This window comes from Oryx dammah, unplaced genomic scaffold (assembly GCF_014754425.2).
Source record: "Oryx dammah isolate SB20612 unplaced genomic scaffold, SCBI_Odam_1.1 HiC_scaffold_23, whole genome shotgun sequence".
Lineage (NCBI taxonomy): Eukaryota > Metazoa > Chordata > Mammalia > Artiodactyla > Bovidae > Oryx > Oryx dammah.
The window spans coordinates 91696016-91768104 of NW_024070207.1; positions in this window are offsets into that span (position 1 = coordinate 91696016).

Below are 72089 nucleotides of genomic sequence, written 5' to 3' on the forward strand. Positions count from 1 at the left end.
AAAACATTGAGAAAAACTGGGTAAAATGTAAAAGTGATTTTGTATTATTTCTTATAACTACATGTACATTTCACATTAGTTCAATAAAACTTTCAACTGAAAAATCAGTTGACTATATTTCTGGGCTTTCCCAGAGTCTACGTCTAGGCTTTCCATTTTATTCTATTGATCTATGTATCTGGACTTTTGCCAACATCACATTGTCTTGATTACTGCAGCTTCATGGTAAATTTGGAAATTTTAAAATTTTTCTTATATTTTAAAAATTGTTCTTGCTTGTTTACTCTTCTAGCTAAACTTTAAAATAATTGCACCTATTTACAAATATAATAATTTTGATTGGGATTGAGTTAAATCTTTAAACGAATTTGGTAAGAAATGCACTCTCTGAAGAATTTGAATTTCTAATTCAGCAATATGGTATGTTGCTGGGTTTTTTTTTTCAAATATTTTCTCTTGTTTAGTCTTATTCATAGAGATTCTGCATTTTCATGTTAGAGCTGTGCCTTTTAAGTTTTATGATACTGATACTATTATTGAATTCATATTTTAACTTCAATAGTATTTTCTGATACGTATGTAAGCAGATCTTTATCCTGAAATTTTATGGAACTTTTTAATTCTAAAAGTTTTCAGTTCTTTTTCTTAGGTCAAGTATATATCTGCAGATGATAGCTTTCCCCTTCCTTCTGGGAAGTTTTATCTGGTATTATGATATTGTATATTTTATTATGCTGTTACACTGATCAGGACTTTTACAGAACTGGAGTACAAGCCCACAAGCAGACTCTAGGAAATAGTGTAGAATAGACAGCTCAGAAGTATCTCACCTTCAGGTTCAGAAGTATGAAGGAACTGGTACAGTTACACTCCAACTCCTGTCAATCACTGGTTGAGGCATCTATCTAGCAGATAGTGTGGATGAAGGAAGACCCCAGAGCACTTCAAGCCTGTCCTGAAGGTGGACAAAGCCGGCTCTGAAGACCAGAGAATTTTCTTGGGCAAAGGAAGTCAGGGGCTGACAGTTGGAAATTCAGAACTAAAATGCTTTGACAGAATATGAGTAAGGCATCAACATCTGTTTGAGAAGCTTCTTTTCTCACTCTGCTACACTCCTCTCAAAAATTCTCACTGCCATCCTCCTATTTGTCCTGGTTACACACACACACACACACACACACACATACACACACACACGGAAGGAAAGGATGTCATTCTCAGAAGCTGAAGAGTATCTGACTCTTCCTGAGTTTCCAAGGCAAGGATATCATTACCATTCCCACTGATGATGAATCCTAGGCAAAATGACTTCCTGTAAACCATTTTATTTGAGCAAAACATATAAATGAAACAGAATTGTTCCACAAGAAAGAGGTTGGGACTGTCAGCAAGAGTGAGAACAATGTGGAGCAAAACTTTTAAAAGCGTGGGTTTTAGTGATGCCTGCTTCAGAGAGGCCAGTGACGTGCAGGTTCTCCAGGAGACTAGCTCTGGGCATAGAAGCTTCAGAGAATTATGGATATCTGTTCCCAACCTGGACCTCACAACCTATCTCTCATGTCCTTGAGAAGCAATAAGATGAAGATTTCTAAGATTTCTTCCCTTCCAACCCTTTTAGATTCTTATTCTATAATAATTACTAAAATCCAAAGAAAACGCCCTGCTCTTTAAATGAATGATGTTCATTTAGTTAATCTTCTCTCTCTCAAATTCTGATGTCCTTTTCAATGTACTTCCTTATCATAACATGTTGTTTGCTGTTTAGTTGCACGGTCATGTCTGATTCTTTTGCAACCTCATGGACTGTAGCCCGACAGGCTCCTCTGTACATGGGATTTTTTCAGACAAGAATACTAGAATGGATTGCCATTTTGTACTCCAGGGAATCTTCCCGACCCAGATTCCCTGCCACTAGTGCCACCTGGGATGCCCATATTATAGCATATGGTGTTGATAAAAGAAGCCTGAGGCAGGAAAATTTAAAGGAGCAAAATATTTACTATTAGATGGGCCATCACTTAGAACTGTATTCATCACTATTATTTTTATAATTTTAAGCTAATATCTTTTAACATAATATGAATGAAATTATATTGAGCCTATGACTATAGCTAGGATTTAGAGTGGTGGGTATTTGTTAATAAGTGTAAATAACATATAGACAACAAGGTATGAATCCTCAAGTAATGAAGTACCTCTTCAGATATATTTGAATAAAGCCAAAGGTATTTTGCTTTCCAGTTGAAGAGTAAAATCCTTTTGAAAGCAAAAAGCACGCCTTTTGAATTGGTCACAGTGGATGACCAGGATGTTAGAACCTGGTAATGAAATGTTAATTAGCCACTGCAGAGATTACCACTGCTGTTGGCCTTTGAAACTGAAACATGGGGTATAGGCAATTTCATTACCAAAGCCCTCTGAAGAGAGAAAACAAACCTTCTGGTAGAGTTCACTTTCTTTTCTCCTTCAAACACCTTATAGCTAATACCACACAAGGCTCAAAGATATAACTGCAAATACTGTTCAGTACAGGTGAAAGGTGAAGTTTTAATTCAGATATGCATTATAAACTGAGTACAATTACTATTATAAAATTGTCATTTGATTTTGATTTTATTTTACCAGCTTCCATCTTTATCTTATTTATACTCATCCATCCCAATAAAGCAAGTTGAATATAAATGGCACATTCGTGTATATACCTGTACAGAGACGGGTTAACTCAGGAAAGGTGAGAATTTTAATTTAAAAAGTGAAATTCCTACTGATGGGTTTTATCACTGGTATTGAAATTTAGAAGAGTGTGGCAAAGAAAAATTTCTTTTAAATCAACCGCTGCTTTGAAAAAAATTATTTTTAGAATTCAGCAGGTGGTTGTAGACTTTAAGAAATGCACAACATGCGAGTTGCCAGTTAAGTTTTATTTAGAGAAAAATGAGACTGCAGCCCTGGACAAAGTAACTCAGATGGCTCTGAGAAACTGCTCCAAAGTGGTGAGAGGGAGGTCAAATGTGATTTTGGTGAAGGGAGAGTACATGCAATCAAGCACATTTTTTTTTCCAGAAAGTTTTTGCTAGTTACAAGGAACAGTCATCACTGTGAACAATTTTAGTACTCTTCTAGATATGAAGAGATACAAGAATTGGGCTCATAAAATTGGCTCCTGAGAATATCTAACTATCCGAAGACCTGTCCTGCCAGTCCCCACCCCAGCACAGAGTGCCTCATTTCTACTCTCCACCTTGAAGTCCTTTCAGGGGCTGTTGAAGGTCAGTGGCTATAACAGCTCATGATTTAATCCTTGTAGATGTACATGGCAAGTGCCAATGGCAAGTGCCAATTTGTAGTTGACATGGTACAGAAATCATATAAAGGAATGGGAGCCAAATTATAAAATGAGGTGTCCAATTCTTCTATTTCTTTATTTTTATTGCTAGGTAGGATGGTTGTGGAATTTGTTATAAGAGTCCAATTAAGGACAAGAATTTCTGTACTTAGTGAGCACTGGGATGTTAAAAAATATGGTCCTGAATAACACCTATAATGGAGCATTTTAGATATGAATGGAGATGAGAAAAACATTCATATACTAGTTCCTAAAGTGTCAACCCAATGTTTAGATAAAGTAAAAATAAATAGCCCATTCAAAAATCCTTAGTCATGGAATGAAGAGGATTTTATAGGGGAAATAGACAAGTTCAGGCGCTTAGAATATTGTACAAACACGCTCCTTATGAAGAAGACCTTCATCTGAAATAGAGCAGAGCAGCCAGAAATAATCCTGAAAAACCTGCTTCTTTGAGGATAGAAAGGCAAGGAAATTTCTGATAAGGTTTTTCATCTAAAACAGACTGTTTTATGAATGGAATAAATTTCAGTTATCTAGAAAACTTAGATTTTTTTCTAACCTGAATCAACCAGATGTCACAATGAGTTCTTAGATATTTCTCCCAAGTGGGGAAATGGCTTTAAAGCCATCAGAACTATATGAATCACTCTAGCTCAAGGAATATCAGGACCCAGACATGACCAGAAAATAATTCAGGAAGCATGAACTAAGAAGAATCATTGTATGCTCCTCCCAATTCCTTCCCCCAAAACAGTTTTCCAAGATTTAGTGATGAATTAGTGATTTTCACTCTAAATCATTGGTGAGCATTATCAAATCTAGCTATATTGTTGTTTAGTTGCTAAGTCGTGTCCAACTCTTTTGCAGCCCCATGGATTGTAGCCCACCAGGCTCCTCTGTCCATGGGATTTCCCAGGCAAGAATACTGAAGCAGGTAGCCATGCACTTCTCCAGAGGATATTCCAAACCCAGGAACTGCACCCGAGTCTCCTGCATTGATAGGTGGATTCTTTACCACTGAGCCTCCAAGGAAGCCCCAGAGCTATATTGAAAGTTGAAAGTGAAGTCACTCAGTTATGTCTCTTTGTGATCCCATGGACTGTAGCCTACCAGGCTCCTCCTTCCATAGGATTTTCCAAGCAAGAATACTAGAATGAATTGCCATTTCCTTCTCCAGGAGATCTTCCTGACCCAGGAATTGAACCTGGGTCTCCCTCATTGTAGGCAGACGCTTTACTGTCTGAGCCACCAGGGAAGTCCCATAGCTATACTACATGCTCTTTAAAAATGTCAAGATTTTATAGTTTTCTGTATATAGGTCTTTAGTTTCTTTAGGTAGATATATTCCTAAGTATTTTATTCTTTTTGTTGCAATGGTGAATGGAATTGTTTCCTTAATTTCTTTTTCTACTTTCTCATTATTAGTGTATAGGAATGCAAGGGATTTCTGTGTGTTGATTTTATATCCTGCAACTTTACTATATTCATTAATTAGCTCTAGTAATTTTCTGGTAGAGTCTTTAGGGTTTTCTATGTAGAGGATCATGTCATCTGCAAACAGTGAGAGTTTTACTTCTTCTTTTCCAATTTGGATTCCTTTTATTTCTTTTTCTGCTCTGATTGCTGTGGCTAAAACTTCCAGAACTATGTTGAATAGTAGTGGTGAAAGTGGGCACCCTTGTCTTGTTCCTGACTTTAGGGGAAATGCTTTCAATTTTTCACCATTGAGGATAATGTTTGCTGTGGGTTTGTCATATATAGCTTTTATTATGTTGAGGTATGTTCCTTCTATTCCTGCTTTCTGGAGAGTTTTTGATGACCCTGTATGCAGGGCAGCAAAAAAGACACAGATGTGTATAGCGGACTTTTGGACTCAGAGGGAGAGGGAGAGGGTGAGATGATTTGGGAGAATGGCATTGAAACATGTATAATATCATGTAAGAATCGAATTGCCAGTCTATGTCAGATGCAGGATATGGCACGCTTGGGGCTGGTACGCGGGGATGACTCAGAGAGATGTTGTGGGGAGGGGGGTGGGAGGGGGGTTCATGTTTGGGAACGCATGTACACTCGTGGTGGATTCATGTCAATGTATGCCAAAACCAATACAGAATTGTAAAGTAAAAATAAATAAATAAATTAATTAATTTAAAAAAAAAGAAAAAAAAGTCAAGATTTATGTCTTTCATTCCACAGTTAACTGAACTATTTCCCTCATAAGAATTTCCAACCTAGGCAAACTATGTATCTTGCAGATGCAACTCCAGCAGCAAATGGAGGAGAAGGGAACAAAGGAGGATAAGACGGTTGAATGGCATCACTAACTTGACGGACAAGAGTTTGAGCAAGCTCCAGGAGTTGGTGATGAACAGGGAAGCCTGGCATGCTACAGTCCACGAGGTCGCAAAGAGTCAGACACCACGGAGTGACTGAGCTGAACTGAACTGAAAATCTACTTCTATAATAGAATCTAAAAGTTTTGCAATCTGGTTCTTGGTCTAATTACAAGGACTTTTTTATTTGTTGTTTAAAGATCAATAGTGTTCCACTTCTTAATCATTTTGAGATCAATATTAAATAACCAAAGCAGCCCTTAAAAAAAGGCGATTTAGCGATAAATTTTCACCTAAACTAGAATTGGAATAAATTAATTATATTCAAGTCTCAGCAGTCTTCCTATGTTTTATGATATTAAACCATCGCCATTATATTTAACAGTACATAGAGTGAGAGAACAAGGTAACAAATGTCTCCTACAGCTACTATGAAAGCCAAAAAGGGGAGGTTTTGTGGTAAATACACACTCGTGAAACTTACTGCTGTAAATTGAAGAAGGCCTAAATTATTTGGGAGAAGATTAACCCCATCAATAATTCATTCTGCCACTATAGGCAGCAGTAAAAGATTCTTGGAACCAGTTAAAAGCATTGGCAGTCATTGTGCTGTTGAGAGTAACAAAACAGAAACACGCAGCACTCTGTCCTTCCACTGTCAGACAAAAAGGGAAATAAAACTAAGTAAGTAAAGAATATGATAACCATCACAAAGGCTAAGAATAGAGTGATGATTCTAGTTTTTGGTTTACATAGTGTTTTCTCTCTAGAAGTTCAGAAGCCCAATCAAATCGATATATTATATTTCATGGTACTTATCACAATTATGATCAAAAAGTAGATTATCTAATTGGTGACTTATCGTCTGTATGTCTTCATAGAATCTAAGTTCCATGAGACCGTGGTACACCTATGCTGTCTTTATCACTGTATTGTCACTGCCCAGCACTGTGTCTGACACACAGGAAACTAGAATATTCATTGAATAAACACAAGAACCGAATACACAAGTCATTCATTTGTACAAATATAAAATTGGGGAAACTTATGAATAACCTCCCTTAAAAAGTACATTTTAAACACTCATCAAAATGATAAAAGAGTCATCCTAAGTCCCATTCCTCAGTTGTGAACTTCTGCACCTGGTATCTCAAGACTTGTTGCAATCCAGAGATATTCTGGAATCACCTCACATGCTGAATCAGAGCTTTGAGGCTTCAGACAATCCAGAGCAGTGGCATACCCTTCACCCAGAAATAGGAACTGGGAAAGATGGTCCCTTTGGTTTGGAGAAGTTGGGGATGAGGATGTGGAGGAGTGAGTCTACCCAAGCAATTCAAGAACCATTACCACTCTCTTAATTTGCCCGACCCCCACTCAAAGCAGACCTTGAGAAGTACTTTATTTGGGAAGTGATCCAAGGTTGCATAAATGAGGAAATGGAGAAAGTGAGACATGGGAGGAGAAAAGTCAAAAGAGGCCATGTTAAAAAACAAGTTACCATTGTTACTGGGGCTCAATCCTGGTGGGAACACTGGGAAATTATGTGAAATATACTCTGAAAACTGAGGCATCTCTCTACCAACTTCAATCCTCAGTTGTTTGAGGATTGTCCTGAGTGACATCAACTTTCTGCATCACCCTGTCCCATCAGTGTACACCTAACCAAGCTCCTGTAGAACCAAAGGGCTCAGGTTGAGAAGCAGAGAGACTGAGGCGCTTTAGGTTGGAACTAGCCTCAGGGCCTCCCTGGTGGCTCAGTCGGTAAAGAATTCACCTGCAATGCAGGAGACTGGGGTTCAATCCCTGGGTCAGGAAGATCCTTTGGAGAGGGAAATGGCAACCCACTCCAGTATTCTTGCCTGGGAAATCCCACAGATAGAGGAGCCTGGCAGGCTACAGTCCATGGGGTCACAAGAGTCAAACACGACTTAGCAACTAAATACAACTAGGCTCAGGAAAGACCACAGGTGAACTCAGAGGCTTCTAACTTTTCTGACTGAAAAGAAATGGCTTCTTGGGGAGGAGGGATCTTTTGAGAAGACTTATGAGGGTGGAGAAGGGAAGTGGGGTGGGGCAACAGCAGTTTCTGCTCAGCTACTTTACCTGTGTCTTCTGTTTTCATATTTACAGTTTTTTCTCCATGCAGTTATGACTGAAGCCTCTGTGCTGTTGGAATTATTGATAACATTCCTCATTTTACATTTAAAGAAATGAAATAAATAAGCATCTCAGCCAGGTTTCAGTCCTGATCCTCTGACCTCAGATCCCACACATTTTGTGCCATATTACACCACCTCAAGAAGATAAGTTGGTTGGCTTCCAAATAAACAATGATACAATCAGTCCACAAGGTGCCAATGCTACAACTTATTTCAATGGTAGTTTCTGCTTTTTGCAGCAGAGGCAGAAAACAGTGGCCTGCATTTAAGGTTGAGACTAAAAATAGGGCCCATCAGAAGAGTCAGCTACAAAAGGCACTGCTCCATGTAAAAAGAATTCTGTTAGAGAGAGCCACCAGAGTTTGACCAGTGAGGCATATTGAAATCACTCAACTTTTCTAACAGAAAAGAAATGGCTTCTTGGGGAGGGGGAATCTTTTGAGAAGAAATACAGTGTCATTAGCCAACCTGTTCAATAAGACCAAAGAAATGCTAGTAAATAGATAGCTGCATTCCCTGGAAACCAATGTACATTACAATCTCTCTTTCTTCAATCATCTGGAAACGTCTACAATACAAGTGTTAGGGGGTTATACTGTGTTTAGTTGTATTTACCTTTGATCTCCAAGAAGCTGAATTTATTTTTGATTTGGGTCAGGCTAATAACTTCATCTATTTTTGTCTGTGGACTGCTGATATTTGCCTAAGACAAATACAGTATGTTTTATTTACTTTGGCAAGCTTGTAGGAAACTATATGCCACATATTTAAAATTTGCACAAAGACTTTGACATTAGTTTTCATAGGTAGCACATTCTCCTGAAAGATTTCAGCACTGAAGACACCTACTTTGTTTCTCCTATAGTATAACCCAGGTGGCGCTAGTGGTCAAGAACCTGCCTGCCAATGCGGGAGACACAAGGGAGGCGAGTTTGATCCCTGGGTAGGGAAGATCCCCTGGAGAAGAGCATGGCACCCCGCTCCAGTACTCTTGCCTGGAAAATCCCATGGACAGAGGAGCCTGGCGGGTTACAGTCCCTGGGGCCGCAAAGAGTCAGACACGACTGAGCAACTTAGCACACGGGGTAACATGGCCATTGTGACGCTTTCTCCCAAGGTCCTTTCAAGATTAGGAATTTACAGTTCCCATTAAAGAAAGCATTTCAATATTAGGAAACTCTGAGAAAATCCTTCCAACTGTACTTACAATCCAGCCCTATCTTTGACTTTTTTTTGGTTACACTTGGATATTCTAATCTTTGATGTAGAAGTTTTGGCAAAATTGTCTTATTCTTCCTGAGTTGGTGTATATATAGCAAGCTAGGGTACACTGGGATCCTGACTGTTCTGGGACTGATTAATCCTTTCTACATCAGCTGCTCTCCTAGCTTCTCCCTCAACTTCTTATTAGAACATTAATCAGGCAAAGCAGCAAAGTAAACACAGAGAAAGAAAATGTCACTCCACTTGGATTTCTCACTCCTTATGAAGCGACTGACACCTTTTATAAAGAGTGATTTAGCATTTCAATCCTTTCCTTCCAGAAAGGGGACAAATAAATGCTTCAGGAGACTTGACAATCACCATTTTTCCTTCTATCAATTAATTAGTAATTAACAAATAGGCAGTCTCCGTAGAACCTTGGTTTTCTCAATTTTCCTGTGGTTTGTGCTTGTATGTGTATATGTATGTATATGAAAACCAGCTACTGGTATCTTTTATTCAGAGCAATGTTAACAAAAATCCGTTAAGATTTTTCATATGGTTGATACAAAATTCACATCCCATATAAATAGAAAAGAGGGAAGATGGTACCAGATAAGGAGGGGTGGAAGAAGTGATTTCTCATTAATCAAGATAAACAATATTGCACCTTATATTTAACCTAGAGGGGTGGAATGGGGAGGGAGGCAGGGGGGAGGTTCAAGAGGGAGGGGACATAGGCATACCTATGGCTGATTCATGTTGATGTTTGGCAGAAACCAGCACAATATTGTAAAGCAATTATCCTTCAGTTAAAAATAAATAAATTTTTAAAAAGTTAAGACTCTTTTTCACTTTCATCCACTTCAGTGTTATTTATTATTTACCTTATCATGTATTCACTGCTATATTTTCTCATCAAGAATAAAATTTCTTTTTGCTTTGGCTTTCTTTGAAAGAAAACCTTTCATATAAGTACATTATACATACAAAAGTACATAAATCATAGTGCACATCTCAATAAATTTTTACTAACTGAACTCACCTGTATAGTCAGTACCCAGTTAAAGAACTAGAATATCATCAGAACTCTAGAAGCTTCCAAGGGACTGGAAGTATTTCTTTCAGTCACTACCCTGCCCACAAGGGTCCTCACTATCCCAACTTCTAACCACACGTGTCTGTTTTTTAACTTTGCATAAAGTGAATAATACAGTAGGTACTTTTTTTGTGTCTGGCTTCTTTCACTCAAAAATATGTGATAATTATCCACATTTTTGTGTGTGGTTGTAAGTTATTCATTCTCATAGCTACATCATACTCTATTGTTTGAACATACTAAGGTTTATTTTTATTTTTACTCGAGGGATTTTTGCACACTTTCTTGCTTGGAAATACTACCAAAAGTATCATAATATCCTTGAATATGTCTTTTGATAAATACATGTATTTTTTATGCATATACCTACAAATGGGTCACAGAGTATGCAAATGTTGCTCTTTGGTAGATACTGCTAAGCAATTTTCCAAAGCAGTTGTATTGTTAATAATTTACACTCCCACCAGCATTTTTTTTTGCTTTCTTTTCCTATTAATCAGTAATCAAAAGCATAAACAAATTTCACAAGTTATTGCTCTGAGAGGGGCTTTTGGGGGTGGAAGAGAATAGAGGACAGAATCAAGGGAGAAGAGCTTCTGCTATTTTCAGTACAAAGATTTATTTAGCCTTAACAAATGGAGAAATGATGTGTCTGGGGTCATTTAGAGGAGAGAATTTGGAGTCTTCTGGGAGAGAACTTTGGCCAAAAGAAGAGTCAAATTTCTGACAAGCTTTGTCAGTGGAGGGATTTTTGAGGACAATATGGTACTTTTTAAAATCAAATTTCTATCCTGGTCCAGCCATACCTTGTATCCTGGGAAATGTGGAAAAGTGAATAAGCTTTATTCATGAATTTTTTTTATGGCATTGGGTTAGGATGCCCTGGTGATTTAGATGGCCTGCCAGGATCTTCTGTGCATGGAATTTTCCAGGCAAGAAATATTGGAGTGGGTTACCATTTCCTTCTCCAGGGGATCTTCCCAACCCAGGGATCAAACCCACATCTCTTGTGTCTTCTGCATTGGCAGGCATATTCTTTACCACTGCACCACTTGGGAAGCCCATCTTGACTTGCTGCTGCTGCTGCTGCTAAGCCGCTTCAGTCGTGTCCGACTCTGTGTGACCCCATGGACGGCAGCCCACCAGGCTCCCCCGTCCTTGGCATTCTCCAGGCAAGAACACTGGAGTGGGTTGCCATTTCCTTCTCCAATGCATGAAAGTGAAAAGTGAAAGTGAAGTCGCTCAGTCGTGCCCGACCCTCAGCAACCCCATGGACTGCAGCCTTCCAGGCTCCTCCATCCATGGGATTTTCTAGGCAAGAGTACTGGAGTGGGGTGCCATTGCCTTCTCTGTCTTGACTTGCTAGGTACCTTTAAAGGGAGAAATTCAGCCTTCTATTTCAGGTCTTGACTTTTTACTCATGAGTTAATCTATTCATTCTTTCTTTCTTTCTTTCAAAAGTTGTTTAATACTAACAAAGCACCAAGCAGGGTGCAAGGCAGTAAGGATAAAATAGTAATCCAACAGATTTGGTTCCTATATCCATTGAGCTTTATAGTTTATTAGGATTCTGTATAGTAATACTGACTAAGAAACATATTTGGTTGCATAATATCCTGGCATTTGGAATGATCTGACTATTCCGAGCACTCAAACTGAAAACAAAGTTCTCAATTGGAAATTCATTTGGTAAATGTGGAATCAGAGCTGGAAAATAAATATGTTGAAGAAAAACAGAAACAGCTGTGAGTTAGCTCCCCTTGTAATAAAGATATTTATTTGTAAGGACATGGTCCAGTCAATGAGTGGCCTGAAATGAGCACATGTCATTTAATTTCCCCTGATTATGTCCTTGTCTGTAAAGTGGCATCATTACCTTCTATAATTTACTTTACATGGTTACTTTGGTCATCAGCAAATGTAATTTAACTCAAAGCACTTTAACAGTATAGTTTGGTAACTGTAAGATATCATTGCCATTATTGTCATCATTGTAAAATGACAAATATTATTCAATGTAAAATGATCAAAGCAACACCTTTTACATTCACAGCCTATTAACCAATATGGAAAATGGAGGCCTATTTGTTTCCATTGTTTTGCTTTTACACATTCTAGATTAGCTAACACTAGGAGAAGTGCACAAGGGGGATAGTTGACAAAAAGACTGAGTCTCTAAAATTTCCTTCCTCCACTTCATTTAACAAATGTGTAAATTTTAGTCCAGATGGGTTCATTCATCCACTAGTGGTCCCAGAGTAAAGCGAACAGGATGGCTGGAACTCATTAGAAGTGTCAAGCATAAATTGCAATAAAGCTAGTAGCTTTAATATAGTAGCAACACTTATACATTATGCTAAGTACAAATAATGAGTAAGCAAGTGGCTTGAGAGACATAGACTGAACTCTGAAGATGTATTAAATAAACAGTAATTTGGTAACCTGTAAGATATGTTCAGCATAGAATAAATGCAACACATGATTGAAAAAATCAAATCTATTGAGAGTTAGGAAGGGATGGAAAGACCACATCATAACCATTACAAATAGCAAGAAGCTGTGTTATTTTTTCTAAATCAACCATCCATTGCTGAGTATAGTCCCATTCTGGCCCCTCATGTGCTCTACCCAGAAAATGTAGATAAAATCCATGACTATTCAGCAGGTTTACTGGTGAATTACAGCTGTGGCCAGCTGTGCTTTATCCTGTGTCTCTCTGGCAGAGTTGTGTGCCTGGGACCCCTTCTGTGTGTGGTCTTCCTTGCTTGAGCTTCAAGTCTGGTCCCCGTAACCACAATGATAGCAGGGAAGATGATTTCAGGAGAGAGAGAGAGAGAACCACAGCCAAACCTTAGATTCAGGAAGTGTGGTTCTTTTGCCACTGGTACCTTTTCCTACGTATGTGAACCTACCCCATCTCTTTCCCCTTGCTTCTCATTGTGTGTTTTAAATTGTCTTCATGAACTGTGTGATTTGCACATCTTAATTTGGTGTAAGAGCCTTTCTCTTTCATGGCCTCTGGGGGTGCCCACATGAAGGCCACTCCATTATTCCACCAAGGTAATATGCCACATGACAATAACCAGATGACCTTTCTAACTCACATAGACCATATGATACCAATGATGTAAAGTAAGAAATTTAGTCAAACTGCCATCAGGAAAGCAAAGCCTCTGACCTGAAATCTATGATAATAACAGAATATAAAAGCCTTGAACTCAAGTCTCAGAAGACTAAACAAGAATTCCATGCATTCAACCAGAATTCCCCATAAACATGTTCACCCATTTTCAGATTATAAAACCACCAATGAGGTGCTCAAATGTTTCAGTAAACAAAAGAATAACATATCTATGTATACAGCACATTAACTTTTGCAAAGGATTTCAGGGTATCTATGATGTTTTTACCTTCCATTTTTGTGAAATTGAAGACAATGGAAACCAACATAATATTTTCCCTTTTGAGTAAAAAGCTAATGTAAGTTGATGAAAAAAGGAAAGAATACTTTCCAGAGCTATTTGTAATGTTCTTTTGAGCTTTCTCAAAATTATAGAAAATTATAGGTTCAGTGACAGAGAGAAAGAAAATGAAACTAATAGTTTCTGCATTTATCTTATCCAATTTTTACTTGTTTATCTAATCCTGATTTACTCATTAGGATTTAATAGCTTACAAAATATTGGATTCTTGTAAAAAATTCTCTCTTATGAAAACTTTCCAACTTGAAGAAAATAGTGTGGTTAACTCATTTATCCAAAACCCAGAATTAAAAATTTTTAATATTTTTCCATATTTCCTCATGTATTTTTGATTGAAGTATTCTGAAATAAACTGCATACTTCATGATATTTCATTCCAAAATGCTTCCATGTACATCTGTAAGCATTTTCTCGCATAACTGTACTATCATTATCACACTTAACAAAATTAACTATTACTTCTAATATCATCTAATACCTGGTTTATATTCACATTGTTTCCAGTTGTCCCCAAAATGTCTTCTACAGCTGGTTTGTTTAAATGAGGATTACACGTTCTATTTACTTGTGAGAACTCTAAAGTCATATAATCTACAACAGCTGTCACACTTTCTTTTTCCATGACATTGATTTGTTGAAAAATACCAGGCCAATTATCCTGAGTGTCCCATCTTCTATAAGTTTCTTTTTCTTCCTAGTGATTTGATTAATTGGTTCTCTTATGCTCTGTATTTCCTGAAAATTAAAAATAAGATTTGTAGGTCTGATTATTTTAATTCAATTCAAATGGCAAGAATTCACCATATATGTACAAGGGACTTTTTATTGTATCACATCAATAGGCATATAGGTCTGGTTCTAAACTTTTTACGTTTCTTATTTTCCCAAAGTTAACTGTTGATTACAAAATAACATTGTGTTAATAATCAAATTGTCATTCACTAAACTAGCCAGTTAGTAGATATTAACATATCATATAATCATGGTCCCTTGGACTGCAAGGAGATCAAACTAGTCAATCCTAAAGGAAATCAACCCTGAATATTCATTGGAAGGAGTGATGCTGAAGGTCAAATACTTTGGCCATCTGATGCAAAGTGCTGACTCATTGGAAAAGACTCTGATGCTGGGAAATATTGAGGGCAGGAGGAGAAGGGGGTGACAGAGGATGAAGCGGTTAGATAGCATCACTAACTCAATGAACAGGAATCTGAGCAAACTCCAGAGGCTAGTGAAGGAGAGGGGAATCTGGCATGCTGCAGTTCACGGCGTCGCAAAGAGTTGTACACGACTTAGAGACTGAACAACAGCAAAAACACACTGGTCTCTATTTTGGAACAAATACATCTTTCATTTAGCATTATAAAAGGAAGCATTTCTTAATTCAAATAAAATGTAATTGTTAGGGGAATAATTAGATACCAAGCTTTCAGAGAAATATTTTCATTCTATAATGTGGTGAGTATATTCATTAAAAGACATAGCTTCTTCCCTAACTGCCTGGATCAGTCTTTATATACTGACCTTATATAATGTTGTTTTTTTCTTTCTTTTTTCAGCAGTTTAGGACTCATGAAAAATATCCCTTAAACTTCCTACCCTTGATTGCTAAATTTACTTAATAAAGGAGTTTGAGAAGAGTTTTCCACTTACCACTTTTGGCATCTTTGGAAAAAACATCTTTTTCAACAAATGTGTTTGCTACGCCAGCAAGCCAAAACTCAGAAGAAATACTATTCTCCCCTCTACTCATATTCCTTACTTTATTCTGGCCCTCTAAATTAGTTTCTGGTTTTCCTGAATTACACACAAACTCTAAGTAGGATTTCAGTTGGAGATCAGAATTTTAAACAAACACTATAATTTTGGAAGGGTGATGGCATGGTGGAAAACTTTTGGAGGGTTTGCCAGTCCATTGTCACCCCTTTTTCTAGAAACCATCCCATTACACACACTCCTCTCTCCTCCTATGGCTATTTGATCTATTTAGTGAAAGTGTTAGTCTCTCAGTCATGTCTGACTCTTTGCAATCCTGTGAACCAGCCTCCTCTGTCCATGGGATTCTCTAGACAAGAAAATGGAGTGGGTTGTTATTCCCTTCTCCAGGGGATCTTCCCGAGACAAAGACTGAACCTTGGTCTCCTGCCTTACAGGAAAATTCTTTACCATCTGAGCCACTAGAGAAGCCCTAGAGTAAACCCATCAGTAATCACTGAACTTAAGTCAGAACCATATAAAGCCAAAGCCATGAGAGAATTGGAAAATTGAAGCAGAATAAACCTGGTCTTCAGAAAGGGTAGGGTTGTAAATTGCCTAAAAGCCCAGGAAAGAGTGATGCCAAATTCCATTTCTGTGAACCCTGGTGCTGAATTGAATATAGGAGACAGTTTTGGATGAAGCAGAAAAGGACAACTTTATTACTTTGCCAGGCAAAGGGGGCCGCAGTGAACTCCTGCCTCAAAAAACTATATGTCCCTCTCCAGAGGATTTGAGGGCTTCCCAGGTGGCCCTAGTGGTAAAGAATGCACCTACCAATGCAGGAGATGTAAGAGATGCTGGTTTGATCCCTAGGTCAGGAAAATCCCCTGGAGGAGGGCCTGGTAACTCACTCCAGTATTCATGTCTGGAGAATCCCATGAACAGAGGAGCCTGGTGGACTAGAGTCACAGTGTTGCAAAGATTTGGACAAGACTAAAGCGAGAGAGTGCCTGAAGAACTATGGAATGAGGTTCGTGACATTGTACAGGAGACAGGGATCAAGACCATCCCCATGGAAAAGAAATGCAAAAAAAGCAAAATGGCTGTCTGGGGAAGCCTTACAAATAGCTGTGAAAAGAAGAGAAGTGAAAAGCAAAGGAGAAAAGGAAAGATATAAGCATCTGAATGCAGAGTTCCAGAGAATAGCAGGAAGAGATAAGAAAGCCTTCTTCAGTGATCAGTGCAAAGAAATAGAGGAAAACAACAGATTGGGAAAGACTAGAGATTCTTCAAGAAAATTAGAGATATCAAAGGAAAATTTCATGCAAAGATGGGCTCGATAAAGGACAGAAATGGTATGGACCTAACAGAAGCAGAAGATATTAAGAAGAGGTGGCAAGAATACACAGAAGAACTGTACAAAAAGGATCTTCATGACCCGGATAATCACAATGGTGTGATCACTCACCTAGAGCCAGACATCCTGGAATTTGAAGTCAAGTGGGCCTTAGAAAGCATCACTATGAACAAAGCTAGTGGAGGTGATGGAATTCCGGTAGAGCTATTTCAAATCTTGAAAGATGATGCTGTGAAAGTGCTGCACTCAATATGCCATCAAATTTGGAAAACTCAGCAGTGGCCACAGGACTGGAAAAGGTCCATTTTCATTCCAATCCCAAAGAAAGGCAATGCCAAAGAATAATCAAACTACTGCACAACTGCACTCAACTCACACACTAGTAAAGTAATGCTCAAAATTCTCCAAGCCAGGCTTCAGCAATACATGAACTATGAACTTCCTGATGTTCAAGCTGGTTTTCGAAAAGGCAGAGGAACCAGAGATCAAATTGCCAACATACACTGGATCATGGAAAAAGCAAGAGAGTTCCAGAAAAACATCAATTTCTGCTTTATTGACTATGCCAAAATCTTTGTGTGGATCACAATAAACTGTGGAAAATTCTGAAAGAGATGGGAATACCAGACCTCCTAACCTGCCTCTTGAGAAATCTGTATGCAGGTCAGGAAGTAACAGTTAGAACTGGACATGGAACAACAGACTGGTTCCAAATAGGAAAAGGAGTACGTCAAGGCTGTATATTGTCACCCTGCTTATTTAACTTCTATGCAGAGTACATCATGAGAAACGCTGGACTGGAAGAAACACAAGCTGGAATCAAGATTGCCGAGAGAAATATCAATAACCTCAGATATGCAGATGACACCACCCTTGTGGCAGAAAGTGAAGAGGAACTAAACAGCCTCTTGATGAAAGTGAAAGAGGAGAGTAAAAAAGTTGGCTTAAAGCTCAACATTCAGAAAACAAAGATCATGGCATCTGGTCCCATCAGTCCATGGGAAATAGATGGGGAAACAGTGGAAACAGTGTCAGACTTTATTTTAGGGGGCTCCCAAATCACTGCAGATGGTGATTGCAGCCATGAAATTAAAAGACGCTTACTCCTTGGAAGAAAAGTTATGACCAACCTAGATAGCATATTCAAAAGCAGAGACATTACTTTGCCGACTAAGGTCCATCTAGTCAAGGCTATGGTTTTTCCAGTAGTCATGTATGGATGTGAGAGTTAGACTGTGAAGAAGGCTGAGCGCCGAAGAATTGATGCTTTTGAACTGTGGTGTTGGAGAAGACTCTTGAGAGTCCCTTGGACTGCAAGGAGATCCAACCAGTCCATTCTGAAGGAGATCAGCCCTGGGATTTCTTTGGAAGGAATGATGCTAAAGCTGAAACTCCAGTACTTTGTCCACCTTATGCAAAGAGTTGATTCATTGGAAAAGACTCTGATGCTGGGAGGGATTGGGGGCAGGAGGAGAAGGGGACGACCGAGGATGAGATGGCTGGATGGCATCACTGACTCGATGGATGCGAGTCTGAGTGAACTCCGGGAGTTGGTGATGGACAGAGAGGCCTGGCATGCTGCGATTCATGGGGTTGCAAAGAGTCAGACGCGACTGAGCGACTGAACTGAACTGAACTGAACGGAAAGCGACTTAGCATGCAGAGGATTTGATGAGGGGTTTTACAACAATTGTTGAAGGGTGGAATCTCTAACAAGATTAGGGTGCCTCAACAGGACTTCCACTCCCTTAACCTCATCTGGCAAATTATGAATGAAATGGCAACCCACTCCAGTGTTCTCCCCTGGAGAATCCCAGAGACAGGGAAGCCTTGTGGGCTGCCATCTATGGGGTCGCACAGAGTCGGACACGATTGATGCAACTTAGCAGCAGTAGCAGCAGCAACCTCATCTCAGGTGGTCCTTCTCCTACTCTAGATGAGATTCTCAGGTTCTTTTAATCTTGCTTCAGATGGTTTCTTGGCAGCTCCTCCCATGATTAGCAGCTGTTTGAATCTGCCCTTTGGAACTCAGGGAGGCCAGAGTCTCCCCTAACAAGGAACAGGTGACAAAATAGGCCTCTGTGTCCCATGCCTGGAAGCCCCACAGGGCCCTTCTCAGTTTTAAGAGCCTTAAAGAGTTCAGTTCAGTTCAGTCGCTCAGTCGTGTCTGACTCTTTGCGATCCCATGAATCGTAGCACGCCAGGCCTCCCTGTCCATCACCAACTCCCGGAGTTCACTCAGACTCGCATCCATCGAGTCCGTGATGCCATCCAGCTATCTCATCCTCTGTCGTCCCCTTCTCCTCCTGCCCTCAATCCCTCCCAGCATCAGAGTCTTTTCCCAATCAGTCAACTCTTTGCATGAGGTGGCCAAAGTACTGGAGTTTCAGCTTTAGCATCATGCCCTCCAAAGAAATCCCAGGGTTGATCTCTTTCAGAATGGACTGGTTGGATCTCCTTGCAGTCCAAGGGACTCTCAAGAGTCTTCTCCAACACCACAGTTCAAAAGCATCAATTTTTCAGTGCTCAGCCTTCTTCACAGTCCAACTCTCACATCCATACATGACCACAGGAAAAATCATAGCCTTGACTAGATGGACCTTTGTTGGCAAAGTAATGTCTCTGCTTTTGAATATGCTATCTAGTTTGGTGATAACTTTTCTTCCAAGGAGTAAGCGTCTTTTAATTTCATGGCTGCAGTCACCATCTGCAGTGATTTTGGAGCCCAAAAAAATAAAGTCTGACACTGTTTCCACTGTTTCCCCATCTATTTCCCATGGAGTGATGGGACCGGATGCCATGATCTTAGTTTTCTGAATGTTGAGCTTTAAGCCAACTTTTTTACTCTCCTCTTTCACTTTCATCAAGAGGCTGTTTAGTTCCTCTTCACTTTCTGCCATAAGGGTGATGTCATCTGCATATCTGAGGTTATTGATATTTCTCTCGGCAATCTTGATTCCAGCTTGTGTTTCTTCCAGTCCAGCGTTTCTCATGATGTACTCTGCATAGAAGTTAAATAAGCAGGGTGACAATATACAGCCTTGACATACTCCTTTTCCTATTTGGAACCAGCCTGTTGTTCCATGTTCAGTTCTAACTGTTACTTCCTGACCTGCATATAGGTTTCTCAAGGGGCAGGTCAGGTGGTCTGCTATTCCCATCTCTTTCAGAATTTTCCAGTTTATTGTGATCCACACAGTCAAAGGCTTTGGCATAGTCAATAAAGCAGAAATAGATGTTTTTCTGGAACTCTCTTGCTTTTTCCATGATCAAGTGGATGTTGGCAGTTTGATCTCTGGTTCCTCTGCCTTTTCTAAAACCAGGGAAGTTCATAGTTCATGTATTGCTGAAGCCTGGCTTGGAGAATTTTGAGCATTACTATACTAGCGTGTGAGATGAGTGCAATTGTGTGGTAGTTTGAACATTTTTTGGCATTATCTTTTTTTGAGATTGGAATGAAAACTAACTTTTTCCAGTCCTGTGGCCACTGCTGAGTTTTCCAAATTTGATGGCATATTGAGTGCAGCACTTTCACGGCATCATCTTTTAGGATTTGAAATAGCTCAACTGGAATTCCATCACCTCCACTAGCTTTGTTCATAGTGATGCTTTCTAAGGCCCACTTGACTTCACATTCCAGGATGTCTGGCTCTAGGTGAGTGATCACACCATCATGATTATCCAGGTCATGAAGATCTTTTTTGTACAGTTCTTCTGTGTATTCTTGCCACCTCTTCTTAATATCTTCTGCTTCTGTTTGGTCCATACCATTTCTGTCCTTTATCAAGCCCATCTTTGCATGAAATGTTCCCTTGGTATCTCTAATTTTCTTGAAAAGATCTCTAGTCTTTCCCATTCTGTTGTTTTCCTCTATTTCTTTGTATTGATTGCTGAGGAAGGCTTTCTTTTCTCTTCTTGCTATTCTTTGGAACTCTGCATTTAGATGCCTATATCTTTCCTTTTCTCCTTTGCTTTTCACCACTCTTCTCTTCACAGCTATTTGTAAGGCCTCCTCAGACAGTCATTTTGCTTTTTTCATTTCTTTTCCATGGGGGTGGTCTTGATCCCTGTCTCCTGTACAATGTCACAAACCTCATTCCATAGTTCATCAGGCACTCTATCTATCACATCTAGTCCCTTAAATCTATTTCTCACTTCCATGGTATAATCATAAGGAATTTGATTCAGATCATACCTGAATGGTCTAGTGGTTTTCCCTACTTTCTTCAATTTAAGTCTGATTTGGGCAATAAGGAGTTCATGATATGAGCCATAGTCAGCTCTTAGTCTTGTTTTTTTGACTGTGTACAGCTTCTCCATCTTTGGCTGCAAAGAATATAATCAATCTGATTTCGGTGTTGACCATCTGGTGATGTCCATGTTAGAGTCTTCTCTTGTGTTGTTGGAAGAGGGTGTTTGCTATGACCAGTGCATTTTCTTGGCAAAACTCTATTAGTCTTTGCTCTATTTCATTCTGCATTCCAAGGCCAAATTGGAATTCTTAAGAGCCTTAAGAAACAGAACACAATTCAGGTTTTTAAGGACAAAGGAAATAATCTCATTTTTTCAATGACAGAGAAATGAATCATTCTCTCACATATTTTCGGTTTCTTGTACCAGTGACAATATTTTCTTCCTCGGTATCTCTATATGTTTACAATGTCACCGAGAGTTTGATTTGACCAATGGCAAGTTGCTTCTCACCAAAGAGGCTTGTGATGTGATAGAGGTAGATATCACTTCTCGGTTTTCTAATCTAGAAAATGACAATAAATGAAAAGACCACCTTCTTCCTCTTTGCAAATCTTTGTTATGTCTGAAATTTTTCAGCTTGGATAAGAAGAGTTCTATCTTCATGATCTTTTCTTTTCTTTTTTAATACCAAGAATTGCAGTACTTCTCCATAGAATTTGGTTTAGCTTTATTTTTTCATCTCCATTAATTAGGAAGTTGATTAAGCTGGACTTTTTCATTCAGATGACTAGAAAACTTAAAAATAAATTACAAACCCACATAGAACAATAGTTTGGAAGTTTGGAATATGTAATTTTCCATTAAATGCATGCTTCCATTCTAATTTCCAAAAATTATCTTATCCTTCTCCCCTTCTCACCCATGTTTATCTTATATAATCTTGTCTTATTTTATAAACCTTTCAAATAAATATAAGTAAATGAATTATATCATACCCAGAGTTTAGCACACAGCTGTGTGCATCAAAGATGCTTCATAAATTCCTGTTGAGTCTTCTTTCACTTAAGACCACAAATATTCTTCTCAATGAAATAAGCAATGATTTACCTAATAGAAGACCTTGGAGCCTTAAATAAAAGGTTCTTCCCAAAAGGTCTGTGATAATTATCTATATCTATTTATCTATATTTATATGTATTTTTCAAAGTTCTAAAATATTCAATATATTAAATACATAAACACACATTTTAAGTAGTATTATATACAATATAATGCTTTATAATTTTTTTCTGCTCTCATTTAATGAAACACTTATTCAAACCCTTGATAGGCATCTTCAGCATCACTCACTAGCATTACTGTTCTTATAGAGTTTTTTTTAAACTATATTATGAAAGTTTTCCAGCATATTCAAAAGAGAAGCTTATAATTTTTCATGTACCTATTGCTTAGCTTCAACAACTGTGTGGATAGGTTCTATTTCATCTGTATCTCTACCCATTTCCGTTCCCTGAAAATAAGCCTTATAAAATACAATTTGAATTAGATTAACTTATGATGTATTTTATCTTGAAAATATTAGATCAAGCCACATGAAACTGCTGATATTTTACCATTATTTTTGTTTATAGAAAGGCAATTTCATATAGCTCGAAACCGTATGGTTCCTTGCTATTTGAAAAAGCAAGAAACAATGGGCAATCTAATAGCAATGATTATTTCTGGTACCTGAATTGTGGTCTGTAAATATCATTTCTCATTAAAAGGAACAAAGATTATTTGGGAAAATGGCTAATTCTAGCTCTGGGGCAGGAAATGTGCAAGCTAAGCTTGGAATATCTTACCACACCATAAAGCAAGGATATTGACAAAGGCCACTGGGATTGGGTTAAAAGGACTCAGAAGCCAATTTAATGTTTTTGATGATTCTTACACATGAATTAAGACAAGAGCATTTCCTTTTCATATTTTCAGAACTGTGTAAGGTTGGGGGATTTGACTTGAGCTAGTTAATCAATAATAGCCTTTGTTGGTGATTTTCTCTTTTTCATTCTCCAGGAAAGCTACCTTACTCTAGAGGATTGATGAGTGATGTTTCATTGATAAACTTTCTTTCAGAACATTTAACACTTAACTCCAGAGAAGGTCAATGGGTTCTTATCCACAATGGGTTAGAGAAGGTCGTAATTTGCATTTCTTGCCAAAGGACCCTGTCTATTTGAATACAGATATGTTTAACTTCTTAGGAGTTCTCTATATAAAGAGATAAAGGTTCTTTAGTTTGGGGAAAAAACTAAAACAAACCTGGATGAGGGTCATTACCACAAATATCTACCAAGTGCCTTAGGACACAGGGGAGCTCATAGTGAATCTAGTGATTACTGTAAGGGGAATTTAACAGATTCTTCTAAGATACTATCGAGTACCTCAAAGGAAACTGAATGATTATTTGCTTCTGGTAAGTCTGACCTCAATAGTAAATATAGATAAAAATATTAAAAATGTGTGTAGATGCTCTTGAATTCTTATATATGAGAACCAAGTGAAACAAAAGACATTAGGGATTCATCCTGAATTTCTCCTAGGCCCCTTCTATCAGCAGACAGATGCAGCGAAATGGGCCAAGTTATATGAAACCCTTATCCATTCTTGCCAGCTGGTGTTTTCTATATTGGGCATGAGACAAGTTCTCTGGACATGAAAATTAATAATCAGTGGAGGCTTTTGCAATATAGAATGCTTTCCACTCAGGAGGTTAGAAGATACCCTGCTGAGATATGGGGATAAAACTAGACTAAACTGGGAGTAAACCTCTTTCTTTGGCAAAACTATAAACTGGCAATGTTTTTTTTTTTCCTCTGAATATATCTTTATTTTAGAGTTTTTCCTTGTATTTTACTCCCCATATAATCAACTCTCTATTAATTCTACCTTCTAAATGTTTCCACTCTACCATTTTTTTTTTTAATTGCTGACCTTATATCCAGAAAGTCCTTATCACTCACTTGGCCTATCCCTATAGCCTCCTGATCCCATACTCTTCCATTCCTGTTGATTATCAGTTTCTTTTATTTTGTTTCAATTTTGGCTACACTGCATAGCTTGTGGATCTTAATTCCCCAACCAGTGATTGAACCTGCGGCCTGAGTAGTGAAAGCATTGAGTCCTAACCAGTGGACCAGGAGGGAATTACCTTTTGAAACCAAGTCTGCCTAAAACTGAGTTCCTCTGCCAAAGAACTGTCTATCCAAAATGTTATTCCCTTCTTTGTCCAATACCTGTTCTCTTTGTCCAATACCTGGTGAGGGCAAGTTCAGTCGTGTACAACTCTTCACAACCCCATGGACTGTAGCCTGCCAGACTCCCCTTTCCATGGGATTTCCCAGGCAAGAATACTGGAGTGGGTTGCCATTTCCTCCTCCAGGGGATCTTCCTGACCTGGGGATCAAACTCACATCTCCTCCATTACAGGCAAATTCTTTACCACTGAGCCATCAGGGAAATCAATGAAAAAGTAGGACTGAAACCAAGAAGGACCCTGAGAGGCACTCCTTCTATGAATCCTTTCCATGACCCCATTTCTAGTTTGTAGAAAATAGGCTTCCTTCAACCTCCCTGGCCTTCCTTGAGTTCCAAAGGGCAGATTCAAATATTTGCAAATCAGAGAATGAAGAAACAAAGGAGGAGTAATCAAGAAACAGTTGTGCATCCTCCAGGCAAGGTCCTGGTTCTCCTGAAGGAATATATCTAATAATACTTTTGAGTTCCTCTGAAGAACTAAGGGCTTCCCTGGTGGCTCAGGTGGTAAAGAGTCTGCCCACAATATGGGAGACCTGGGTTAGATCCCTGGGTCAGGAAGATCCCCTGGAGAAGGAAATGGCAACCATTCCAGTATTTGTGCCTGGAAAATCCCATGGACAGAGGAGTCTGCTGGGCTACAGTCCATGGAGTCACAAAGAGTTGGACATAAATGAGCAAAGTAGCTAAGGACTCCACCCAGGTGGAGGATGGTAACTTCAGGCACAGCACAAGATTCCTGGGTCATGGCCTTGTTACCTTACCATCCACCAATCAGAAGAAAGTCACACAGCCTTCAGCCCTCACCCTAAATTTAGCCTGTAAAAACTTCTCCTTGAAAACCATAGCAGAATTCGGGGTTCTTGATCCTGAATCTCCTGTTCTCCTTGCTTGGCCTTGAAACAAACTTTTCTCAGCTCTAAATTCTGATGTTTTGGTTTGCTCTGCAATGGTCACATGAACTTTGTTCAGTAACACTTTCATTCCAATTGATCTCCACACTTCATCTTGTTCTTGTTGAAAAACATGTATCACTGTCAAAATCTCACTCCTCAAGGCCAATTCCAATTCCATCTATTTCATGATCATTAGTAAAGTTAGTATCATAATTTCTAGTAATTCCTTAGCACTTCATTTGAACCACTGTACCATTCTGCTTTGTTTTAGAGTTTTCTGCCTTCTACGTGCCTAATCACCTGCCTATGATATGGCAAATTTTAGGAAACGCTTCTAATCTTGTATTTCCCACAGTATCTATCACAATGTTTTATACACTGTATATAATGATAAATGTATTAAATTGAACTGATTCCATTGAATGTAAAAGAGGCATAAAAAAAGCAAGATGTTTTGTTTACATCACCAATTTCCCAGGTCCACTTTCTATGTTGATCCCATGGTGAATTAATTCCTGGTAAAAAATCTTTTTCTGTCTTTGTATGGATATCTCCAGTTACCGTCACAATTTTAATACCTGTAAAATATAAGGTAGAGATTAATCTCTCAGAGTTATCTACACTGAATGGTTTTCTTCTTAAAATTACCATGTAGTTGAGAAATAGAATGTGTTTGTTAAGCAAGTGGGCTTTGGAGCTACGCAGATGATTGCATTCTGGCTCTGCCCTTTAATATCTGAGTGACCTTGGTCAAGTTATTTAACTTCCTTGGAAGATTAGTGTTTTCCAGGAAGTGATGGAGTTTAGGGTATAAGATATTTATTTACGAGGAGCTTGGGATCAATATCTATGGAAGAGATGCAAAGGAAGAAGGAATGGGTAAAAGGAGAAATCTCATTGCAATGCAAACCCAACAGTAGCCTCCCCTCCAGGAGGGACTCTGGAACTACAAAGGTTCTACAGAGTTGGCTCAAGTTGGATCCAAATGTCAGACCTTTATGTTCCCACAGTCATTAGATGTGGGTAAATATTTGACAACTAGCTCTCTGAGGGATAAATAAATGACTAATCTGTGTAGTGTTTGCTGATTTCCAAGATGTAAATACCCCAGTCCATGAGTATTTCAAGCTATCAACATGATGTCATGGGGCTTCCCCGATGACTCAGTGGTAAAGAATCTGCCTGCCAATACAGGAGACATGGATTTGATCCCTGGTCTGGTAAGATCCCACATGCCATGGAGCAACTAAGCCCTGTGCACTGCAATAGAGCCTGGGAACCACAACTACTGAGCCCACTCGCCTAGAGCTCCTGCTCCACAATGAGAAACCTGAGCACTGAAAGGAGGAGTAGCCCTGACTCACTGCAATAAGAATAAAGCCCTCACAGCAACGAAGACCCAGCACAGCCCCCACCCCCAAATAATAAACAAATAAATAAAATTATAAAAAATGCTGCCACTCTACATGATATTGAGAAGAAATATACACAATGGGCTCGAGTGGTACATGCAGGTTCCAGCACACACTAAAAGGGTGTAACCTTGGGTGAGGGAGCTCTCTGCAACCAAGGTGATCCAACAGGCTGAAAGGTAAAATGTGTCTGCAGAAAGCACTTTTGGCAACTGGGGCAACCAGTTGCTCATTGAATGGGGATCTGGGTGATATAACATGATGTCTACCACAATCTCTGAGCCTTAATTTTCTCATCAGAAAAATTGAATAAAATTGAATAAGACTAGTATCTAATGCACACAGTGGCTATGAAATAAAATTAGAATTATATATTCATATGTTAGATGAATGCAAGCTATCATCATCATCAATATTTACTTGGGACTAACAAAGACTTTCTCCTTGACCAAATTTTAATCAGGCTCCTCTGAGTTCTCTTTTTGACCAGGCCTAGTCTTTGGCCCTATCTTCAGCCTGCCTAGTCCAGTTTTAGCAAGATCTTATGAAGTCTATTTAGGGAGACGCTGCACCCTTGATATCTGGTCACCTGTGATAACTGATCAGGTTCATCACCTCTCCCCTGAGTTTTAACATATAAATCCTCGACTTGCCTTCAGCAAGAATCCCTTTAAGTCAGTTTATCAAGAATCCTTCTAGCCTTGATATTTCTTGTTCATTAATTTTTTATCCACTGATCCCCCTCCTTCTTCTCATTGGCTATAAATCCTCAGTTGTCTTTACTGAATCCACAGTTGAGCCTGATGTCTCTGCAATAGTCTTGACAACTATCATACTAGTCCTGAGTAAAGTCTTCCTTACTATTTTATAAGGTATCAGAATTTTTTTTTCTTTAACAGGACACACTGTGCAGTGTGACATTATTACCTTTAGGGGTACCATGAACATGAACCCAAACAGTACCCACAGAAGGAGCACCACTCTCTCTGAGAAATTAGAATGACCATGGCCTGCTAGGATTCTGATAAGGAGAATGCATGAGCAGAACCGAAGCATTCACTATAGAAAATAGATCCCAACCCTACTGAAGAGGAAAAGTGAAAATTTTACATAACCTCCTTTTCCTTCTGCCTCTGTAACTCAGTTTGCCCCTTGCAAAGTCTAGGTCACATAAGTCATATAGTCTCAGAAAGTGGGGACGTGCAACACTAGAAACTGGAGTTTATCCCACTCACCCTTGTCCTGCTGTTTGCAATCGCCCAGCCCCTGCAAACCAGCTTAATCATGCCTGTCCAGGTCAGGCAAACCCCTCCTCATCTTGACTGCTGTTCCTGCAAGCAAAACCCCTTACTTTAAACCAGCCTATTAACAGCTAGTATTGTCCACTACAGTCTGTCTATAAAAACTCTGTAATCCCTTTGTTTGGGGCTCAGAGCTTGGAGTGTTAACTCCTCTGGGCCCACCAGCATTATAAATCTGAGTCCTCCAACTCTCCGAGTGTGGTGCTTGGTTTCTCAATTACTAATTTCTGCAACACTACCACTTGAGTATTATCTGTGCAACCAATAAAAATTGGTGCTATGACACATGACTCTTTTTGTAAATCGAAAGTATCTGGTTAAGGTTGACAAGACATCCAACCTCAGTTGTCTTGTTTGAGATTATGAAATCCAGAAAATATGGGTAAGAAGCTACTTGGCACTTCCTGTCTGAGCTTTAGCCTTTCTACATCCCTTTTCCTTTGGGGAAGCTCAAGTTTAATTCCTCCATGGGCCTGATGCCATAAACTTGGCCCTTGTGTGCTGGTGCCAAATCAAATCTCAGACAGTTTGGGGTGAAGTAGAAAAGGATAGCTTTATTGCTTTGCCAGGCAATGGGGGACACAGCAGTCTCCTGCCTCAAAAATGGTGTGTGCCAACCCATGAAGTTCCAATACTTTGGCCACTTGATATGAAGAGCCAACTCATTGGAAAACACGCTGATGCTGGGAAAGATTGAAGGCAGGAGGAGAAGGAGATGACAGAGGATGAGATGGTTGGATGACATGATCGACTCAATGGAAATGAATTTGAGCAAGCTCTGGGAGATGGTGAAGGACAGGGAGGCCTAGCATGCTGCAGTCCATGGAGTCGCAAAGAGTTGGACATGACTGAGTGACTGAACAACAACCCAGGAGGTTTTGGTGAGGAGTTTTATAGCAGTGGTTTAAGGGCAGGGTTGCCAATAAGGATCAGGGTGTGTACAGGGTTTGCACTCTTTTAATCTGGCCTCAGGTGGCCTGATGAGTTTCTGTCATTCCTTTAATCTGAAATGAAGACTGCTACATTTGGAAGCATTTGTTGGAGATTTTAGTTCTGTAAAGAGCTCAAAAATACCATTATGTGTGTATCCCCTGATGGGGAACCAGGACTCTGCCCCAACATTGCACTATTGTTTTTTGGCAGTTCCTTCCTTGTCTCTGGCTCCCCTCCCTTCCCTGATGAACAATTGTTTAAATCTGCCCTTTGGAACTCAAGGAAGGAGATTGAAGTCTGTTCTCTACACACAAGAAATGGAGGACAGAAAGGCTGTGTCCAGGAGTCCGACAGGGTCCCACTCTATGTTTCAGGCCTAATGTTCCTTATAAGGGCTTGGGCAAGGGTTTCTTTCAAGGCCATATAAAACAAAGACTAGCCATTTCCTGCCCCTGAGGTGAAGCTTAGAAGATCCTAGATCTTAAAATAGTTTTGGTTGTTCTGCCCAGAAGGAGACAGAACTAAAAAAAGTACTTTAGAATCTTTCTTGTCTCCTACTACAGCAAGAACAAGGCAGACACTGAATCTCCATAGACTTTCCTGACACATTGGCTTATAGTCAGTTTCAGCTCTTCTCATCATCCTTTGAAATGCGTGGTTTTTTTTTTCTTTTTACCGCCTTTGACTATAATAGTGAATCCTAACATCTTTAGCTGAATTACTACAGGTAGTAAAAAGGAAGTCGACTTCACACTCCATACCTCTCTCTCCAAGACTCTAATTACATTTTTCTCTCTGGATAGGCAGTTTGTTATAAGCATTTCCCTTGAGGGCCCTTATTAAGCATAGAAAATGATCCAGGAGTGTTAGGGGACTCATACTTCTTGCTCTTACTAAAGCGGAGGCAGAAGTTCGAGGTACTGGGAAATTTTAGTGACTGAAATCTTTAGTGCCTGAAGGTCAAGTCTTATAGCCCCAAGGCTAACTTGTGTGTGGACCTGGAGGCAAAAACATTTCACTTTTTCACTACAACTCTTCTCCCCTGGGGCAAAATAGAAGATTAAAATATTTGACAATAGTTATATTTAACAGTTTTCAGAGTTCTTTTAACAAAAAATACTCTGTGGACTTGTTTAAGAAAATAAAATCGTATAAAGAATCTTCATCTTGAATCTGTAAAACCAAAATAAAAGTAAATATTATTAGGTAGTAAAGTTCAATGGCAACGTCATACCCACATGTGATCTATGGCACGCAAGGCCAATACCAGCATAATAATTCCTTGCCCCCAACACATCTGTCATTTTAAAATAATTAATTAATTAATTTTATTTTTGGCTGTGTTGGGTCTTCATTGTTGTACATGGGCTTTCTCGAGTCCTAGAAGAGTGGGGGTTACTCTCTAGTTGTGGTGCACGGGCTTCTCATTGCAGCGGCTTCTCTTGTCGCAGAGCATGGGATTTAAGGCACAACAGCTTCAGTAGTTGTAATACATGGGCTCAGTAGTTGTGGCTCCTGGGCTCGAGAGCACAGGCTCAATAGTTGTGTCACACAAGTCCGATTACTCTTTGTGGGATCTTCACACCACAGCATGTGGGATCTTTCTGGATAAAGGGTCCAATCTGTGTCTCCTGCATCTGCAGGCAGATTCTTTACCACTGAGCCACCAGGGAAGCCTGAGTCTGTTCATTTTTGAAATATGATTAATGAAATAGAATGTTAAAACTCAAAAGGACCCTAAAGATATTTTTTAGATGAGAAACTGAGGTTTAGAGAAGTTAAATTACTTTCTCAAATATATTTCACTTCTAGGAACTCATGGCAACCCTTGTGTATCTAGGAAATTTTTCTCTACCTCAAAAATTACTGTTTCAGGAAAACTTGGAAAAAATGGAAAATATTTGACTTTATGGCTGCCTTCATGCTATTAACAAGACAAAAGCTACATGTTTTTCTAGTTCTCAAGATTCAGGCTTTACCCCACAGGCTGAGAAAATTTATTCTTACTAACCAACAATTGGTAGCAACCCAAATATCAATCACCAAAAGAATGTATGGACTTCCCTGGTAGCTCAGAAGGTAAAAAATCTGCCTGCAGTGCAGGAGGTGCAGGTTCTATCCCTGGGTCAGGAAGATCCCCTGGAGAATGAAACGGCAACCATTCTTGCCTGGAGAATCCCATGGACAGAGGAACCTGATGAGCAACAGTCCATAGGGTAGCAAAGAGTCAGACACAACTGAGCAACTAATGTTTCAACACGTCAAAAGAATATATAAATGAACTGTGGTATAGTCATATGATAGAACAATACTCAGCAATAAAAAGAATAAACTAATGATAAGCATGACATTATCAGAGTCAGTTCAGTTCAGTCACCCAGTCATGTCTGACTCTTCGCAACCCCATGGACTGCAGCATGCCAGGCTTCCCTGTCCATCACCAATTTCCAGAGCTTGCTCAAACTCACGTCCATCAAGTTGGTAATGCCATCCCTCAATCTCATCCTCTGTCATCCCCTGCTCCTCCTGTCTTCAATCTTTCCCAGCATAAAGGTCTTTTCCAATGAGTCAGTTCTTCACATCAGGTGGCCAAAGTGTTGGAATTTCAGCATTAACATCAGTCCTTCCAATGAATATTCAGGACTGATTTCCTTTAGGATTGACTACTTGGATCTCCTTGCAGTCCAAGGGACTCTCAAGAGTCTTCTCCAACACCACAGTTCAAAAGCATCAATTCTTTGGCGCTCAGCTTTCTTTATAGTCCAACTTTCACATACATACATGACCACTGGAAAAACAACATTATGTATAGACATTATATGCATGCTGCAGAACAGAATCCAGACCCAAAAGATTATACAGTTTACTATTCCATTTACATGAAGTTCTAGAACACCTAAAATTAATCTCTGATGATTGAAATTAGATTCAATTCAGTTCAGTTCAGTTAGTTGCTCAGTCATGTCCGACTTTTCATGACCCCATGGACTGCAGCATGCCAAACCTCCCTATCCATCACCAACCCCCGGAGTTTACTCAAACTCATCTCTGTTGAGTCGGTGATGCCATCCAACCATCTCATCCTCTGTCATCCCCTTCTCCTCTTGCCTTCAATCTTTTCTAGCATCAGGATCTTTTCCAATGAGTCAGCTCTTCACATCAGGTGGCCAAAGTATTAGAGCTTCAGCTTCAACATCAGTCCTTCCAATGAACACCCAGGACTGATCTCCTTTAGGATGGACAGTTTGGATCTCCTTGCAGTCCAAGGGACTCTCAGTAGTCTTCTCCAATACCACAGTTCAAAAGCATCAATTCTTCAGCATTCCAGCTTTCTTTATAGTCCAACTCCCACATCCATACATGACCACAGGAAAAACCATAGCCTTGACTAGACGGACCTTTGTTGGCAAAGCAATGTCTCTGCTTTTTAATATGATATATAGGTTGGTCATAACTTTTCTTCCAAGGAGTAAGCATCTTTTAATTTCATGGCTGCAGTCACTATCTGCAGGGATTTTGGAGCCAAAAAAAAATAAAGTCTGCCACCATTTCCACTATTTCCCCATCTATTTGCCATGAAGTGATGGGACCAGATGCCATGGTCTTCGTTTTCTAAATGTTGAGCTTTAAGCCAACTTTTTCACTCTCCTCTTTCACTTTCATCAAGAGGCTCTTTAGTTCTTCTTTGCTTTCTGCCATAAGGGTGATGTCATCTGCATATCTGAGGTTATTGATATTTCTCCCGGCAATCTTGATTCCAGCTTGTACTTTCTCCTCTTTCACTCTCATCAAGAGGCTCTTTAGTTCTTCTTTGCTTTCTGCCATAAGGGTGGTGTCATCTGCATATCTGAGGTTATTGGTATTTCTCCCGGCAATCTTGATTCCAGCTTGTGCTTCTTCCAGCCCAGCATTTCTCATGATGTACTCTGCATATAAGTTAAATAAGCAGGGTGACAATTTACAGCCTTGACGTACTCCTTTCCCGATTTGGAACCAGTCTGTTGTTCCATGTCCAGTTCTAACTGTTGCTTCCTGAAATTAGATTAATGGTGGTTTATTGGAAGTACTTTCTCAGGTGATATAAATGTTCTGTATCTAGTTTAGAATACTAATTATACAGATACCTACAACTGTTAAAACTCATTGAACACCAAGATTTGTGCTTTGTGTGTGTATTTTATGCACACACACACACAGACACACACACACACATACATATACATATATAAAACAAATGATTGAATAGAACCATAGAAATATTCAGCAGAGCTTTTGGTCATTTCACATTAGATTCATTTTAATGAAGAAAACAGGGAAATCAATTTATAGTTGAGTCATTTTTTGCTTTTAATCCATGTGATCAAATTCTTGGCTCTTTCCATTTCATCTCCATATGTGCTTTTGTATTTCAATGGTTTTTCAATAAAGACATTTTTTATATCATGTGGATCAACAGATTTTTTTGTATATTGGCTTATTCTTTTTAATAACTGAAGTGTATTTTGGAATGTCTAATTTTACCACCTCTTCTTCATCACTTATATCAATTAGAAATGTTTTTAGCTGCAGGTAGTAGATAACTCAACTAAAATGGCTTAAAACAGTCTTATTTATTTAATAGAAAGCCCTGAAGTGGGTGGTCTTATAGGTGGCCCAGTGTTTTAATGTACTGAGGACCCAAGTTTTTTCCACTTCTATTCTGCTGTTAGTTCAGCTGGTAAAGAATCTGCCTGCAATGCAGGAGAACCGGTTCAATTCATGGGTTGGGAAGATTCACTGCAGAAGTGATACGCTACCCACTCCAGTATTCTTGGGCTTCCCTGGGGGCTCAGATGGTAAAGAATCCACCCGCAATGCGGGAGACCTGGGTTCGAACCCTAAGTTGGGAAGAACCCCTGGAGGAGGGCATGGCAACCCACTCCAGTATTCTGGCATGGAGAATTCACAAAGAGTCGGACAACACTGAACGACTTTCACTTTCACTTTCATTCTGCTGTTAATAGGTTATGGTTTTCTACCTGAGCTTGTTGCTTCTCCTGGAGTGGGTCATGTTTGCTTCCCAAAGGAAGACTTCTTTAGCGAAAAGAAGGAGAAATGGCTTTTGAGTGAGCAGCCAATAGCAAATATCTCAATTTTAATGCCATATTTTAAGAAAATAGAAGTCCTCTCCATCTACCATATGCAAAAGGACAATGTTACAAACAGCAATATAATTGTAGCTACTCAAGTGAATACTGGTATAATTCTAATTAGAGTGAGCATGATTGCTGACATGCTTCTAACCCATGAAGCTTCCCTCACAAAAATTCAGTCCAAATCACACTTCATATACTATTTCCTGTTTGTTTTTTCCTCTCATCATTTTTTCCAAAAATTCCTTGGCTGGTCTTAAGCATTTGTCTTCCAGGTAACTTGAAAATTAGCTTGCTTCATTCTATTTTCTAACATCCTGTAGACATTTTGATTAGAATGGGATTGCATTTCCAAATTAATTGGAAATTGCATACAGTTTTGGGAATATGTGAAAACACTTCCTCTGTACATTGATGAAACTTCCAGTCAACAAGATCCTTAAAGAGGCTGACATTATGCAGGTTGACAAGGATCAAGTGGTTGTAACATTCAGAATCAATGGAAATAAGAATAGAATTATAATACATATTCATCAGCAAGGGTATAGAGAAATGGGATATGACCTGGTATTAAATTTCCCATTATTCATAGTGACTCCTTAATTAGGAGTTTCCAAAATAAAATAAGAGTAATAAGGTTTAGCCTTGAAGAAATATTATTTGGCACTAAAGGAACATTATTATGCTGCAAGCACTCATCTACTGAGATAAACTCTGTATTCAGCTATCATCACAATAACAAAAGTGAGGTCTAACATCCATAAGAGACATGTTCTTCTTTGCACAAAATCACAGAGTAACTCAGCTTCCCTCTGCAGCTATAATTTATTGTCAGAATTAAATTCAATATTGTATAAAGTGCTTGATACATTGCCAGACATGTAGTGTGGGCTTGGTAAGTGGTGACTTTCACTATTAATAGACCAATATAATGGTGAATAGCATTAGCTCCACTTTCTACTTGTGGATAATGAGGCTCAGTCTCCTTAAATAGCTTTTACTAGGTGTGTTCCAGAGAATACACACCTCCTTGACTCTTAATTTATGCTATTACCACTGTACTTTGCTGTCTTCAATATGTACCAGTATCTTAAGCTGAGGAAGCCAGTTCTCAAGCTTTCTTTGTTAAAGATGATTATATCAAATTGACAATTACCACCCATGCCAAATATAGATATATAGTGTAACCAGAATATTCTTGAAAAAATAAAGCAAACTACTTGTTTTGAAAAGTTCCTGAAAAAGTGGAATCTATGGACATGAAAATTCTAATAAACATCTTCAACTACATTTATTTGATTTTGAGATTGTCATAGAATCAGAGGTTATTAGACCTTGGAGATTGCTTGGTTCATCCCTTAGAAAATCCCCCATAGAATGATGACATCTGAGCAGGAGAGGAACTTGTCAGAGTCAACACTTTGGTGGATGTGGATTAGAATCCAGTTCACCTGATTCCCAGTCTAGTCCAGTTCTTTGAATTAATATTATGGACAGAAAATGTGAATTGTACCAATTTGGGTATGAAAACCATAAGTAAAATTAAGAACAATTATGCACTTCATTGTATTTAAAATTATTTTAAACGTTGTTTTAGGTTGTAATTTTTTTCTGTTTGCAATTTGTTTGAATACATCTTTGATATATACAGTTTGCTTTTTGCTTCCAGTTTTATTGAGATATAATTGACACACAGCACTGTTTAAGGTGTACAGCATAATGATGTGACTTACATCATGAAATGATCCTCACAATAAGTTTAGTAAACATCCACCATCTCACATGGACACAAAATTAAAGAAATAGAAAAAAAATTTTCCTTATGATGAGAACTCAAGATTTACTCTCTTAAAAACTTATATATATGACACAGCAGAGTTAATTATTTTAAGCATGCTGTGCATTCAGTTCAGTTCAGTTCAGTTCAGTCACTCAGTCATGTCCGACTCTTTGCAACTCCATGAACCACAGCACGTCAGGCCTCCCTGTCCATCACCAACTCCCAGAGTTCACCCAAATCCATGTCCATCAAATCAGTGATGCAATCCAACCATCTCATCCTCTGTTGTCCCCTTCTCTTCCTGCCCTCAATCTTTCCCAGCATAAGGGTCTGGTCAAATGAGTCAGCTCTCAGCATCAGGTGGCCAAAGTATTAGAGTTTCAGCTTCAACATCAGTCCTTCCAATGAACACCCAGGACTGATCTCCTTTAGAATGGGCTGGTTGGATCTCCTTGCAGTCCAAGGGACTCTCAAGAGTCTTCTCCAACACCACAGTTCAAAAGCATCAATTCTTCAGCTCTCAGCTTTCTTTATAGTCCCACTCTCACATCCATACATGACCACTGAAAAACCATAGCCTTGACTAGACGGACCTTTGTTGGCAAAGTAATGTCTCTGCTTTTGAATATGCTGTCTAGGTTGGTCATAACTTTCCCTCCAAGAGTAAGCGTCTTTTAATTTCATGGCTGCAATCACCATCTGCAGGGATTTTGAAGCTCAGAAAAATAAAGTCAGCCACCGTTTCCACTATTTCCCCATCTATTTGCCATGACGTGATGGGACCAGATGCCATGGTCTTAGTTTTCTGAATGTGGAGCTTTAAGCCAACTTTTTCACTCTCCTCTTTCACTTGCATCAAGAGGCTCTTTAGTTCTTCTTCACTTTCTGCTATAAGGGTGTTGTCATCTGCATATCTGAGGTTATTGATATTTCTCCCACAATCTTGATTCCAGCTTGTGCTTCTTCCAGCCCAGCATTTCTCATGATGTACTCTGCATATAAGTTAAATAACCAGGGTGACAATATACAGCCTTGACATACTCCTTTTCCTATTTGGAACCAGTCTGTTGTTCCATGTCCAGTCCTAACTGTTGCTTCCTGACCTGCATACAGATTTCTCAAGAGGCAGGTCAGGTGGTCTGGTATTCCCATCTCTCTCAGAATTGTCCACAGTTTATTGTGATCCACACAGTCAAAGGCTTTGGCATAGTCAATAAAACAGAAATAGATGTTTTCTTCTGGAACTCTCTTGCTTTTTCAATGATCCAGCATTATATCCCTAGTATTTATTTATCTTATAACTGGAATTTTGTATCTCTTGACTATCTTCATCCAGTTCTCCCTTCTCCCACCCCCTAAATCTTGTAACCACAATGCTTATCACATTTTCTATGAATTTTTTTAATATAATTGATCTAAATGCTATATTAAGTTCTGTTATACAATATAGTCATTTGGTATTTCTATACATTTCAAAATGATCATCACTATAAGTCTAGTTAGATGTGTCACAAAGATATTACATAGTTATTGGATATATTCTTCACTTTGTACATTTCATATCTGTGACTCATTTCATTGCAACTGGAAGCTTGTGCCTCTTAATCTCCCTCACCTATTTCTAAACAGACAATTAAAATTGACAAATCACTAGTGACAAAATAAAAGAAATAATAAAGTTTTATTAATAATATAATTTTTCAAGACTACTTAGATTGTAGTTTGTATTTTAACATACACAGGTATTATAATAAGTATCACTGCAAAAAAATAAAACAATGCAGAAGTAAATAGAGCAAACTCTTCCTACATTTCCACTCTATTCCTCAGCAGTAATCACCTTGAATAATGTGGTGGATTTCTTCCATTTTTCAGACCATTTATTTATATATATGATATTTAACTTGGTACATTAATATCTGAATCATTTCCACTTGTTTCTTCAAAAGCAATACATCTTGGTGAACTTTCTGTGTCAGTACAAATAGAGGTACTTCATTCTTTATAACTGCTGCATATACCCAGTGGTATGGATATTCCAAAATTTATTTGATTATACCATATTGATAGTCATTTTGGTTGTTTCTAATTTTTCACAATTGTTATTCCAAAAAACATTGCAATTAATCATCCACAAGCTTCCTTGTGCACTTGTGTGCCAAGTCTTTCTCAGACATGGCTACCAGGAAAAACTTAAACATGTTTAAAAGGAAAAGGGAAAGGGAAGTCGCTCAGTCGTGTCTGACTCTTTGTGACCCCATGGACTGCAGCCCACCAGGCTCCTCCATCCATGGGATTTTCCAGGGGAGAGTATTGGAGTGGGTTACATACCGCTAAATTTTCCTCCAAGATGATTTTGCCAATTCACACAACTGCCAGTACTATATGAGAAACTCTGACTGTCCAAAATTGTGCTAATTTTTGATATTATTAATCTTCAGTTTTTACCTGATGGCCAAATAATGGTGTTTCTTGCTTTTATTCACTTGAATGCTTGTAATTATACGTTAGCACAATATTTATATTTCTTCTTTTTGTCTACTCTTTACTTTTGTGTTAATTGTGTTTTTCATATTATTTTGTAGGATTTCTTTACACATTCTTGATATTAATCCATTGTAGGTTATATGTCAATACTGGAGTGGGTTGTCATGCCCTCCTCCAAGGGATCTTCCTGACCCAGGGATTGAACTCCTATCTGCATTGCAGACAGATTCTTTACCCACTGAGCCACTTAGGAAGCTCCTATCTTCTTCCAAGTATTTGTATTTGGGGGGATATAAAACTTTCCTTCAATTTTCAGATGATAAAATTAGTCATTCTTTTCCTTTTTTATGTCTATGTTTTTCTTACTTGAAACTTTTAGAAGGACACTTTAACTTCTACTTTTATACCTTGGATTTTTAGGTTAACTTTCTTATCCATCTTGAATTGATTCTTGGCATATGTAAATGTGGGGGATTCTGTGGTTTAGTTAATAAAGTTGCAGAATTACGTTACAAAGTAATAAGCACTCAGAAAACAAGAACTCAATTGCCAAAAGAATAAAAAATATGAAGAAAAGAAAAAACTTCCCATTTCCCCCAGTCAGAGTGGCTCTATTCATTTATTAGGGACATAAGTCTGTCCACATTTGGTATGAGGATTTATATGTTTGCACACATTTCTTCAGTCTTATTTATGTTCACTATTTCTCTAGACTTATGTTAATTTGTATTTACCATATTTTGGCTTTTTTTATTGTCTTTCCTGCATTTTGTTGAATTTCAACTTCTCTTTGTTTACTGTTCCCCTACAACACATCCAATTTCTATTATTTCAATTGAAATTTTACTATGTATGAAATATATATATGACTTTCTCTATATTACTTAATATTTAAATGTGAAAATGCAATTAACCATTAACTATGGCATTTATCTCTTTATGACAAAATCTTAGCATGCTTTTACTTTTTCCAGCCCATATCCCTGCTTCAACAACACACAGACACACATACACATACACTTCCCACATTCAGTTGAGATTCTCTGGAGTTTTCAGTCTAGACTAATATTAATTTCTGTGACATAATCAGCAAATATTTAAACAGAAATAAAAGTTTGGCCACTGTGTCAAAATGAAAAACAAATTTCTGGAAAGGAAGATACTGATCTCAAGAAAAGGTAGAGACAGAGTATAACTATTCAAATAAGTTTTTGTAAACTGAAATTTTCAAATGTGTTGAATGTCCACCATACTCTATTTTTACACATGAAAGAATATATGTGCATATATATATGCATATGCATATAAATAAACACATGTATACATTTATGTTAGCACACACGCGTACAAGAAGGTTCACAGCAGTGTTATTCATAAAAGCCAAAAAGAGAAGATAACCTAATTGATGAATACATAAAGAAAATTTTGTATATCCATACAATGAAATATTACTTGGCCAAAAAAAAAAAATGAAGTACTGAAACATGTTTCAATATGGATGAACCTTGAAACATTATATTAAGTGAAAGAAGCCAGACAGAAAAAGGTCACATATTGTATTTCATTTCATTGAATATCTGGAATAGGAAAATTCACTGAAACAGAGAGTAAATCAGTGGTTTTCAGGAGATGGTGAGAGTGTGGAATTAATAAGTAAGGGTTTTATTTTGTGATGATATATAAATGTTCGGAATTAAATACTGGTGGTAATGGCATGACTTTGTGAATATGTTTTTTTAAAAAATCACTAGTTGTATATTTTTAAATTGTTAAAAAGGCAAATTCTATGTTATGTGAATTTTATGTCAAAAGTCTGTTCAAAAAGTGTAAAATTAGTGTAATATATTACTATCAGTGAAAAAGTACAAATATTAAAGTAAAAATTTAATAATCTCTTCATTCCATTTTCTTGCTCCTTCAACCCGAAAACTAATATTTGCAGCCTGGTATGAGTCTATTCACACTTATTTACTCTGCCCACACAAATATAAACATATGCACATGCACACACACAAGTATTTTAAAAATTATTTTGTTTATATTAGTGCTGATGGAATCATACCATATGCATTATATCATTTATATTATACTTCATGGACATCCTTCAAGTCAATAAATATTGGTACCAGTTGGTACTTTTTGACAGCTGCATAATATTCCAAAGTATGGACTGGCAAACTACAGTCCATAGAGTTGCACAGAGTCAGACACAACTGAAGTGACTTAGCACAAATGCCATGTGCATTAGTCAGGTGTCTCCATAGAAACTGAAACAAGAGGGAGTGTATGTGTGTGTGTGTAAGTGTGTGTGTGTGTGTAAGTGTGTGTGTGTGTGTATATATGGATATTTTTTTAATAAAGAATAGGCTTACACAATTATGGAGGCCGATAAGTCCCGAGAGCTGCATTTGGCAAGCTGGAGACTCAGGAGAACCAAAAGTATGGTTTCAATCTGCATCTTAAGGCTTTAGAGCCAGGAGAGTTGATTGTTTAAGTTCTAGTCTGAATGGTGGCAGACATGAAACACAGGGCCCAAAGGCTGGAAAGAATCAATGTCCCAGCTCAAAGGCAGTCAGGCAGGAGGAGTTCCCTGTTACTCAGTCTTTTTAAACCTTCAACTGACTGGATTAGGTCCACCCACATTAGGAAGAGAAATCTGCTTTAACCAAAGTATTGAACTTAATATTAATCTTACCCAAAAACATCCTTAGACACATCCAGAGTATTTGTTCAAATGTCTGTGCAGTCAAGTTGACATAAGATTAACCATCACAGCATGTATAGAACACTACAGTTCATTCAACTGTTCATACATTGTGGACATTCTGGTTCTTCCTAGGTTTTTCACTGCTACAAATTTACTGCAGGAAATCATACACACGTGTACACATACATACACATATGCACAAGTATGTATATGTCATTATTTGTGTGCATATACATGTATATATGCATGTAAAGTAAACTTTTGTGTTTACTTCCAGAGAATAAATTCTAAAACTTTCATATTGCTAAGTCAAAGACATGCATATATTTTTTAAATTAAATAGATATTGGCAAATTTGTTTCCAAAACTGTTGTAGCAATTCAGATCTATAAGTCCCTTTCCTAGATTTAAAGTCATAAATCATTGTTGTCTTGGCTTTCTGATGAGTAAAATTATATTTAATTTTCATTAATTTGCACTTTCTAGGTTGCATTTATAGTGCCTTTTGCCATACTTTTCTTTTTGATTTTTGTCTTATAGTGGTCTTAAATGAATGTGCATGTTAAGTTGCTTCAGTTGTGTCTGACTCTGTGCAACCCTATGGACTATAGCCCACCAGGCTCCTCTGTCCATGGGATTCTCCAGACAAGAATTCTGGAGTGGGTTGCCATGCCCTCCTCCAAGGGATCTTCCCAACCCAGGGGCTGAACCCACATCTCTTATATGTCCTGCATTGGCAGAAGGATTCTTTACCACTAGTGCCACCTGGGAATCCCAGTGATCTTAAATAGGTGTTTTCCAATAGGTGTTTTCCAACTTCTAAATTCCTGTTTTCTTTAGGGTGATAATTCTATCCCACTATGAAATTATGCAAATGTCCTCCATTTAAAAATATTTTTATTTTTTATTTAAATTGTGAATTCATCTAACACTTATTTTTATAGGTAAAGATCTAGCCTTTTAATTCCAGATGGAAAATCAGTTATGCAAGTACCTCCAGTAAAATAGATCTTCCATATTTTATTTAGTTGGAATAAAACCTTTATCATATGTAAATCTTTACATTTATTTAGATCTACTTCTGGACTTTTTATTCTATTTCACTGATATGTTTGTTTATTCCTGTGTCATTTCAATATTACTTTGAGCATAGTAGATTTATAGCTATCTGGTAAGGTGAGTTCTTTACCCACTATTTTTATTTTTCATAATTTACTTGACCAATGTTTTGACTGTTACTCTTTTTTATATGTTATAAAATAATTTCTTATCCAGTTCACATAAAAGGAATGCCTATTAAAATTTCAATAATGGCCATCATTAATGAAGAGACTGCATGCATGTTAAGTTGCTTCAATCATGTCCCTACATTTTGTGACCCTATGTATGTAGGGTCACCAGGCTTCTCTGTTCATGGGATTCTCCAGGCAAGAATACTGGAATGGGTTGCCATATCCTCCTCCAGAGGATCTTCATGACCCAGTGATCCAACCTGTGTCTCATGTCTCCTGCTTTGGCAGGTGGGTTCTTTACCACTGTACCACCTGGGCAGCCCCAATGAAGGGATAACATACTTTTATATAATATGAAGTAGTGTGTCTTCCTTCTCTAAGTGTTGCTTTACATTCTTCAATACAGTCTTATATATAAAATTTCTTTAAGTTTTAAAATATATATATAATCTTCATGTAGTATTTAGACCTTTCTAGTTAAACGTGAAAGTGTTCATTGTTCAGTTGTGTCTGACTCTTGCAACCCCATGGCTCTCCTCTGTCCATGGAATTCTCCAGGCAAAAATACTGGAGCAGGTTGTCATTCCCTCTCCAGGGGATCTTCCCTACCCAGAGATCAAATCCAGGTCTCCTGCATTGCAGGCAGACTCTTTACTTTCTTAGCCACAAGAGAAGCCTAGTATAAATGTATTACTAGATAATTTCCATATTTAAATGGTTATTGCAAAAACATAGATAAAAGGTATTGATTGTTGAAAATTAGGTTTTTACCCAACTGTTTAAAATTAAATTTAGCAGTTTTAAATTTCCTTGACATTTTTGGACATAGAGATTTACCAGTTCTCTCTCTATAGATGTATATATAATTATAGATATAGATATATAACAATTAAATCTCTATACAACTGTATCGCCATATAGTTGTATAAATAATCACTTTTTAAAACATAGATTTTTTTAAACTGTTCTACTATTTTATCATAGGAATATATTACTTTTTAAATAAGAAATAAAAACTATTTCACACACAGAAAGCTAGTTTTAAAGTTGATTTTTGCTAAAAAATAAAAATCAATTGCTTTTTCAGATGAAAATAACTGTAAAGATTAATATGAGAGTTGAACTTCAAAATAAATAGAATCTCTAGCACTAGCAGGAACCATCACTATTGATTGGAGTTACTGAATATGCTTACATTATTTAAAGTCAATTTTCCAGATTTTTAGAAATGGTGTCTTTGGTCTCAGAAAAAGGAAAAGATAAAAAGGGAAAGAACAAAGAGAAACAGAAATAATGCAGGCAACTACTTAAAGCAATCTAAGCATATGAAGTAGATGTAATTGTCACATCTACAGGAGACCATTCTAAGTTTGTATTGTCATTCATTGCCTACTTCCTCATGATTAATGCCATGCATCTGTAAAACAGTAGACGTGGGGTTAGAAGTGCAATTTGTTTCTATCCAATAGAACAGAGTCAGCAGGTTCACTTGAGGAGTGAAAAGGAAATGAAGACTTACTTCATCTCTGCATAAATGGCTGACCAGTTGAGATAAACAAGCCATTTCCCATTCTCCCATTATTTAAAATCATTGGTCAGGATCACAGTCATGACATGTTTTCAGTAGTTAAGAAGAATCATCACACTGTAATTAAGGAAAGATCAGTTTGCATATGAGAATACTGTGGAGGAAACTCCTTTGTATTTAATGGATTTACTTTAAATAGAGTCTCAATAATTCTGGGTAAACCAGACATACAAGACCAAAACATGCCAAGAATGAAAAGAATAATATATCTCATGTATAAGCAGATATTGGTTACTCTTTTTATGAACTGGAAAACATCCAAGATGATAATTCTTGATAGTAATATACCTTCACTCTTTCCCTACCCTATCCCTCTATAACAGAATGTGTATGTGTGTATGTGTGTGTGTGCATGTGTGCATGCACTCAGTCATGTTTGACTCTTTGCGACCCCATAGACTGTAGCCCACCAGGTTTTTCTGTCCATGGGATTTCCCAGGGAAAAATACTGGAGTGGGCTGCCACTTCCCACTCCAAGGGATCTTCCTGACCCAGGGATCAAACCCACGTCTCTTGAGTCTCCTGTATTGACAGGCAGATTCTTTACCACTGCACCACCTAGGAAGCCCATCCCTCTAGAATAGACAGTCACAAACAGATTGTTTTAAATATATTTATTTATTTGGGCTGTGCTGGATCTTTGTTCCTGCTCATGGGCTTTCTCTAGTTGCAGTGAGCAGGGGCCACTCTCTAGTTGCTGAGCGTGGGCTTCTCATTGCTGTGGCTTCTCTTGTTGCAGAGCATGGGCTCTGTGGCACAGGCTCAGTAGCTGTGACACATGGGCTTAGTTGCCCCAAAGCATGTGGGGTCGTCCCATACCAGGGATCAAACCAGTGTCTGTTGCATTGCAAGGCATATTCTTAACCACTGGACCACAAGGGAAGCCCACAAACAGAATTTTTAAAATGCCTTTTACAACATTGAATTTTTATTGATAGTTTAAATATTACATAACTCAAGTGGGAGGTTTATAGCAGTCTTATTTTATTCTGTGTCATGACTGTGACAAGTCCCTCAGGAAAATATTTACACACTCATAACCAGAAATATTAATTAATCATTTGTATCCACAAGGTAAAGAATATCATAACCATTGATAGCAGCAGATATACCACAGGCTGTTCAGGGCACAGCCATTACTTGGCTGACAAAGGTCCATCTAGTCAAAGCTATGGTTTTTCCAGTAGTCATGTGTGGATGTGAGAGTTGAACTATAAAGAAAGCTGAGGGCCAAGGATCGATGCTTTTGAACTGTGGTGTTGGAGAAGACTCTTGAGAGTCCCTTGGACTGCAAGGAGATCCAACCAGTCCATTCTAAAGGAAATCAGTCCTGAATATTCATTGCAAGGACTGATGCTGAAGCTGAAACTCCAATACTTTGGCCACCTGATGTGAAGAACTGACACATTTGAAAAGACCCTGATGCTGGGAAAGATTGAAGTCCGGAGGAGAAGGGGATGACAGAGGATGAAATGGATGGCATCACCAACTCAATGGACATGATTTTGAGTAATCTCAGGGAGTTGGTGATGGACAGGGAAGCCTGGCATGCTGCAGTCCATGGGTTTGCGAAGAGTTGGACACGACTGAGTGACTGAATTTAATTGACTGAAGAAGAAATCATTCAGGATTTCATGCAGTGGCACCATCTTCATGGAATCCCAAAGTTTGGAGTCTGTTTCTCATATTTGCAGATCTACCAAATTAATTTGTCAATCTACTCTGTGCTGATCAGGATCTCAGAGACAGACTACATATAAACAAACTTAGAAGAGACTGGTGTACAAATTACATCCAAATAAATCCATTGCTGAAGAAATGCCCATGAACTAGAATGATCACATTATTTATTGTCCACACTGCAACACTTTTAAGATTAAAAAAAAGGGGGGGGGAGGAGGGAACTGTCAACAATTAAGCCAGGACAAGAGGTACAAACTGATCATTTAGGACAAAGCAGGACATATGGTCATTTTACCTATAACGCAAACACTCATCTCCACGGTCCAGTGCATCTCCTACCTTGTATCAAGGTCTCTGGGAAATCAAAATAGTAATTTATAAGTTGTGTGGTCAGCAGGAACTTAGAATCAAAGGAGACAGATAGTTCTGGCCATGGATAAATCTCTTGTAGTCGGACAAGCAAGCATCATGCACCAAACTACTTATTTGTTGATCTAGTAGAAATGTCGTCCTCAGGTCCAGTGTGTCTCCCTCTTTGAACATAGTTTCTTACTCCTCTTTTCTAGGTCCATCTTCCTGCATCTATTCATATTGAATACAATGCAATTGGTTAGAATTCAACCTTCTAGGTGACAAAGAACATCCAGTCTTGTCTCCCTGAAGAGGTATTCTCGTCACTTGGACCTAAACATTTTCCAAGTCTCAGCAAAATCCACATCACCTTATCTTAGTTTACAGCTACAAGTGTTTGATCTCATTTATTAAATATTAGAAATAAACTACCTTCTGAGAATGAAACCAGAAAGAAGCAAATTCTTAAGCCTCCTGACTTTATATACTGATAACAATATTTATCTGCACAGATTTATCCAAAATTATATTAAAGTCATGTACAATTTGTAGTTGAAATAAAACATATTATTAAAAGAGATCAAAAGGTTTGTTGTAGCAATTCAGGATAATTACCACCAAACTGATTACAAGCTAGGTTGGTGGCAAGTAAAGAAGACATATGACAACTGGTTAGAAAACTGGACATATAATTGGAAGAAACAAAGTTTTGGCTTTTGTAAGATGCATACGATATTAACAAGATTAATCAGAACTTAGTTTAGATACCAACAGTGAGCAACCTGCAAGTATATACTTTTAAGCACATTAACAAAATAGTGAAGGCCAAATGAAATGCTATTTAGAAAAATAGCACTTGTATGACATTCTGGGAGACCATTATAATAATAAAGGAGCAAATCTGATCCAAGAAACATTGAGAATATTAAGAATGCAATGGAATGTGGTGGTTAGTAGAAAATTTTATAAATGTATTCAGAGAAATAAAAATGGAAATTATTATCTTTGTCAGAGACACTAAAGTGTACAGAGAAACTAGAGTGATTTCAGTAATCAGGGAGTTTGGACATATACTGACTATACTTTATCCAAGTAAGTCGTTCTTTGAAGCCAGTTTTGGAAGCTAATGCTTCTATTTTACTGGATCACTAGCCTTAAATGAGTACTAGTGAGTGTTGGTAATCTTCAAGACTAAAAGGACAATTAAGTGGGATTGCTTAAGGGCAACAATAAGAACTCCAGGGGCAGCAAGGCAAAAATTTAAGTTATTGAATGATAAAATTAAACATACCTGATAAGAAATGGGGAATGAAATTGACAAAGAAGGCTTTGGAAGAATCCAAATATTTACACTCTTACTCTACCACACCAACACTGAGAAATGAGAAAATAAAAGCCCTCATCCATGCTTGCCTTTCTTCCTCTCCTTTTGTCTCCCTTCTTTCTTATTTTATATTTGAGTATAATCAATTAACAATGTCGTGATAGTTGCAGGTGCACAGCAGAGCAACTCAGCCATACATTACATATACATGTCTCCCTTCTTTGTTTTATAATCCTTCCATTCAGAAGAGGTAGGCTCAGTGCCTTTCCTTTTTCCTGTTCTGGAACAATCAAACCCATATCTTGGCCTTCACACAACAGAAGAGATATTTTCTCTACATCATGGAAGAAAATACAATGATTTCAGTCTGTTCTAGGCAAAATAGAATGGAGTTATGATACAGTAAAAGCAACCCCTGAGTTTCAGTGGATTAACACATGAAGTTTATTTCTTGAACACACAAAGCCTATTGTGAGTCAAGTGACCCTCCACTGCAACTGTCTTGCATGAGATTACACAGCAATTCATGCTGCTTCAGTGCTGCAGCTCGTCCATTTTAATTCACCACTCAAAGCTCACCATTGAAAGGAAAAGTTGAACTGGTATTTTGCTGCTAGTCCAGAAGTGACACTCATTACTTCTGTGCATGGTCCATTAGCCAATAGCAGATGCATGGCCTCACCAACTTCAAGGAGTTCAGTAGAGGATTGGTGAAAACTAGAAATATCTACCAAGAACTTTCCATGCTTGATCTTTGATATGTTAAAATAATTTATTTAATTTTTCCCCTCTCCCCAAAGCATGATTTTCAAACATATTGTGCTCCTAGGAATGCAAATAAAAATTTAATTTGACGCTTGATGCTGAGATATGGCAGAGTTCTCATGGTGGGTGTATCTACTCTTCCCTTGAAACACTGGAACTCCGCTGCTCCAGTAGACAAGAGTCTAGTTGAAGAATGTGCAGACACATGGCATGGTTTCAAAACTATGCTCCCATTTCATGGTGGTATTAAAATATAATATCTGGCCTTTATAATATGTAAGAAATAATGCTCATTTTATGTGCAAAAGAAAGGGCAAAATTGGCTGAGTTTAGTAAAATAAAATCTCATCATCATTAAAAGGAATTTAACTTTCTCAATGAAAAGTAAGGGAAACCCTTACATACAGATAATATATAAGCAAACAAAATCCTCTTTCATCTCCTGTTGCAAAAATCCATTCAGTGAGTAACCATGAATTAGAAATCAAAACAAACAGCTGGGATCTAAGTATAGGCTTCTGAATATGGAGCTTTTTGGTTGACTATCTAAATATGTGATACTCTTAGAGGAAGTCAACATGGTTACCTTCTTCTGTTAAATGCATTATTTAGAAACAAAGAGGCAGTAAACTTCTAAAATATACGCTGGAAGGCTTAATACAAGGAGTGCCGTTTAACCCGTTTGAAAAAGTTTCAGGGAAGGGCTTTGAGTGCTGTTAACATGAAAAGCAGTTTGTATACAATGAACCTCAGTAAGAAGTAATGCTCACAGATTTACCTATAAAATGGTACACCTCTCCCTCTCAAATATTTATCCTGCCAAATTTAATTGGACCAAAGCAAATAAAACTGTTAAGAACATGAAGGCCAGTAATTGTAATTCATAAAGAGGATTACGCACATGTAATACTTCTAGAGAAACAACCTGTCTGTAAAGGAGCACTATTACAACCAAGTGTCCTACAAATATGACTCTTTAATGGTCTACTTACCTATAGGAATAATGCAAGAGTCAGTGCCCCTGAGGGGATGTCAGGGGTCAAGTCTCAGCTCTAAGCTCACTCACACAGTTAGTGTCCGGTTTAGTTTCTAAAGCTTCATCTGCATGCCAGGCAGCTAAATCAGTCACAGTCATCTATGTCCTGGTAAAGCTGAAACAAGACTTACTACTAGGTCTTCCTTGCTAATGAGTTTCCCAGAGGTACCCACTAGAACAACTGTTGACCTTGTCCTCCCTCTGTGTATAATCAACACAAGCCTAAAATCCAAGCAATAAGGAAAGTTGTGTGTGTGTATGTACTTGAGTGCTAAGTCGCTCAGTCATGTCCGACTCTCTGAGACCCTTTAGACTGTGGCCCGCCAGGCTCCTCTGTCCATGGGATTCTCCAGGCAAGAATACTGGAGTGGGTTGCCATGCCCTCCTCCAGAGGATCCGCCTGACCCAGGGATCGAACTCATGTCTCTTAGTCGCCTGCATTGGCAGGCGGGTTCTTTACCACTAGCACCACCTATATATATATATACACACACATATATGTATATAGTTTGTTTTTCCATCTCCTTGCTTTTTATGGTCTTGACACTAATTCAAATCTTCCCCCAGGCTGTGTATCTCTTTTCTCAATACCTTGTTCAGTCACTCAGTCACGTCCAACTCTTTGTAACCCCATGGACTATAGCACGCCAGGCTTCTCTGTCCTTCACTATCTCCCTGAGTTTGCTCAAACTCATGTCCACTGAGTTGGTGATGCCATCCAACAATCTCATCCTATGTCACCCCCTTCTCCACTTGCCCTCAATACTTCCTAGCATCAGGGGCTTTTCCAAAGAATTGTCTCTTTGCATCAGGTGGCCAAAGTATTAGACCTTACATCAGCATCCGTCCTTCCAGTGAATATTCCTTTAGGATTGATTGGTTTCATCTCCTTGCAGTCCAAGAGGCTCTAAAGAGTCTCCTCCAGCACCACAGTTTGACAGCATCAATTCTTCAGCACTCAGACTTCTTTATAGCCCAGCTCTCACATCCACACATGACTACTGGAAAAACCATAACATTGACTATATGGATCTTTCTCAGCAAAGTGATGTCTCTGCTTTTTAATACCCTGTCTAGGTTTGCCATACTTTCCTTCCAAGCAGCAAGCGACTTTTAATTTCATGGCTACAGTCATGGTGTGCAGTGATTTTGGAGCCCAAGAAAAGAAAATCTATCACTGTTTCCATTTTTTCCCGTTCTGTTTGCATGAAGTGATGGGACCAGATGTCACGATCTTAGTTTTTTGAATGTTGCATTTTGAGACAGTTTTTTTTTTTCTCTCCTCTTTCACCCTTATCAAGAGGCTCTTTAGTTCCTCTTCACTTTCTGCCATTAGGGTGGTATCACCTGCATATTTGAAGCTGTTGATATTTCTCCCGGAAATCTGGATTTCAGCTTGCGACTCATCCAGCCCAGCATTTCACACTATGTACTCTGCATATAAGTTAAATAAGCAGGGTGACAATATACAGCCTTCACATACTCCTTTCCCAATTTCGAACCAGTCCATTGTTCTGTGTCTGGTTGTAACTGTTACTTCTTGACCCACATACAGGTTTCTCAGCAGACAGGTAAGATGGTCTGGAACTCCTGTCTCTTTAAGAATTTTCCACAGTTTGCTGTGATCCACATAGTCAAAGACTTTAGCATAGTACATGAAGTAGAAGTAGATTTTTTTTTTAAGTTCTCTTGCTTTTTCGATGATCCAACAGATGTTGGCAATTTGATCTCTGGTTCCTCTGCCTTTTCTAAACCCAGCTTATACATCTGGAACTTCTCAGTTTATGTACTGCTGAAGCCTAGCTTGAACAATTTTGAGCATAATCTTGCTAATGTGTTGTTGCTGCTGTTTAGTCATTTAGTCATGTCTGACTCTGTGACCTCATGGACTGTAGTCCATCAGGCTCCTTTGTTTATAGGATTTCCCAAGCAAGAATACTGGAGTGGATTGCCATTTTCTTCTCCAAGGAATCTTTGCAACCCAGGGATCAAACATGCATCTCCTGCATTGGCAGGTGGATTCTTTACCGCTGAGCCACCTGGGAAGCCCTGCTAGTATGTGAAACAGTGCCACTGTATGGTAGTCTGAACATTATTTGTCATTGTCCTTTGGGATTGGAATGAAAACTGACATTTTCTAGTCCTGTGGCCATTGCTGAGTTCTCCAAATTTGCACACATATTGAGTGCAGCACTTTAACATCATCTTATAGGATTTTAAATAACTCAGCTGGAATTCCATCACCTCTACTAGCTTTGTTTGTAGCAATGCTTTCTAAGGCCCACTTGACTTCATACTCCAGGATGTCTGTCTAGGTGAGTGATCACACCATCGTAGTTACCTGGGTCATTAAGACCTTTTTTGTACAGTTCTTCTGTGTATTCTTGCCATCTCTTCTTAATATCTTCTGCTTCTGTTAAGTCCTTACCATTTCTGTCCTTTATTATGCCCATCCTTTCATGAAATGTTCCCTTGATATCTCCAATTTTCTTGAAGAGATCTCTAGTCCTGTCCTGGAACTCTGTGTTCAGTTGGATATATTTTTCCTATTCTCCCTTGCCTTTCACATCTCTTCTTTTCTCAGCTATTTATAAAGCCTCCTCAGACAACTACTTTTCTTTCTTGCATTTCCTTTTCTTTGGAATGGTTTTGGTCACCGCCTCTTGTACAATGTTACAAACTTCCATCCATAGTTCTTCAGGCACTCTGTCTACCAGATCTAAACCCTTGAATCTATTGGTCACCTCCACTGTATAATCATAAGGGATTTGGTTTAGGTAATACCTGAATGTCAACAAAGGTCCATTTAGTCAAGGCTATAGTTTTTCTAGTGGTCCTGTATGGATGTGAGAGTTGGACTATAAAGAGAGTTGAGCACAGAATAATTGATGCTTTTGAACTGTGGTTTTGGAGAAGACTCTTGAGAGTCCCTTGGACTACAAGGAGATCCAACCAGTCTATCCTAAGGGAAATTGGTCCTGAGTATTCATTGGAACAACTGATGTTAAAGCTGAAACTCTAGTATTTTGGCCACCTGATGTGAAGAGCTGACTCATTTGAAAAGACCCTGATGTTGAGAAAGATTGAAGGCAGGAGAAGGGGACAACAGAGGATGAGATGGTTAGATGGCATCACTGACGCTATGAACATGAGTTTGGGTAAACTCTGGGAATTGGTAATGGACAGGGAGGCCTGGTGTGCTGTGGTTCATGGGGTCGCAAAGAGTCGGACATGACTGAGTGACTGAACTGAACTGAATGACATAATGGTTTTTCCTACTTTTTCAACTGAGGCCTGGATTTTTCAGTAAGGAGTTCATGATCTGAGCCACAGTCAGCTCCAGGTCTTGTTTTTCCTGACTGTATAGAGCTTCTCCATCTTCAGCTGCAAAGAACATAATCAATCTAATTTTCGTATTGACCATCTCATGATGTCCATGTGTAGAGTTGTCACTTGGATTGTTGGAAAAGGGTGTTTGCTATGACCTGTGTGTTCTCTTGAAAAAACTCTGTTAACTTTTGCCCTGCTTCATTTTGTTCTCTAAGGTCAAATTTGCCTGTTATTCCAGATACCACTTGATTTACAACTTTTGGCTTCCTATACCCTATGATGAAAAGTACACCTTTTTTTGGTGTTAGTTCTAGAAGGTGTTGTAGGTCTTCCTAGAATCAGTCAACTTCAGCTTCTTTGGCATCAGTAGTTGGGGCACAGAGTTGGATTACTGTGATGTTGAATGGTTTGCCTTTGAAATGAACCAAGATCATTCTGTCATTTTTGAGACTGCATGCAAGTACTGCATTTCAGACACTTTTGTTGAATATGAGGGCTACTCCATTTCCTCTAAGGTATTATTGCCCACAGTAGTAAATATAATGGTCATCTGAATTAAATTCACCCATCATTCTTGTTCATTTTATTTCATTGATTCCTAAGATATTGATGTTCACTCTTGCCATCTTTTACATGACCATGTCCAATTTACCTTGATGCGTGAACTTAACATTCAGGTTCCTATGTAATACGATTCTTTACAGCATCAAAATTTACTTTCACAACCAGACACATTCACAACTGAGCATCATTTCCACTTTAGCCCAGCCTTTTTATTCTTTCTGCAGTTATTAGTCATTGCCCTCTGCTTTTCCCCAGTAGCATATTGGACACCTTCTAACCTGAGGGGCTCTTCTTCTAGTGTCATATCTTTTTGTCTTTCCACACTGTTTATGGGGTTCTCCAGGCAAGAATACTGGAGTGGGTTGCCATTTCCTTCTCCAATATATGTACATATATATATGATTAATACATTCATTAATTTCATTAGGAAAATTTTAATTTGGCATCTACTCTGTACCAGGTACTTTTCTTGGGACATAATGGAATCGAGACTAAAGATCAGACCAGTGCAGGCCACAAAAACCAACGATGCCACAAGCAAATACAGTGAGCAAATGAGACCAAATCAGTTATTGTCCAATACCAGTTAATTGTTTACCTGGCAGACTTCTGTGGAATCGTTAGAATAGAAATGCTGTTTAAAAAAAAAACAACAATATCAGTTTTGCCATTCAAATCAACGGACAGTGGGGATATTAGTATGTGGCTGCCATGAAGCCATCTTGGGAGCATTTATTCATACAGAGAAACTAATGCTATCACTGAAACACCATGCCAGGAAATTTCTTCACAAACGTACAATGAGGCTTTAAGTAAATAAGCCATGAAAACACCACATTTAAGGATAATAGAAAATTCCACAAAGTTGAAATGCTTCAGGAGATTTTGTGGATTTAGGAGGATGCTTTAGGAGAATTTATAATAGTGGCAAACACTGATGCATTCACCTCATATCTGTAGGGACTTCATTCTTCAGGACAGAAAAATATGCTTTGCATGAATTGTGACTCTATTATTTCACCATTAACTCCAGAATTTATACAAGTGCAGGATCGTTGCCCAGATCCAACACATAGTTGGCATCCTTCCAAATCAGCAAGTCATTCTCAGGCCACTGAGGGGACCTTAACTCCAAAAGCCTGGAAATTATGCTTATTTAGTTTCCTTTTGTCATCAGTGGACAATAGATGGAAAAGGGTAACATTTATACCTGTCAGGGACAACCCACCAGGAAGCAGACTTCCTTGGAGTCAGCACTCAGAGAAGCATTCCTTCTGAGAGAGGTGATAAACTATAATTTGGTTAGAGGAAGGATATGCATTTATGTCATGATCCGCCTGTATGCTTTGCAGATTCATTTATTAATTTAGTTCCCAAGTACCAGGCATCATTTCCCCCACATCATCATCCTGAAGTGACCTTCGTTGAACTCGGTGTGGACTGAGTTTCTCATCACTACTTTTCTACATCTTTCCCTCAGTGAATGCTTCTTTTCCATCAGGGGAATTGAAGTTTTCCACTCAGAGATATTGGCTAGAAAGGTCTCTACTGCAGGCTAAAAATCAGGACAAAAGACAGAAGTAATAAGTCAAATATCTAGCTGCCCCAGGACTCCTGAAAAAGACGCATCCCAAATGTGACCACTATATGGAAACTGTGAGATGACTACTATTTTCCAATATCATTTTTGTTCATTTTCTGAGTATTTCAACCTCCCAAATCCAATTAATCTTGTTTACCAGATTAAAGATGTCTCTTATGAACTCTTAAACTTTTTCTCCCTTCTTATCTTCCCCAGATTCAGGGCACCTGGAGGGCAAGCTGAGCTAGCAGGACCTTCATAAATATGATGACCACTGGGAACCACTGAAGCTTTACCAAATTATCATGTCTTAATGACACAGTAGGAGGAGGAGTGGGGCTTTAACTGGCTTGTGGTCACCATCATGAAGGTTTGGATTTTACAGGCAGTTACAAATATGCTTAGAAAGTGAGGAAATGTGACTGGTCTGTAGCAAATGAAGTATGTTGATTCTAAAAACTCAGAATTCAATTAATACTATGGGATGGGAATAAGAACAGGAAAAACAAACAACATATTTCCTGTCACCACTCTAAGACATATAAGAAGATGGGCATGTCTACCTATCCCTTTGCCTCTCCTGAAATAATTTCTACAAACTCCTTCCCTCCCTGTGCTTCCCAGTTACCTCTGAAATATGTTTGCCATACCTAGGAAAAGATATTTGTTTTTCAAGTTTTTGTTCCAATGCATGAAAATCCTTGTTTGAAATAGTCTGTTCATTTTTAAGATTGTGATGCTATCCAGATTAACTTCCCAACATGCCTTTATGATTTTTCAAGGGCTGAGATAATGCTAGTATAGCCAACAAATTTCACAATAAGGACAGCATCTTTAGCTGAGGTCAAAGGATAAATTTTACACTTCTTGATTAATATTTACCTGACAAAGGCAGTACAGATCTTACTCTTTTTTTCAAGGAATAGAAGATTTCATGCTTCTTGTGTGTATTTTTAAGTAATCTTCCTGATGCTTTTTTTTTTCCCTTAGTAACTATATTCCTAGCTCAGTTTGGGAATTTTGGACCTAAATGATGATTTTCGAGAAAATCATATGGTGAACTTTTTGGGTAAGAACAGAGGAAAGCTAAGGATTTAATTGTTAATTGTACCAGAAATGCAAAAGGCAGGTATGCTTGTGGTCCTGATGGATGTCCAGATCTAGTAATGAAGAAGGAGTGCTGATTTCTGGATATTGTGGTTGCTCCTGTGCATGCTTTGGTCACATCTGGCCTCTAAGGAGGGAAGTGTGGGATGGAGGATAGAATTTAAATTGTTCTGTCCACTCCTGATGCCCGTCCTTTCATGGCTGGGGCCAGCAACTCTGTGCCATCTTTGGGATCTCCCTCAGGGGCTTCCCTGATGGTTCATATGGTAAAGAACCTGCCTGTGATGCAAGAGACCTGGGTTTGATCCCTGGGTCAGGAAGATCTCCTGGAGAAGGGAATGACTATCCACTCCAGTATTCTTGTCTGGAGAATTCCAGCGACAGAGGAGCCTGGTGGGCTATAGTCCACAGGGTTGCAGAGTCTGACACGATTGAGCAACTAACATTTTCACTTCACTTCAGCCTGAGCATATCCTGCTGCTTCCTTCCTTCCCCCCATCACTATGTCCCACAGCAACTGATTTTCCTGCTGCTGCTGCTGCTGCTGCTGCTGCTAAGTCGCTTCAGTCATGTCTGACTCTGTGCGACCCCATAGACGGCAGCCCACCAGGCTCCCCCGTCCCTGGGATTCTCCAGGCAAGAACACTGGAGTGGGTTGCCATTTCCTTCTCCAGTGTATGTAAGTGAAAAGTGAAAGTGAAGTCACTCAGTCGTGTCTGACTCCTAGTGACCCCATGGACTGCAGCCTAACAGGCTCCTCCATCCATGGGATTTTCCAGGCAAGAGTACTGGAGACTGATTTTCCTACCGGGGCATTTTTCACTGATGCAATGGCTATAATTTGGAAGCCTTTGATGGAAGGACTTGAAAGAGTCATTAACTTCATTTTGCTTCATTTGTTTTCCAAGTCAAAGAATCCCAAAGAGAACTGCTGTGAAAAATAAGAGCATCTTAACTGACTGCCTTGAAGCTATGCATTTCAGACATCATGGACAAAGGCTGAGTTCTTCCTGGAGGATGGACGGATATAAAAATATTGTCTATGGTTGGAGTTCCCTCGGCCTGTACCCAGGTCTACCCTTCACTGTCTTCCAGTCTTCTGTCTTTGAGCATCAACTCTTCCTTTGCAGTTTAGAACCCTACTTTGCCCTGGGAATTGAAGATTGCAAACTTCTCTTGAGAGTATCACAAAGTGATCTTATCTGCTGGAAATTTACTTTTTCTTAGAAATTTTTAGCTTGAGTAGGAGTTGAAACAGTCCACCTGAATAAGTAGTATTTTGTCGTTCAGTCACTCAGCCGTGTCTGACTCTCTGTGACCCCATGGGCTGCAGCATGCCAGGCTTTCCTATCCTTCACCATCTCCCGGAGCTTGCTCAAACTCATGTCCATTGAGTCAGTGTTGCCATCCAACCATCTCATCCTCTGTCATCCTTTTCTCGTCCTGCTTTTTATCTTTCCCAGCATCAGGGTCTTTTCCAATGAGTCAGCCCTTCACATCAGTGGTATTTTATCATTTGCATAATTAACTCATATCTTTTTCATTGGGTTCAAATGCTGGTTATATCATTTACTAGCTGGTGACTTCCAGAAGCTTCCCAGGGGCTTCTTAGGTGGTGCTAGTGGTAAAGAACCTGACTGCCAATGCAGGAGACACAAGAGACGTGGGTTCAATTCCTAGGTCAGGAAGTTCCCCTGGAAGAGGGGATGGAAACTCACTCCATTATTCTTGCCTGGAGAATCCCATGGACAGAGGAGCCTGGTGGACTACAGTCCATGGGGTCACAAAGACACAACTGAAGCGACTTAGTACACATCACCTCCAGCAAGTTACTTAACTTACTTTGCTTCTTTATGTCATGAGGGTAGCAAGATTAAATGAGTTGATAATTTTTAAATATTTAAAAAGGTGGCAGACATATAGTAAGCTCTCAAATATGTGTTATTATTACTAATAGGAGTATTATAATTTCTAAGTTTTAAGATAAAAGTTGGATTTCAGTATACTAGGTTTTTTGCTGTTAACATAAACTAGGAACATAGTTTGCCTACCTAGATAAAAAATAAAATATGCACTAACATTTTAATTTGTGTTCTATATTTTTTATAAAGGTAAGAAGACTCAAGAGGAGTTTTCTAAAACTAGGTCTTAAGGAATAGGGTATGTGAAACTTCTATTTATAAGAAAAGAATGATAGATTAGTTAGAAAAAAATCACATCTAAAAAGATTTAGTGTAATTACCAAATACTTAAGACTACAGGAAATAAAAGGTATTGTATAGGTTATCAATGCAGAAGGGTGTGTGTGTAGTATGTGAGGTAAATATTAGCTAAACACGGGCAGGGCAATAACTATTTTAAGCATTTTCATACTTGATCTTTTTCCACAACCTGGTGAGATCCCTGTTTATACATAAAGAATCTAAGGCCTAAATAGTCTAAGTATCTAAACCCAAACCTTCTGAATCTAGTTTTCATTACATTATTCTAAGCATCAGCACTCTTTTGACTCTACAGTAATTGTACACGTACTAGGCAGAGGGGATAGGACAGAACAAGATAGACAAGGTCCCCACCCTCTTGAAGTCTCCAATTTAACAAAGAATAAAAATGTTGAAAAAGTAATCAGAAGCCTTAAAAAAATTAATAGAACTTCTAGGTCGCTGAACGCAATGGCAGCAACCAAGGAACCAGTCTTCCACTATATCTTTCCAAAACAATTCCAAATAACAAAATGAGAAATGTCCACTTACACAAAAGCCAAGCCACCAGCATAACCTGAAGATATAATATTCCAAAGCCTCAAAGTAACTGTGTGTAAAAAATAACAAATCATCAAATTCCATTGCAACTGGGTTGGAATTACTCCATGCCGTCAGCTTCACTCCCCACCCACCAACCATTAGGCAAAAGGAGAAAAACTGGGGAAGACAAAAGAGTGAAGCTAGGGAAGGGGCATAAAAGTGATCCAAAATCAGCCTCAGAAAGATTAAGTCCATGTTAATCTGAATATTCTAGCATCTGAGAGATCAGAAAGTGGATTACCAAGATGGGGATATAAAAGTACTTATGTTTTAAGGGAGTGATACTTAAAACTCCTAGCTTCTGGAAGAGAATAACTCAGTAAAGAAGAGAGAAACTTCTTTTGGTAATTATATGGGGAAAAAAAAGAAACTAAGGGGAAGCAGGAATGTAGGGTCCTATAGGACAGAAAAAGATCATAAAACTAGAGGACACACAGCTTTCACAAGCCCCACCGAAACAAACAAATCTGCTTACAGTGCCTAGACTTCCATATCTTGAGAGAAAGGATATCTGTCAACTAGGAATCTTACCAAATATTCCAAAGCCACAGAGAAATGAACAAAAAAATCAGCAAATCCACCTAGAGATATTCTAAAAAATCAGAAAAACAAAATTTCACACATATGAGGAAATTTCACACATATCAGGAGGATTTCACACATATGATGAAAAGTTCCCATAGGAAAAACAACAGTAAAGTAGAAGAAAACTGTAAGAATTAAATATAATCAAACACACATTTGAGGCTATGAAAAACTACATTATAAGAAATTGAAAAGCTAAGGAAGGAAACAGTCAAAATCCAGGGAGATATGAAAAGAGAGTTGACTTAATTCAAGAAACGATTTTTAAAAAGACAAAATTATCTCAGACATAAAGATAAATTATCAGATACCCAAGGAAGAATAGAGATTCAAGTGAAATTTAATACGGGGTTATTGAAGAAAGACAAGAAAACACCAAAGACAATGGAAAGGAGATAAAGGAAAGAGTAAAATGCTGATAAGAGAGAAAGTAGTAAAAATGAATGACAAAAAAAGTGAGAATAATATTCTTATCATCAGCAGCTATCTACCATAGGGAATTAAACTAATCCACAACTTGATTAGAGCCTTATGTGAGACCTTGAGCTAGAGGCACTCAGCTATACCATGCCAGGATTTCTGTTCCACAGAGACTATGGGATAAAAAAATTTGTGTTTTAAGCAGTTAACTTTTGGGGTAATTTGCTATATAGCAATAGATAGTGATACATAGATTTTTGATAGTGAGTATAGTTTTTTTTTTTTTTAATCCATGCCACGGGATATACAAGATCTTAGTTCCCCAACCAGGGACCAAACCCACCCTCCCTATAGTGGAAGTGCAGAGTCTTAACCACTGGACAGTCAGGGAAGTCCCTTAGTACAGATTTTTGTACTTAGAAGTCTAGTACTGCCGTGTTGTTTTTGTTGTTGCTGAGTCATGTCCTAGACTTTGTGACCCCATGGACTGCAGCATGCCAGACACCTCTGTTCTCCACTATCTCCCAGAGTTTGATCAAATTCATGTCCATTGAGTCAGTGATGCTATCTAACCATCTCATCCTCTGTCACCCCTTCTCCTTTTGCCTTCAATCCTCCTGAGCATCAGGGTCTTTTCCAAGGAGCTGGCTTTAAGTATTGGAGCTTCAGTTTCAGCATCGGTCCTTCCAGTGAATAGTCAGCACTGATTTCCTTTAAGATTGACTGGTTTGATCTCCTTGCAATCCAAAGGACTCTCAAGAGTCTTCTCCAGCACCACAGTTCAAAAGCATCAATTCTTCGGTGCTCAGCCTTCTTTAAGGTCTAACTCTCACATAAGTACACAACTACTGTAAAAACCATAGCTTTGACTACACAGAACTTTTTTGACAAAGTGATGTCTCTGCCTTTTAATACACTGTCTAGGTTTGCCATAACTTTCCTTCCAAGGAGCAAGTGTCTTTTAATTTTATGGCTATAGTCTGTACTGCCATGACAAATAACTAAAATATGGGCATGGCATTCAAAATGTGCAGCAAACTTTGAAAAGCATTTTAATGAATGCTTAAAATGCCTTGAACACACTGTAAAATGTTGGAATTTGAAGAAGATACTAGTGAGAGTTCTAGAGGAAGTAAGAAAGATGTTCTTGGAAACTTAAAGTCTATTCTTGTGATTTAAGGGCAGAATGTAGCTCTTTCCTGCAGTTGTATGCAAAGTAGAAAATGTGCCTGATGAACTGGGTGATCTATATAAGGCTATTTCTGAGCAAAATGTCAAAGGTACCACCTGGTTGCTTCATGCTATTTATAATACAATGTGGGAGGAGAGAGATAAATTGAGGGAAAGACTCTCTAAGAAAAGGAGCCAAGACTTACGGGTTTTGAAAATCTTCTACTTCTCCAATTGGCAAACAAGGCTAAAATTAAGAAATGGCTTCTGAGCCAAGATCAGATCTATGACACTTCCAGGAAAACATTGAAAATTGGAGTTAAGGGTGTGACTGTAAAATCCCTTGTGAATACTTCAGAAATATCAAAGATACTATTTACATAATTAAAGTTATATTCAGTCACAGAGGCCCGTTCAAGAGATTAAGAGTGTACCTCACAGATCATTGGGGCTTCCCTGGTGGCTCAGATGGTAAAGAATCTGCCTGCAATGTGGGTGACCCAGGTTTGATCCCTGGGTCAGGAAGATGCCCTAGAGAAGGGAATGGCAACCCACTCCAATATTCTTGCCTGGAGAATTCCATGGACAGAGGAGCCTGGCCGGCTACCATACATGGGATCACAAAGAGTCAGACACAACTGAGTGACTAACACTTCATGGATCATTAAAACAAAACCTTAAGGTTTTTGTCCCATAGTTCACTCAGCACAAAGTAGAGAAAGATTCACCTCATAGAGATTTGTAGGTGTGGCTTTTCTTTAATGGAGTGAATCCCAGTGAAATTTACAGAAGACTCATAGAGTTAATGAGAAAACTACATCAGCAAAAAACACTGCCAGTTTGAACTATAAGGGACAGAGAAAGCAGAATGAAAAGAAGCCAGCAGATACCCAAGATTCTATTGGTATGCAGCAGGCTGAGAAAACCACTAAGCCACAAATGCTGACTCAGAGGATGAACACAAAACCAGACAAATGAAGTCAAGAATATAAGCCTGATCAAACAACATAAAACATTTCCCTGGCTGGATTTCAAAATTTTGGTGGACCAGTGAGTCCTTTGTACTGGCCATTCCCCTCCCACCATTTTAAATATAAATCTGTACAGCATTTATGCTATGCCTGTCCCACAACTATATGCTCGGTGTGTTGGGGAGAAGATAACTTGTCTCTTTAGTTTTAGAACAAAAGAGAACAAAGGAAACCACACCCAAGTTGCACCTGGACCTGATTTAGATGAGGAGATTCTGAATTTTGAGGTGAAACTGTAATAGTTTATGAATTTTGAGGACCCTGGGGGGGTGTGAGTGTGTTTTGCACATGGAAGGGAAGTGAATCATTAAGGGCCAGAGGGCAGATTACACTATATGAACTCTAAGATGCTCCCAAAGAGCCCTGCTTCCTTCTGATACTCAAGCCCATGGGTAGTTCCCTCCTCCTGAGTATAGACTAAAGTTATGACTAGTTTCTAATGAAAGAAAGTGGAAGTCGCTCGGTGGTGTCCAACTCTTTGCAACTGTATAGTCCATGGCATTCCTGAGGCCAGAATACTGGAGTGGCCTTTCCCTTCTCCAGGGGATCTTCCCAAACAAGGGATCTAACCCAGGTCTCCTGAATTGCAGGTGGATTCTTTGCCAGCTGAGCCATAAGAGAAATCCAAGAATACTGGAGTGGGCAGCCTATACCTTCTCCAGCAAATCTTCCTGACCCAAAAATTGAATCAGGGTCTCCTGCATTGCAGGCAGATTTTTTACCAACTGAGCTATCAGGGAAGCCAGATATTAGGACATTTTGAATGAATCGTAATGAATTGCAAAAGTAAAGGGGTGTCACTTCCAAGATTAAATGACAAAAAAAAAAATATGGCTACTGTCTCACTCTCTTATTTATTTAAATTAATTTATTTATTTTAATTGGAGGCTAATTACTTTACAATATGGTAGTGGTTTCTGCCAGAGAAGGCAATGGCACTCCACTGCAGTACTCTTGCCTGGAAAATCCCATGGATGGAGGAGCCTGGCAGGCTGCAGTCCATGGGGTCGAAAAGAGTCGGATATGACTGAGTGACCTCACTTTCACTTTTCACTTTCATGCATTGGAGAAGGAAATGGTAACCCACTCCAGTGTTCTTGCCTGAAGAATCCCAGGGATGGGGGAGCCTGGTGGGCTGCCATCTACGGGGTTGCACAGAGTCGGACACGACTGAAGTGACTTAGCAGCAGTAGCAGTAGCAGTGGTTTCTGCCATACATTGACATGAATCAGCCATGGGTGTACATGTGTTCCCCACCCTGAACCCCCCTCCCACATCCCTCTCCATCCCATCTTTCAGGGTCATCCCAGTGCTCTGGCCCTGTGCACCCTGTCTCATGCATCAAACCTGGACTGGTGATCTATTTCACATATGGTAGGTAATATATAGCAAGAGAGTTCCAGAAAAACATCTATTTCTGCTTTATTGACTATGCCAAAGCCTTTGACTGTGTGGGTCACAATGCTACTGCTGCTGCTAAGTTGCTTCAGTCATGTCCGACTCTGTGCGACCTCATGGATGGCAGGCCACCAGGCTCCCCCGTCCCTGGGATTCTCCAGGCAAGAACACTGGAGTGGGTTGCCATTTCCTTCTCCAATGCATGAAAGTGAAAAGTCAAAGTGAAGTCACTCTCCACGACCCCATGGACTGCAGCCTTCCAGGCTCCTCCACCCATGGGATTTTCCAGGCAAGAGTACTGGAATGGGGTGCCATTTCCTTCTCCATTGTGGATCACAATAAACTGTGGAAAATTCTAAAAGAAATGGGAATAACAGACCACCTGACCTGTCTCTTGAGAAATCTGTATGTAGGTCAGGAAGCAGCAGTTAGAACTGGACATGGAACAACAGACTGGTTCCAAATAAGAAAAGGAGTACGTCAAGGCTGTATTTTGTCACCCTGCTTATTTAACTTATATGCAGAGTACATCATGAGAAATGCTGGACTGGAAGAAACACAAGCTGGAATCAAGATTGCCAGGAGAAATATCAATAATCTCAGATATGCAGATGGCACCACCCTTATGGCCGAAAGTGAAGAGGAACTAAAAAGCCTCTTGATGAAAGTGAAAGAGGAGAGTGAAAAAGTTGGCTTAAAGCTCAACATTCAGAAAACAAAGATCATGGCATCTGGTCCCATCACTTCATGGGAAATAGATGGGGAAACAATGGCAGACTTTATTTTTGGGGGCTCCAAAATCACTGCAGATGGTGATTGCAGCCATGAAATTAAAAGATGCTTACTCCTTGGAAGAAAAGTTATGACCAACCTAGATAGTATATTCAAAAGCAGAGACATTACTTTGCCGACTAAGGTCCGTTTAGTCAAGGCTATGGTTTTTCCAGTGGTCATGTATGGATTTGAGAGTTGAACTGTGAAAAAAGCTGAGTGCTGAAGAATTGATGCTTTTGCACTGTGGTGTTGGAGAAGACTCTTGAGAGTCCCTTGGACTGCAAGGAGATCCAACCAGTCCATTCTGAAGGAGATCAACTCTGGGATTTCTTTGGAAGGAGTGATGCTAAAGCTGAAACTCCAGTACTTTGGCCACCTCATGTGAAGAGTTGACTTATTGGAAAAGACTCTGATGCTAGGAGGGATTGGGGGTAGGAGGAGAAAGGGATGACCGAGGATGAGATGGCTGGATGGCATCACGGACTCGATGAATGTGAGTCTGGGTGAACTCCAGGAGATGGTGATGAACAGGGAGGCCTGGTGTGCTGCAATTCATGGGGTCACAAAGAGTCGGACATGACTGAGCAACTGAACTGGACTGAATATACATATTTCAATGCTATTCTCTCAAATCATCCCACTCTCACCTTCTCCCAGAGTCCAAAAGCCTGTTCTTTATATCTGTGTCTCTTTTGCTTTCTTGCATATAGGCTCATTGTTACCATCTTTGTAAATTCCATATATATGTATTAATATATTGTATTGGTGTTTTTCTTTCTGACTTCTCTCTGTATGATAGGCTCCAGTTTCATCCACCTCATTAGAACTGATTCAACTGCATTTTTTAAAATAGCTGAGTATATCCATTGTGTATATGTACCACAGCTTTCTTACCCATTCATCTGCCAATGGGTATCTAGGTTGCTTCCATTTCCTAGCTATTGTAAACAATGCTGCAACGAACATTGGGTACACGTGTCTTTCAATTCTGGTTTCTTCAGTGTGTATGCCCAGCAGTGGGATTGCTGGGTTGTATGGCAGTTCTATTTTCAGTTCTTTAAGGACTCTCCCCACTGTTCTCCATAGTAGCTGTATAGTATGCATTCCCACCAACAGTGTAAGAGGGTTCCTTTTCTTCTGCACCCTCTCCAGCACTTATTGTTTGTAGACTTTTTGATAACAGCCATTCTGACCAGCATGAGATGGTACCTCATTGTGGTTTTGATTTGTACTTCTCTGATAATGAGTGATGTTGAGCATCTTTTCATGTGTTTGTTAGCCCTCTGTTTGTCTTCTTTGGAGAAATGTCTATTTAGTTCTTTGGCCCATTTTTTGAGTGGGTCATTTATTTTTCTGGAATTGAGCTGCTTGTATATTTTTGAGATTAATTCTTTGTCAATTGCTTCATTTGCTATTATTTTCTCCCATTCTGAAGGCTATCTTTTCACCTTGCTTATAGTTTCCTTCATTGTGTAAAAGCTTTTAAGTTTAATTAGGTCCCATTTGCTTATTTTTGCTTTTATTTCCAGTATTCTGGGAGGTGGGTCATAGAGGATCCTGCTGTGATTTATGTCAGAGAGTGTTTTGCCTATGTTTTCCTCTAGGAGTTTTATAGTTTCTGGTCTTACATTTAGATCTTTAATCCATTTTGAGTTTATTTTTGTGTATGGTGTTACAAAGTGTTCTGGTTTCATTCTTTTACAAGTGGTTGACCAGTTTTCCCAGGACTACTTGTTAAAGAGATTGTCTTTTCTCCATTGTATATTCTTGCCTCCTTTGTCAAAGATAAGGTGTCCATAGGTGAGTGGATTTATCTCTGGGCTTTCTATTTTGTTCCATTGATCTATATTTCTGTCTTTGTGCCAGTACCATACTGTCTTGATGACTGTAGCTTTGTAGTATAGTCTGAAGTCAGGCAGGTTGATTCCTCCAGTTCCATTCTTCTTTCTCAAGATTGCTTTGACTATTTGAGGTTTTTTGTATTTCCATACAAATTGTTAAATTATTTGTTCTAGTCCTCTGAAAAATACTGTTGGTAGCTTGATAGGGATTGCATTGAATCTATAGATTGCTTTGGGTAGTATACTCATTTTCACTATATTGATTCTTCCAATCCATGAACATGGTATATTTCTTCTCTATTTGTGTCCTCTTTGATTTTTTTCATCAGTGTTTTATAGTTTTCTATATATAGGTCTTTTGTTTCTTTAGGTAGATTTATTCATAAGTATTTTATTCTTTTTGTTGCAATGGTGAATGGAATTGTTTCCTCAATTTCTCTTTCTGTTTTCTCATTGTTAGTGTATAGGAATGCAAGGGATTTGTGTGTATTAATTTTATATCCTGCAACTTTACTGTCTTCATTGATTTGCTCTAGTAATTTTCTGGTGGTGTCTTTAGGGTTTTCTATGTAGAGGATCATGTCATCTGCAAACAGTAAGAGTTTTACTTCTTCTTTTCCAATCTGGATTCCTTTTATTCCTTTTCCTTCTCTGATTTCTGTGGCTAAAACTTCCAAAACTATGTTGAATAGTAGTGGTGAGAGTGGGCACCCTTGTCTTGTTCCTGACATTAGGGGAAGTGCTTTCAACTTTTCACCATTGAGGATAATGTTTGCTGTGGGTTTAGAGTAAACCTTTGACAAAATTCAACAGCCATTTATGATAAAAACCCTCCAGAAAGCAGGCATAGATAGAACATACCTCAACATATTTATTTTTGGCTGTGCTGGGTCTTCATTGCTGCCTGAGGGCTTTCTCTACTTGTGGAGAGCTGTGGCTACTCTTTTGTTGCAGTGGGTGGGTTTCTCATTGCAGTGGCTTCTCTTGTTGCAGGGCACAGGCTTTAGGGCATATGGTTTAAGTAGCTGTGGTGCATGGGCTTAGTTTCTCTGTGGCATCTTCCATGATCAAGGATTGAACCCATATCCCCTGTGTTGGCAGACAGATTCTTAACCACTAGACCACCAAGGAAGCCCTCACTCACTCTTTATCATTGTTTCTGAAAGAAGACAGTTGCCATGTTGTCAGCTGCCCTATACAAAGGCTTGCATGGCAGGGAACTGAAATGTCCAGCCAACAGCCAGCGAGGACCTGAGGCCTGACAACAACTATAAGAACATGAAAGTGAATCCTCCCCCAGTTGAACCTTGAGGTGACCATAGCCCAGGCCAGCAACTTGTCTGCAGTCCTGTAATAGACCATGAGACAGAGGATCATGACTATGTAACTCCCTGATTCCTAACCCATAAAAACTGTGTCATAATATGTTTGTTGTTTTAAGCTGCTAAGTTGTAGAGTTATTTGTTTCTTTAGCAAGAGATAGTTAATACATCCATTTACTAAAAGAAAAATATTTTTAATTTTCTCACAAAATACAACCTACCTGTATGCCTCAGACACAAGGCACACCTCCAACTAAGTGATTCAGAAAGCCAAAATGAAGGAATAAGAAATGTATACTAAGCAAATAGAAACAAAAAGAGAGCAGGTATAGAGGTGCTGATATCAGGCAAGTTTAATTCAAGCCACAAAGCATTAAATGTGACAAAAGATGTTTTCTTGTGTGAGCTAAAAGCCATCATACAACATGAAAACACAATGAACATGAACATTTACACACTAAATTACAGAGCAGCCACACTTAGAAAACAAAAACTACAGATATGCAAGGAAACATGTAGACACACACTAAAAATAAAAGATGTTATTATAACACCCTCAGTATAAGAGAGATCAAATGGACACATAATATGTAAAGATGTAGAATACATGAACAAGATAATTAATAAGGTTGATATCATGAATGTATAAAGAACTACACATCCTGATATACTTTCTGCTCAAACTTTATGATGTATTGACAAAATTTGATCATATATTCAGTCACAAGAAAAATATCAGTAATTTCCATTATGTAGAAGTATTGCAAATAGCATATCTGATCACAGAACTATAAAACTGGGAATTACTGACAAAAGTAAACAAGTAAGATGAATTAGTACTTCCACCTGGAAATGAAAAATTATTCTGTTAAACAACTGCTGGGTGGAGGAGAGGCATAGACTGAAATTACAGAATCTTTGGGAAAAAATATGTAAAAATGTGGAATCTAAAACATAAGACAAACTAATGTATATAAAAAAACAGAAATAGACTCATAGATATAAAGAACAAAGTAGTGATTACTGGAGGGAAAGGGAGGGAGGGAGAGGTGAAAAAGGGGGTAGGGGATTAAGAGATACAAACTACTGTGTATAAAATAAATAAGCAACAAGGATCTATTGTACAGCATAGGGAAGTATAGCCATTATTTTTAATAACTTTAAATGGAGTACAATTCTATAAAAATATTGACTCACTATGCCATACACCTGAAACTAAAATAACATTTTAAATCAACTATACTTCAAAAAATAACATAAAAACTATATAATGAAAACAGCACATACCAGAATCTATGGGTTACATTTTAAGCAGTGATCACAAGAGAATTTATAGGTTTTTTTTTTAAATATTAGGAAAAGAATAAAGCAAACCAAAAGAAAGCACAAGGAAAGAAACTATAAAGATAAAAGCAGAGGTTGAGAAAAAAAAATAAATCTAAAAGCAGAGACTAAGTATAGAAAGCAATAAACCTCATTAATAAATCAAAATCACATTTTTAAGAAAAATTTTTTAAAAAGGAGATGCATTACCAACTAACTTATTAAAAAACAAAGAAAGAAGGCACAAATATATAAACTAAAAAATGACAAGAAGCAAATGACCACTGAAATAGACGAAATTATTTTTAAAAAATCTTAAGGGACTACTTTGGAGACCTCTATAGAACTGAATTTTAAAATCTAGATCAAATGTATAATTTCCTAGAGAAATACACATTACCAAAATTTGCTCTATTAGACTTCAAAAGATCAATTTCCATAAAAGAAATAGAGAAAATAATTAAGGAATTACACCACAAAAAGAGCAGTCAAGGTAGTTTCCCAGAGAGAGCCTATCAAACCCTTAAAGATAATTCCAATGCTTTTTATATTATTCCAGAACACTGAGAATAAGGGAAAACGTCCTACTTCCATTCATGATGTAAAACCCAATAAAGACAGTAAAAGAATGAAAAGTATGGGCCAATATCACTTAAGAATGCAAATACAGAAGAAAAAAAAACAGATAAAATACTAGCAAAAAAATTCCTGCATTACAGTGAGAAAAATAACACACTATGACTGAGTGGGATTTATTTCAGAAAAATGGGTTGATATTAAGATATCCATTAATATTATACTAGATTAATATATTGACCAAAAACATATGTAATGATCTCCACAGATGCTGAAAAATCCACTGACAAAATTCAAATAACCATTAATGTTAAAAGCTCTCAATGAAATAAGAACTGAAGGATATTCTTCTTAACTAAGGAGTAAATATTTTAGTTCTGATACCATTATCTTATCCTACTTACCTGGAGAACAGGAGAGACATTTCCACTCATATCAAAGCAAGTCAAACAAATGAAAACTAGAAATCATAAGAGTTTCCCACTGTCTCTTGACCATTTTTGTAATTCAACATTGTAACCTGGAGTAAAAGTTCTCTCACCAGTGCCTCTCTTGCCTAGGGCCCAGGTAAACAGCAGCTGGAGACAAAATCCCCAGGCTTTGCAGTGGATAACTGATAACTGAGTGACTCAATATATTTTCTTGTTAAAAAGCTGAGATAAGCCATTTTGACAGTCACTGTGAGACAAAGAGTAAAGGCAAGGGAAGGAGGGGTAGAATGATGGAGGGGTAGAATGATGGAGGGCAAGAGAACAAGAAAGGGTGAAAGAGAGCTAGCACTGAGAACATCTGGCTCTCAGGGGCAGAATGATCTGTCCAGGACATTAGCCATTGATAAGCTGTAATGTCAAGTCACTTCACTCCAGTGAAGGAATACACTGTTGATTCCCATATCTGGCTTTTCACACAGTCTAGCAAAGTCCACTTTATTTTGAAAGCCTATTACAGCAATAAACAGGGGCTTCCCAGGTACCCAGTGGTAAAGAATTTGCCTGCGAATAAAGGAGCTGCAGGAGACGTGAGTCTGATCCCTGGGTGGGGAAGACCCTCTAGAAGAGGAAATGGCACCCCACTCCAGTATTCTTGCTTGAAGAATCCCTTGGACAGAGGAGCCTGGCGGGCTAGAGTCCATAGTGTCGCAAAGAGCTGGACACAACTGAGCACACACAACTTTCTAAATGATGCCAGTCTCATGGTGGTTTCAATTTTCATTTCTCTGGTTACCTATGACTTCAAACTTCTCTTTTATAAAAAAAAAAATTTATTTAGGTTGCTCTGGGTCTTCCTTGTGTGGGCTTCTCACTTCAGCGGCTTCTCACTGTAGAGCACAGGCTCTATGCACAGAGGCTCAGTAGTTGCCGTGTGCGGAATCACCTGCCTCAAAGCATGTGGAATCCTCCCAGACCCGGGATTGAACCTGTGTCCCCTGAATTGGCAGGCGGATTCTCAGTCACTGGACCACCAGGGAAGTCTTCTCAAACTTCTCTTCATTTACCTATAAGACTTTAAGCTTTCCATGCTTTTGAACTGTGGTGTTGGAGAAGACTCTTGAGAGTCCCTTGGACTGCAAGGAGATCCAACCAGTCCATTCTGAAGGAGATCAGCCCTGGGATTTCTTTGGAAGGAATGATGCTAAAGCTAAAGTTCCAGTACTTTGGCCACCTCATGCGAAGAGTTGACTCATTGGAAAAGACTCTGATGCTGGGAGGGATTGGGGGCAGGAGGAGAAGGGGACGACAGAGGATGAGATGGCTGGATGGCATCACGGACTCGATGGACGTGAGTCTGGGTGAACTCTGGGAGATGGTGATGGACAGGGAGGCCTGGCGTGCTGAGATTCATGGGGTCGCAAAGAGTCGGACACGACTGAGCGACTGAACTGAACTGAACTGATTCTGTATACTGTCTGTTCATATCATTGGGCCATTTTAAAAGTGAGATTTATTGTTACTATTCTGGTTGTTTTATAGAAGCTCCTTGAACAATCAGAAGCACTCCTCAATTTGGGGCATCACTGTCTTCTCCTATGTGTGACCTATTTGGCCATTTTAGCACCTCACTGAACGGAAGTATTTAAATTTGAGGTCCCCCAATTCATCAGGGTTTTTCATCATTATTTTTTTTATTTTTAATTAAAGGATAACTGCTTACAATGTTGTATTGGTTTCTGCCATATAACATCACATCAGTAATAATTATATATTTAATATATGTATTAAATACATATATTTTGTATTATAAAATTATTCATTTATAGTATAAATAAATAATATATATTTATATAAAATGTATTATATATATATATATATCTTCCATTTTGAGCCTCCTTCATACCCACTCCACCCCTCGTCCTGTCATTTTAGGTCATCTTCATCAGGTTTTTTGCTTCTTGATATTTGTTTTTGAGATTTTGGTTATTCTATTCACCCACTCACAGGTGGCAAAGATATTCTCTTGTGTTTAATTAACTTGATAATTTTACTTTTACTCTTACCTCATTACTATTTCACATATTGATCATAAACTAATACTCTGAAGAAAGCATATTCTGTCAAAAAGAAAGTCAGAGCATGTCATTTCTCTCTTCAAAAATCTGGTGATGGGGAATTCCCGGATTGTCCAGTGTTTAGGACCCAGAGCTTTCAGTGCAGAGGGCCCGGGTTCAATCCCTGGTCAGGGAACTAAGATCCTACAAGCCATGCCACGAAGTCAAAAACAAACAAAAACAAGAAAGAAAGAAAAAACAAAAACAAAAGAAACCTGGTAGTGGCTCCCCACTTTAGAGTGAAAGCCAAAGCCCAGTTAGGAGTTTAAAATGTTCTGTATGACTGCTGCTCCCCTCTTACTGGTCTGAGCACACCTCTTCCTTTTCTCCCTCACTCATTCTGCTCCAGCTGCTCTGGCCTTCTCTATGATCTGCAAACATGTCAGGTGCATACACATATTTTTTTCTACTCCTGGAATGCTCTTCACATATGTATCTGCATAGAAAACCTCTTTATCCCCTTCAAGTGTTTGCTCAAAAGTCATTCTCTGAGAACATCTGTCCATCCCCACCACTTCTGATCTCTCTTGCCCTGACTTACATCTTTCCCTACTCATTCCCTATTTCCATACTATTCATCATTTCTTAACATAGTACATAATTTACTCATTTTTAATGTGTATAGTTTATTATCTATTTCCTTCCACTAGAATGTAAACTCCCTAGAAGCTGGAGAGTTTTTGAACCAGCTATAACCTGGGTGCTAGGGGCTTCCAAGGTGGCGCTAGTGGCAACCAGCCCACCTGCCAATGCAGGAGACTTAAGAGACGTGGGTTCGATCCCTGGGTCAGAAAGATCCCCTGGAGGAGGGCATGGCAACCCACTAAAGTATTCATTTTTGGGGAATCTCATGGACAGAGGAGCCTGGTGGGCTATGCTCCACAGGGTCACAAAGAGTCAGTTCAGGTCAGTTCAG